Below are 72,089 nucleotides of genomic sequence, written 5' to 3'. Positions count from 1 at the left end.
ACTAGTTGTGCCAAAATAAAGAAGATTGGAAAATACATTGTGTTCTTCCTTTAATGAATTTGACAAATTTATTAATACATATCAAGTGTGAAGTGAGAAAGGGAGCACACGGATATGACCTTGTTGTAGAGTAGAATGCTGGGTTGTGTTATGTTAGGGGGGACAAGAGAGATATTTGGTTGTTTTGCCCTTCAAAAACCTAAATTAACCGGTAGATTACTTGTAAAAAAGAGCAAGTATGACTGGCATATCCATACTAACGCTTAATTTTCGACTTTCATGTTGATGATGTGCTTTATGGACGTAAAACTTGACCTCTGAGGCAAGTAAATGAGCGTAGATTGGAAACTTATTTGATGGGACCGAAAATGGAGGAAATAAAACTGGCAGAGAGGAATGCAAGCAATCGAGATTTTAAATACGGTGGGAAGACTGCGGGGAAACGAGAAAATGGTAGAAAGGATGGAAGAAATATTGAGAGTATTCAGCGTTGTGCTGAAAGCCACGAGAGAGGGGAGAAGGGGGTCGGGTAGGCGGGATAGAAAGAGGATGAGAGGAGGTTTCGAGAGAGACAGGCAGAAGGTGCGAAAATAGGAATGAAGCAAGGCAAAGGGAGAGGAAGTTCATACGATAATTTGAAGCAAATAGCAGGCAGGAAACTTTCAAAATTGATTTTTACATGTCTATAACGCTTGGACTGAAATAATTATAACAACTTACCCGCATTACAATACATGCATTGCCCTTTTTAAAAAAATCTTAACGGACGCAAACGCTCATAACTCCCGGTGAAGGAACACTCATGTATTCGAGGAACATACCTGGTACCTCAGGACTGGCCGATTACGTTGCTACCAAACAGCCACCGAGAGCGATTTGAAATTAATTATTTATTAAACGACTTTTGGGTGAAACAAGCTGTGGAAGCCACTCGCTTCGGTAACCCGTGCTATGAAGCTCGGCTCCCCGAGAACAGCTTGTCAAGTGGGGCGGATGGAGGTTGGGGGAACTTTTGAATATTAGAATATAGGAAAGAACCACAGTATGCGGCGCTCTTATGGCAGACAGCAAACATAGGCCGACTGGAGAGGAAGCGAGAGTTTGTGGATCATGAATGAGTGATGTGGTGTTAATTTCATTTCATCTCCCTTCCCAAATGAGTTAAATACATAGGCAAATCCCTTGGCCAAATAGCCAATTTATTATACTAATTGAAGCAAATATTTTTAGTCTCATTTTGCATGATAATAGGCCACTGAAATACTTTACACATTGAAATGGAGCCATCCCATACCTATAAATTGAAATAATCACGAAGAATAAGCGAATGTGACGAAATATAATGTCAGGTTCATGGCAAGTAATGTCCCGGTAGAAGAGGTTGTGCAATCGCAAAATACTAATCAATGAAGGAATCCTTTGCTTAGTTCCTTAAAATCGATTCCCTCGAGTTCTGCTGGCCTCGTTTATCAGCTGAACTCGATGACTTAAAAATGCTGGAGTTAATTTCAACGTTTCAAAGCCCTATAATTTCATCACGCCAGTAGTTCAGAGAAATGGGATACGGGAGATATGTAAACCAGGTTACGCGAAACGAAACAGACAAACCGTCGTGGAATTTCATAAATTGGGTCGACAAGAAAGTGTGTGAAGGAGGAGACACGCGTTAATAATTGCATTCGCCGATAATTAAAAAGAGAAAATTCACTGTGCAGTGCACAATGAGGATTCCGAATATCCTCATTGTAAATACTCGCAGTCTGACTGGATCCTTTGATACCGAATGGAATGCCTCTGTTTCTGCAGGCAACCAATTGAAAGGGACAAGTTGCTTAAAAGGTGAGCAATCTCTATTCCATCGAATTGAAAAACAAAAACATGGTGATCCCACACAAACTTTACTTGTTCACCATTCTGATCTTGATATAAACGTCAGTGATCAGTGGTCTCCCCAAACTATATGTCCAGCTTAAAAGAGCTTCGCGAGATGCCGCGACAGAAATATTTAATGAAGTAATCTGCTATAATGTACATTCAAATTCAGTTAATCGCTTTCGTTTAATATAAATCAATAAATTCCAATCAAGACAAATGATTTTTACCCTGAAATTTCTCCATATTACAATATGACCAAGCATGTGTTGCTACTTATGAAAATCATGATCTTCGCGCAATGAAAGGAATGTCTAATCAACCCGCAGTATCTTTACTCTTAATCTAAATGATGACACTCTTTATTTTTGTCATTCCAACACTGTTCATCTGACGAGTCATTGCTCCCTTAATGGAGTTCAGAAGGATTTTCTCTGGTTTATTGTCACCAGCAAGACGGCGATGCCCATGGTGGTGGGCAGGAGTTACTTACTTGCAAAACGCGTTGAATTCAAATCAAGAGAGCAGAGATAATGAGTTCCCTTCATGGATCCTGGATGACTAGATGATATTTCACGGCAGAGTGAAGAGACACACTATTTTATGTTAATGAGTGCCATGCTCATTGTAATGACGCAGAAGAGCTCAAAATGTCCGGCTGATAACTCTCCGCTAAATATGTCGTCCAAGCTGCAGCAATTGGACGGAAAAGTATCTGATGAGCATTACGATACTACGTCAAAGATGGAAGCATACAGAAAGACAAAAGTTCATTGAAAGCAAATGTTTCATTCAAAGAAAACATCGTGGGAAGAAGTGAGACAAAATATTATTGTGAAATGAATTCGTAAAGCTGGTTATACCGTTCAGCATCATGCAGTGATGATTACGGAGCTTTCGTAGGCTTGAATGATAACATTACGTGGCCGACAATTCCTCAAGGAAAGATATAGTTATTTCATTGTCAAAGAAAGACGATGGACTGGGGGATCGGGATGGTGCTGGCTTCCAGCCAGAGGGCCCTGGATCGAATCCTGGAGTGGAGTGGAGAAGTGGAAGAAAATGTTGTCCACGATCGACATGAGGTATCTTCTGAAACAGAAGCATTAAAGCCCGCGAAAATGCCTCAACGATTTTGCTGTATGCATTGCGGAAACATAGTTGATTAATTAAGTTTTAGTGACAGGAGAATGCTGTAAGGTTTCGTTGAATCGTGGAGTTTGGCAAAAAGAAAAGAAACGGCTACGATGGATAATTTCAATACTTACCGTTCAATCAGTTCACTTTGGAAATGTCTGAATGCAGATATCATTTTTTAAATTTATATTTCCACTTTTACTTTCTTATTTCAACGTGTACATTATCATACTTTTACCTGCCGCCACTAGGGGGTTCCATACATTCTGAGAATTTTGCAGTCCATTCGATACACTATCCAAAATATTTCGGTCGCTAAGTTTCTCATCTTTTTATTTTTTGTAATCAAAAACAATTTTTGTTTCATTAAACCGGCATGTTTTAGCAACTAAAATGCCAAGTAGACATATTTTACGTACAGGTAAAAATGCACGCCATCCTAGATCGTAGATTGGATGTATATGTATATACGAGGGTCATCCGGAAAGTAGTACCCGTTCGTGCCGCATGAAGTGCTGACGACGCGAGTAGCCGCTGGACGAGGTCAGATAGCTTCAGTGGCTTGTCTGCCTTCTCTGAGCCAAGTTGCGTGACGCTAGCATTGCCTGTGTTGTTTCTGTGATTGTTTACAATGTTTAAAAAAATTGAGAACGCCGCCAGTTGTGAAGTGAGGGCAGTGATTAAATTCCTCAATGCAAGAAACGTTCGCCCATGTGATATTCATCGCCAATTAAAGGAGGTGTATGGAGACAATGTAATGGACGAGTCGTCTGTTCGGCGGTGGTGTCGCAACTTCAACATGGGGAGGGGGAACACACACGACGATGAGCGTTCGGGGAGACCGTCTGTCATTACAGACCAACTGGTGAGCTCAGTTGACGAATTCGCGAGGAACGATCGGCGCGTCACAATTGATGACATCTGTGAGCATTTTCCCAATGTTTCTCGAACAATTGTTCATGAAATTGTTAAACACCATCTGCATTATGCAAAAATTTGTGCAAGATGGGTCCCTCGCGTATCTCAATGAGCTGGCGGCGAAGGACTATGCAGCAGGAATACAGAAACTTGTCACACGTTATGACAAATGCCTTAATTTGCTTGGAGATTATGTTGAGAAGTAGTTTAAAGTATCCTCTTTCAAATAAAATTTTTTATGTTTGTTAATATTTACTTTTGTGTCTTTATTTCACGAACGGGTACTACTTTCCGGATGACCCTCGTAGATAGCTTTGGCGTAAAATATACGCTCAGAAACATCCTCTCCCGTGTCATTCACTAAATTATTCGGCAAAACACTCCATAAAATTTCCTCACAATTTGAAGAGTTTTCTATTCTCTATTGCATCAATAAATTGTATTGTTATTGATTAAAAAAAATTAAATGTGTTTAATTTGTGTTGGAAAATTTCTTAATAAAGGTGTGTATCTTCCAGTTTTATTCCCTGCCATTGCAATCAACCAAATTTGCTTTCGGAAATCATGTGGCCTCCACACAAGAAGTGGTTAATTATTTTCTCTCTAATCAAAAACCAATTTGTCAGTTTTCAATTTAATAAAATATTTTTTCGATTATAGAATTAGCACTCAAAATTACGGCGCCAGTACCAACTGGAATGCATCTCAATTTATAGATGATTTGTTATATGGATATCCTTATGAATAATTGCAAATTTGGTCTATTGCGAAGTACATTGCCAAAGTAACAAAATTTAAAGAGATGAAAAAGTTTTAAATTCAAGTCTCTGGCCTCTTTATGTATGAGATACGCAATTTTAATGCTTGCTTATTGGCCGGTGTCTTAGAGACGTCAGACCATAAAAAATTTATGAGTTTTTTCAATCAAAGCCGTCTCCTGACTGTTTCTTAAACTTTAACATTGAGAAAATAAATTGGATGAAGCAGCAAATTTCAACGTACCAGAAGTAATCGTATTAATATTAATTTTAAATTTCTTGGAAATTGGCTGTTATGGTTATGCATGACAAAGTTTTTAGAAAGATAATAATTGAAAAAATTGCTTTGAGTGAGTTTTGATATTATCTCACAAATTATGAGGCCAATTAGAGTTCAAGTTGGAAGATGTTTCAGGACATTAATAAACTTGGAAGTGCAAAGGAAACTGCGAATAACTTACGAGGACAAGGAAATATCATAGAAGGAATCTGATGACTAAAACGTATAAAATATATACACAGGTTAATAACCAAACTTTCGTAACAAAACATAGCACTAATGACTGGTAAGTCCTATTTCTCACTTTCGTAATCCAGTTGAACTTCGATCAGTCGAACTGCCTCGGGGTCTGATAGATTCATTGAGGAAGAGAAAATTCGAGTTGCAGAAAATATATCATTTACATATATACATACATACATATACATCCAATATATATATATATACATATACGAGGGTCATCCGGAAAGTAGTACCCGTTCGTGAAATAAAGACACAAAAGTAAATATTAACAAACATAAAAAATTTTATTTGAAAGAGGATACTTTAAACTACTTCTCAACATAATCTCCAAGCAAATTAAGGCATTTGTCATAACGTGTGACAAGTTTCTGTATTCCTGCTGCATAGTCCTTCGCCGCCAGCTCATTGAGATACGCGAGGGACCCATCTTGCACAAATTTTTGCATAATGCAGATGGTGTTTAACAATTTCATGAACAATTGTTCGAGAAACATTGGGAAAATGCTCACAGATGTCATCAATTGTGACGCGCCGATCGTTCCTCGCGAATTCGTCAACTGAGCTCACCAGTTGGTCTGTAATGACAGACGGTCTCCCCGAACGCTCATCGTCGTGTGTGTTCCCCCTCCCCATGTTGAAGTTGCGACACCACCGCCGAACAGACGACTCGTCCATTACATTGTCTCCATACACCTCCTTTAATTGGCGATGAATATCACATGGGCGAACGTTTCTTGCATTGAGGAATTTAATCACTGCCCTCACTTCACAACTGGCGGCGTTCTCAATTTTTTTAAACATTGTAAACAATCACAGAAACAACACAGGCAATGCTAGCGTCACGCAACTTGGCTCAGAGAAGGCAGACAAGCCACTGAAGCTATCTGACCTCGTCCAGCGGCTACTCGCGTCGTCAGCACTTCATGCGGCACGAACGGGTACTACTTTCCGGATGACCCTCGTATGTAGTCGGTAATTGGTGTCTGTGTCGTGAAGTTACATGCCTGGGTGTATCACGACTCGCTGAAAAGTACGTCAGCTTTCCGATTCCATTCCTTTTAAAACAGATATTTCAGTCAGACATTTGACTGCGCCTACGGCCGCTTGGATGTGATGAGCGGCGATGCCGGACACTCTCGGAGATCGAGGCTCCGATCGCGTTTTGTTTCGTGCGGCGGTTGACCACCTAGACCTTCTTGAAGCGTGAGGCTAGGATCTTGTCTTTCTTCCTCTGGGAGGCCTTTGCTTTTGTTTTGATTACCGATTTAAGACGGGCCTTAAACTTTTGTTGCCGATCGTAGACTCATTGTTTTGGTACCGCCGGGTGCCTGTAGCGGGGAGGCAGTGTTTTAATTCTCTTAGGGACTGACCCAGTAAGTGTCCCAAAACCAGCTCTATGCGCCCCCTCAACTGGGTGATCTAAACCTTAAGGAACCAGCTATGAGGGCACACCATTTACGTTGGCTATACTACAAAGATAAGGGGAAATATAATCCAGTGTGCAGATAGATAAAAATATTCGTTCTTTCCCCGGACAATCAGGAGTGATAATAGTAATAAATCTAAGCAATAATACGAGTAGAAATAGTAAACAGTTTCAATGCATAAGTCAGGACAAGATGAAACGCTGCGTAGACATTGGGTATTTTCGTTGGTTTGTTAGTTAATAGTGCATGTATTTGTATGCGTGTAAGTTAAAATGGCTTTTTCATGAATATACTAGGTTTTCATTAAAATTAAAAGGAAAAGATTCGGAAAAATAGAATTATTTCAGATATTGCTGCAGTGCCTCAAAATTCTTCAAAATATCTCCCTGGAGCGTCGACACGATTGCGCCAGCGGGTTTTCCACGACTCGAAGGCTCCCTGGTAGGCGGAATCTGGAAGGCCTTTATGGGTACACGTTTCAGCTCCTCTGACGTTACATACGTTAAAATATTTCATTCGTGATTTGCCTGATTCCACCTTCCCCACCTCTCCTGTGTTCGTCCTTTACATTATTTTCCTTATATTTATTATAAGTATATAAAAACGCAGACGTAGATTTTTAAAACGAAGAAACACAAAGAAACGAGACTCTCATATGTATTTTTAACGTTGCGACGGCACGGCCGTCGTCATCAGAATGGCGTTCTCAGGGAAGAGTGGAGAGGACATGTGCGGGGGGGACGTGAGGGAAGGAGAGGTAAGGGACCAATAGGAAATGAACAAGGGGGTGGGACGGGATATGTAGGCAGGCATATGATGCCTTCAGTGGGCTTGGTTCAGCCCGGGCGGTTTAAATGACTGGAATACCCAGATATGCGCCATCTCACGGGTTCTCCATCCATCAAGCAGTACGCATGCCCACCCGTGGAAAGAACATATTGGATCTATTTCTCACAAACACGCCTGAACGTATTATTAGTGTATCAACTGATGAGGGCTTGAGTGACCATAAAGCAATTAATGTCCATTTGGACATAGAAATTAAAAAGATCATTAAACCAAAAAGAAAAATTTATAATTACCATAAAGCAGACTTTGAATCTTTTGCCAATCAATTAAACTCTTCACTACCCGAGTTCAAAACCCGCTTAAGTCATGTCAACGTGGAAGAAACTTGGACAGAATTTGTCAATATCATGCGAAAAGGAATCGTAGATTTCATACCTATAAAATACGTTAAAGCAAATCGCGACCCCAGGTGGTACAATAAAGACGTTAGAAAAGCCCTTCGAAACAAGAGAATGCTACACTCCAGGGTAAAGAGGGCAGGCGTGAACACATCATCTCCTGAGAATACACAATTATGGGACACATATAGATCCTCTAAAATTGAAACCAAAAAACAATTACGTAGCGCCTTACTGGAATTTAAACGCAAAGTACTTTGCGAACACTTGGACACTGACCCCAAAGCTTTCTGGTCATATGTTAGGGAAGTAAATGGGAGTAAACAAACCGTGGCTTGCTTAAGGGATTGTAGCAATGTAATTCATACAGACAGCGAGGTTAAAGCTAACATCTTAAATTCATTCTTCCAAAGCGTTTTCTCGAATGATGTTGCCACCGCATATCTCCAAGAAACAATACATACTCCACTCATGGAAAAAATAACAGTGGACCAACAAGGAATTCTAAAATTGCTTAATGAGATTAAACCCAACAAATCCCCGGGTCCCGAAAATATACCAGCTAGGGTGATAAAACATTTAGCTCCAAACATTGCCCCGTAGCTTGAATTTATATTTAACAAATCCCTCACAGAGTGCAAAGTACCTAAGATTTGGAAAACCGCGCAAATAACGCCTATTTTTAAAAGTGGTGACAGGGAGGATCCCAGTAATTACAGACCTATATCTCTCACTTCTATCTGTTGTAAAATCTTAGAGCACATAATTGTCAGTTCAATAATGAGACACCTTGACAATATTAACTTTTTAAGTGACAATCAACACGGATTCAGGAAAACCCGCTCCTGCGAAACCCAACTAGGATTATTTACACATGATTTACTTGTATCTGGTGAGAGAGGTAGGCAAGTGGATGCCATCTTCTTAGATTTTCAAAAGGCATTTGATAAGGTCCCACATGGTAAACTCATTCATAAATTAAAGGTCGCGGGTATAAACAAGGGCGCTATAAGTTGGGTTAAAGATTTTCTTTCAGAGCGGGAACAGAGGGTAGTCCTTGATGGCGCTAGTTCCGACAGCGTTCGAGTCACGTCGGGGGTACCTCAGGGAAGTGTGATCGGGCCGTTACTTTTCTTGATTTTTGTTAACGATTTGAACCGCGAAGTGAAAAGTAACATTAGGATGTTTGCGGATGACACGGTGATCTATCGGGAGATATCTGGGGATGAGGATCGTTTTATTCTAGCGCAGGATTTAGATTGCATTACTAAATGGTGTTCTAACTGGGGATTGACTCTAAATTATAATAAATGTTCAGTGGTAAATTTCTTTAAAAGATCAACGGGATTTGCTTACAAATTAGCTGGAGGTGACCTAGCAGTAGTTGATACGGTAAAATACCTAGGTGTCACATTCACTAAAGACTTAACTTGGGGGACTCACATACGTAAAGTCTGCGGTCAAGCAAATAAAAAATTGGGATTCATTAGACGCATTGTCGGCAAAAGTGACTCAAAGGTCAAGGAACGTTGTTACCACGCTCTTGTAAGGCCTCATTTAGAATACGCATGCAGCGTGTGGGACCCGAGTGAAAAAGGTCTCATTCGGGAAATTGAGAAGGTTCAACGCCGGGCAGCCCGTTTTGTAAAAAATTCCTACGATAAAACGCAAAGCGTTACCGAAATGCTCATCTACATCTACATCTACTTAATACCCCGCAAGCCGCCGCAAGGGCGTGTGGCGGGGGGTGCTAGGACACCACCCGTAATTTAGAAAAGAAAAAGAAAAAAAAACCGCATGCAATAACCACAAAATCATATATAAAAAAAAAACATGGCATACATTCATGCATGAACACTTACACCCCACACACATGCAAACACATTAAACTAACAACTAACATACACATCATGGATTTGGGGTGGGAATCATTAGAAGAGAGACGATTCAATGCAAGACTGAAATTATTAAATAAATTCAGATCCGCATGTTTCAGCACCGAGGTCTCGCAGATTATTCGTACTCCTACATACATTGGTCGCTTGGATCATGTATATAAAATTCGGGAAATAGATGCCAGAACTAGCCGACTCAAGGACTCCTTCTTCCCACGGACAATACGGGATAGCAACTGTAGGGTTATAGATAGTAAAAATTCCACTTGCCACCCTCAGTGTCTAAAAAATGATTAGTTCTACTTAAATGTATGCTCCTCCACTAACCTTATGTGTTTTGTTATAATAACCCATTCTTTCCGCATGACATCATTCGTGTTCTGTTCATCTGTTTTTAAGTTTCCCTTTCAGTCCCTCTTCCCTCCCGGCGGGGGGAAATTCCTGCTACCTGCAACGTTGGGTCGCATTCCCTTCCTTTTACTGTCTCTTTGGGGGGTGGAGTGTTTTGTGGTGCATTTTCATGTGGTAGTGATGTTTCACATTCTTGCTTGTTGTGTCCTGGCTTGCGTGTTGTAGGATGGCTTTCGTGCTGTATCCTGGGGTGCAGTTTTTTGTTGTTTTGCGGTGTATGTGTTTGCATGAGTATTGGATGGAGGGAGTTTTGCATGAGTGTGTGCGCTGCTGTGGGTGTAATTTTCCGGTTTGTTTTTTGCATGTGGTATTTTTCGTTTTTACGGTTGGTGACCTAACACCCCCCGCCACACGCCCTTGCGGCGGCTTGCGGGGTATTATGTAGATGTAGATGTAGATGTTCTCACCTCTATGATATTTGCAGATTTGGGAAGGGTTTCAATTACCGAAACGGAGAAGCAGTCATCAAAAGACTGATTGTGGGAAGCAGTGTGAGTAGGGATGGGATAATAAAGGAAGGTGGGAGATTTGGTGGATAATCGGTGGTTATTCATGCGGAGGGAAAGTGCGGTCGTGCGTTCGCCCACGTGGAAGGCAGGGCAGAAGTTACCGGAGAGGCGATATATAATATTTTTCGAGGTACAGGTGGCGACCGGTTGGGAGTTGGTACTGACTGAGGGGAAGGGTCTTAGGAGATGACAACATTTGAAGCGTGGGTGGTTGCATGGTGCGGATAGGGGCGGGGGAGAGACGGGGGTGCTCGCAGTTGGTTTTGTCGACTTGAAGATGTCTCCCAAGTTCGATGGGCATCTAAACAAAACGAAGGGACAATGTGGGAATAAAAGTGGAGTGGAACGAGTGTTATTAATAACTGGGAAGAATTCACACTGCTGGGGCCCGTCCCGGGGCAGGAAGTGGCCTAAGGGGGGCCGAGGTAGCGGACCGGGAGTCATCTGCCGGAGGGGCCCCGTTGGAAAAAATTAGGGGAGATGGTTCGATTAGGTCAGCCTCTAGAGGAGCACTGGGAAGATCTTCAACCCCTTGGCTGCTCTCAATGGAGAAGAACGATGGAATATTTTGACGTCGGGAAACTTACTTATGCGTGGACTTCCGGGGTCGGTGACACTTCCTTTATTGTCAGCGATAAAGGGGTCGAGGGGTTTCGCCTTCTCTTCAAATTGAAATGGGAGCGTGTTTACGCGGAGTACACCCATTTGAAAAAATTAAATTCAGTAGGCTTGAGTGAAAACTGAAAGCCCACCAAAACAGTAAAGACTCAAAAGAGAATGAAAACATTCCCTTCCCGTTACAAGCAGCCGACGGAAGCGAAAGCTAAGACCTTTGCGGAAGAAACACTGGAGTCAAAGCTCGCGTTTCAGAAAAACAACGCGGTCAACCGCCGCACGTAACAAAGCACGAACCGAACCTTGATCACCGGCAGTGCCGCTCTCCAAATCGCGGCTGCCGAGGCCTCGGTTGCCGGCAAAAACAGGCACTCAGTAAAGCCCGGCATGTCCTTCCTCTAGGAGCTATAGATGAAACATAAATTACACTGAAAACTGCCAGGGGTTTAGGGAAAGCAGTCATACAATGTCATAAAGGAAGGGAACAGAAAGGTTCGTATTGTGAATAGCCAGAAAAAGCAGACGAGCCACATTGGCTAAATGCACACTCAAACACGAAAACCCGCCTTCTGGCGAACATTCATTCATTCAAATGGATACAGGAATAAAGAAAAGATGCATGAACACAAGTCAAATAAAAACAAAAATATAGGGGGTTTGTGGAATCGAGTAGGTCAAGAGCGTTCTAAAAGTAATACAATTAAATTTCCCGCGCCGCTCCTATTGGTCGAAGTGAAATAGAAGCACTTAGAGTAGGCGGAGGCTTTGCCGCGAAACCAGTCTCAGTGCTCTCCAAGCTGCGGAAGCGGCAGGAGGTCAGTTATTGTACCTCTGCGCGTCGACCATGTCACGAATGACCAACCTGGTGGAAATTTCAAGTGAGATTTTGCAACATATTGGAAATGAACTTGATTATTGGACAACTTTAACACTGGCGATGAAACCTGTGTTTTTTAAAACGACGCAGAAGCAAAACGCCAAAGCTTTGAGTGGTACGCCGACCAGTCCCCCAAGCCCATAAGAGCAAAAATGAGCAAATCAGAAGTATTTTTCGAGGAAGGTCCCCCGTGGAACGCTGCCAAATTACCCGCTCTTCGTGGAGACCGCGGCTGGCTCTTCAGATGAGGTCGGGGGCGAGTGATGCGGTGACATGCGCCGCGCCCTCTCTCGTCGACCCGGCGGACTAGGCGTCCCGGGAAGCGGCAAGGCCCTCGAGAATAGGTGAGGCGTAGTCTGGGATGCAAACGCCTTTCAGGCTATGGACAATATTGCCGACTGTCATTCTGGCACTACTACCCTCAGTCCGGAATTGTATCCCGTTCCCTCGCGTTCGCCGCCATGCCTAGGGCCTAATAACGTCCATTATCGCGAATGGCATTACCGCCACTAATTTTTACGCTCCCTGCTGTGAGCGCGCGAGGGCAGAGCGAGAAACTTATTTTAATTGACTTCTCCTCCCTTACCTGTATTCATTCTCGGGGAAGGCCATCTGAGGCCATGAGGATTGCAATTCCATCTATTTTATGTTTTAATACCCCACAAGCCACCGCTAGGGTGTGTAGTGGGAGATGGATACATAACAGTCTAATTTTGACCCGAGTTTGACCCTACCGTGGATGGACAATGTTATTCTGCTCCCTTGTTGCTCGTGAGAAAAGTGATATCTTAATTCTTCACACTTTCCCATTCCCCACACTTTTCTCGAAATCTTTTAATAAATCCTAATTTTATGTTACCTTGCCCACGATAGCCCCGCATGTGTTTCACCCAGGAGAGGTCGACTGGACCCGCCCCCTTCCACGCGACCAGGGTCGCTGATCGTCACCTGATCGTGAGAGGTGTGTGCCCGGACACAATCTCAGCCGCGCGCGCCAACATCCTCGAAACCGCGTGGTGCATGGACCTCAGCGTGCTGGAGGACGCGGCTCGCCGCGACTCCATCCCTCACCCACTACCATGCAATCCATGAATACACCCCAGTACCCTGCAATGGACCAAAATGCAAAACATGTCCCATATTGACCGCTCCTCGCCTCCCCTCTCAACTCACCGATTCCCTCCCATCCCACGCCACTCCCTCACACACTTCCCGCGTTGCCTTCAACCAACTGGACTCTCTTCCTCCTTCTACCAGTTGGGCAGTGAGCCACTACCCTCAACATAAACATGAACAATCAGCGCGCTTCATTTCAAACCTTCTTCCGCATCAGCCTCTCCAGCACTGCCTAAACATGACTCCCTCCGACGATTATTTCAAAGTGTCTATCATTGCCTCCCATCAGACACACCGCTAAAACTCAAAGCCCTAGAGTCTGCATGCATCTGGCTCCTTGGCGCCCGCTCCAATCTAATCCTGAGCGTATCCCACCAGGGGGCGCACCTTTATACCTCCCGTCGACTCGCACCCATTCCGACTAACCCCAACACCCCCTTGAGGAAGGTGCTCGGACCACCTTTATCGGGTCGTTCTTTATTTTGGGTTCCTAATTTTTATATACCATCGCCACGCTTATGACTGACCTGATGCATTCTCTTTTGTGAACATATATTTCGCAGGGCAACCAAATAATGAATTACGTTGCCTAAGAATTGAACTCTTAATACAAAGAGTTTGAAAATGTCCTCGTTGATTTGAGTCCATTTTGATACTTAATCATAATACTTCCTGATTGAAAGCATTAAATAAGAAATTCTGGTTACTCACTACATATGGCGCATTTTTAAACAATAATGTAATGGCATAATAAACAAATTCTTTGCTTGAAATGAACTTAACGGCGGTAATTTTAATTCTCGACCACTGACAAAATTAAAATTTATCCAAGCAACCAACCTGTCGCCACTTTTAGGGAGGGAAGAAGGGATATCATCAACTTCACCGCATTCGGCACCACTGATGCCCGGATATCTCTTTCCCCTCGCCCATTTAGTTAGAGACGCAGCCCTAGTTGGAGACGTCCCTTCTTCTCTCTCTCCTGTCCCTTCAGGTTAAGTCTCCCGGATAAAACGCGAGAGGTTAGTCGAGCACAGTCCTCAAAAGCCTCCTTTTGCCGCATCACCACGTGACCTCTGGGAGGGAGAGGATGGGCGATCTTTAAGATATCTTCGGAGACGCTCCTTCCATGATTGTTCGCTTGTCTGCCTCGACTCCGCCCTGGCGAGGAGAGTGCCAAGTGAAGGAGGGAAGCGAATATTCGTCACAGAAAACGGAACGATACTTATTTAAGATTTTTAATACCCTAAAAGCCACGCTGGGGTGTCTGGCAGGGGGTGTGTACATTCCAGACTAATTTTGACCTCTACCGCAGTCGGACACTGTTATTCTGATCCCTTATCGTTCGTGGAAAAAATGGCTTCTTAAATCTTTCTGTTCCACACTTGATCTTTCTAAATTTATTAAAATGATCTCTCTTACCGTAGTGCAATGGGGGTAGTAATATATTTTCAACATCACTGCTAAATAGAAGCCCTTCCAATGTATGCAAAAGCTTCAATCTGTAATCTAACCTTCGCTCCATTAAATGTTTCCCAACCTAGCCCCTCTAATATTTCTGATAAGCTACTAAGTTCATCATAGCAGCGTTTAACAGATCTAGCTCCTCTATCGTATGCCGCACGTGATCCAATTCGGCAATTAATCCAATCGCGTTAGGTTCCCATAATGTACCTGCAGCATATTCTAAATGAGGCTTAACCAGCGAGAGATAACATTTCCCTTAGACCTTTTCATCACATTTAACCAGTCCTTTTCTAGATAATAAATCCTAATTTTTTGTTAGCTTGTCCATCTGTTACCAGTATGTGATTAACCCGGGAGGGATGGTGAGTGAGAGGGTAACGCCCAAGTATTTAATCGAGTCTACACATTCCATTTCGGTTTTGCCGATGCATACGGGAGAATTTTCCCAAAAATTTATCATTTCGCACTTTTTACGAGTTAACTCCTTATTTCCAAGTTTCGCACCATCGTTGCATAGCACTTCGACCCACAACGGGTGGAAACATGGCAGTAGGCAAGGATACTCTGCCCTCTCTCGATCCCTCTTCACATTCCTCCTTGCGCACGCGCCCATCGCGCCACACCTCTTTTGTTTCGCCTGCCTCATCAACGTTCACCCCTCCCTCCACCCCTCCCTCCACCCCTCCCTCCTGCCCTCTCCCACCTCCTCCCCCTCGCCTCCATCCCCGAGCCCTCATAGCGCGGGCACTCCAACGGAGAGAGACACACGTCGCCCCCAATCCTCGTCGCGGGCGTTATCAGCACACCCCCCGCGCACCCGCGCCGCAACCAGACTTTCGCCTACACACACTTCCTCCCCTCTAACCACTCTCCCCCCCCCCGCCACACACACACACACCCTTTCGGAGGCTCGTTTTCGTAAATTAATTGGATTCCACAATCGCGAGAGGCTGATACCTGTGCCCCCCCTCCCTCTACATTCCACCCCCCCCCCCGCTATCCCACGCGCGAGGCCGGGAGCGCCGCATGCTTTAATGCCCCCGGACAATGATTCCAGACGTGCGGTTGCGTCAAACCAGATGCGATCCGAACATTTCCCGCACCGAACTCCTCGACCGTGTGCGGCGGAGGGCATAGACGAGACCCGCGCCACCTTCATCCTACGGCGGCACGCATTTTATTATCCCTCCAATCTATTTTCTGCAATATACTCATTAGTTTTTCCCAATCCACTTTATCGAACGCCTTTTCGAAATCTACGAAACAGGCAAATGCGTCCTCATTGTATTCTATGCTCCTCTCTATTGATCATCTCATTATTGCTACGGCAACTCGCGTGCCTCCCCTTTCATGAACCCAAATTAATCATCCCCTGAGTAATCATAGTAGAAGTAGTTATTAAGGGAGGTGACTGACAGCTGAGGTCATTTTTGCCATTAGCGATGGATGGGAAAGGATAAAGGGTGGAGATAAACCCTGGCGTCGCCATTAGCTTACCTTTAACGAAGGGCGCCGAGGGATCAACAATTTTAACGTCCCATTCGACGGACGGCATACTCACTCAAATTGCCCTACACAAAGTACCTCTAGTCGGGATCGGGACACCAGTGAAAAATGTCTTCCCCGGGATACGAGCCCTGGCCCTCTGGGTGGGAAGCCATTACATAAGCCATCCCGTTCTCCTTTAAGTAATCCTTCGCTCTGCTTTGAGTGTGAAATCAGACTTATCGTATTCTATAGTCCTCTTATTTTGCCGCCCTTCCCTTTTCTGGAATGGGAACTAACATTGTTTTGACTGAGTGTCTATCGAGTTAGATCGATTCGGGAAAATAACGTGTATCCTTATAATGGCGTTGGATCGCTGAGGACTTTGGATCCGTTGGAACAGATCACCATTGCTAACATAACATTTTTTGGAGCCGTCTTTGCGATTCATGCTTCACGCCCGCGCCCTCTTTCCTCAGCGGCCGAACTTCATAGAGCGATCGAGCATCGAGTGGAAGGCGGAAAGGCCTTTTCCCCCTCCCGCCTCTCTTCCTAGCACCGATGAGTTCACTGGTGGCCGAAGGGCGTTGTCATCAGATCTTGCCAAAAAATGTGCCTTGGGTTGGTGAGGAACCGTGATAAATGTATTATATTTGACGACGTGAGACCAAAGTGAACGTTGAGTGACATCCCGGGAGAGACTTTTGAGTGCCCTCCCCCTTTCGAACGCATTCAGCGTACCTCTTATGTGATTGGCTGGCAAAGTGAAAGCTGTACCAGACCATTCAAGGTCATCCGCCATGAGTTGAGATTAAGGCTATAGATGACAAAAAAAGGACCTCAAAGTTGTTAAGTAGCAATGAGCCACTAGAAGCCACGAGACAAATGAAAGGAAACTGATCGAGGGAAGTGTTTGAAAGACGACCTCCTTTTGCACTGGCAAACCACCCCCACCTGCCCTTCCCGTAGTGGACCTCTTCCTTCCGTCCCCGCCCGCCATACATTCCTCTCTCCCGCCTTCAACCCTCCTTCACTCCGTCCATCTATGAATCTTGCAAGAGTAGATAGAAGGACTCGCCCCAATTATAACTCCCGCCCTCTCAATGGATATACCAGTCCGGTGAATCGAAGCCCTCTGTGAAATCAACGTATTTTATGAGGGCATCGCTCATATGAATAGCTTTCAACGTGAGAGGGAGTCGTATTTTTATCCTCTCTTCTCCAAGAAATGCCTTTGCTAAAATCACGAGTCACTAACGTTTAGTGACAATGATTTTGTTCCATCATTTACCATCGAAAAGTTTTTATTTTGAAAACCCCAATTTCAACATTCTAATGTTATCTTCACATTCGAAAGTTCAAATTGACGCTCGGAAATAATTTCGATTATGGATGTAAATCTATTTGAAAAAAACAATAGCACACACGCTTAAACACACATTTTCTATATATTTCCAAAAAAATAAGGAACATAAAGGATTTGCTCACCCCATCACGAAGAAGATGGGAGACACTGTTTAATTCGATGGTTTGAGGTTCTATTTCCTTTGTGAAAATTAATGATCACTGAATAAATCAGTCTAGTGTTTGAACTTCACGATGTTACTGGTTTCGACGCGTAGGCAACATCTTTATGCATAAAATCTCATGCATGGCCGGGGATTATATGCATAAGCGTCGAAACCGGTCGTAGTAATATAATAAAGTAAATTTTGTTAAAAATATTTCGTCCATTTATTCAGTGACACTTAATTCATTCCTGGATGAAAAATTAACAATTAGTCTTTAATCATTCTAAATTGCCGTCAAGTGTTATATTTTAATTTTTTTATTTATAGATATTATTTTTATTTATTTCAGATGCCAAGTATTTGTGCAGGATAAATTAGACAGGATTCAGTGGAACTGGGGTCAGTTACAGAAACCATTTGGACGGCCGTATTTCAAGGAAACCGATCGCCCCTATAACGCTTTTCGGGCAATGGGACATGCCTGTTGACCCCGTTGACGTCATCATTCAGCCTTGTTGGATAAAATAGGAACCAATCAATCTGTGCAATCAACTAACCGCGTCGGTAAAAAATGTCGATTCCACGGAGAAGTAGACTCGCATAGGAGTCGACTTGGCAGATGGACTTGATCTCGTTGATCGCATCCCCACTCCTATACGAGTTCACTATCGATTGGATCGACACTCGGATGAAGCGCTTATCATCGCCTAGTCGAGTAGTTCGACTATGTCGACAAAAATCGATTTTACCTTACTTGGAAGTCGGGGCGTTTATTCATGCGTTGCGTCGAGTAATTATTTCTACAAAAATCAATTAAAATATTAAGAATTAAAGCATATTTATAACCAAATAATTAGCCAGTAAAACACTCTGGCATATAGCAGAAGTCAATCGGTTACAATTGCTTTCAAAAAGCATAAGTTGACTTTCGCACGGCTGAGTTGATCTTCTCAATCAGATGTGGCATGGCAAGCTAGGGTTTGCCGAAAGACACCCTCGAAGTGGGGCGGAATTGCGGCCTAATTAAAGGCCGCCACGAATTGCATAGATTCCATGGCCTTGGCCTGCTTCATTTGGACTCCTTCCCCTTCCCTCCGGCTAACAGCCATGCGCGGTCATTGTCAATTCTATGTCACGTGGCAATTTTATTGTCGCGGGTGTTTCCTAGGTAACTGCACGGGTTCAAATGGAGCACATGGCTCGTTTAACGCGCGAACGAATGACGTCAATCTCAAATAACCACACCCCTCACATCGCTGTGCACCCAATTCCGCACAAATACACGTATCTTCTCTACGGGACTTCATGAAGTCACGTGTTGGGAGCACAACAAGCCGCAGGAAAGGTTCCGATGAACTGTGCCCACTTTGAAAATCAATTGATTAGTATGGGGGACATAATGGAAGGGAAAACAAGGGAAGGACGTGGAAGGCCAAAGGGCAAACACGCCGATCAAATAAAGCGGGACGTAAGACGGAAAACCCATAAGGGCGTAAGGGACGTACTCATTGGATGAGAAACGCTGAGGGTTGTATGAAGCCCATCTTCTGGCTGAGATAATATTGATGATAGACCATTGGAATCCGAAGGCTTTCACTCCATTTTTGCACATTGCACTGTGTGTTATTTCAAGGTTAAATCAAAGGCATTAGGTTATCTTGAAATATTAAATAATGTAATGAGTAGCCTAAAAACTGTATCCTGCTTACCAAATGTATATGTGCATATCCAAATGGTATCCTGGAGGCCATTGATAGCGTATGTTGAAGGGAGTGATTTATACACACATCAGGCCGGCAACATAAAAAATGAAGTGCTTCTTCATTTTTAGTCCCAGTATTTATTTGTACAATAATTCTAATCACGATAACTTCAGGTGTACGAACGACTGTATTTAAGTTAACCATACTTCTGCCGCTATGTGATAGGGGATGCTAGAAACATTGAAGGTAATTACTAAGGCTAGAGAAGATAATGACTGCATATTAAACGACGTTGAATGAAAAAGGGACAATACTGTTTCTCTACCCTTTCGAGGTCGGATATACCGTTATTTATTCTGATCCCTTATGATGTATGAAAAAAATGACATCTTAAATCTATCTGTTCTACACTTAATGTCTCTAATTTTATTGAGATTATATCTCCTAACGTAATACAATAGGACTAATAATAAATTTGACCGCACCGCACCGAAAAAGAGACGTCCTTCCAATAATGCAAGAGATTCAATCTGTAATTTAACCTTCGCTCCGTGAATGATTCCCAGCTTAGCTGCTCTTATATTTTGGATACGCTACTGAGTTCATCATAACAACGTTCCACAAATCTAGCTCCTCTACGCTATACACGATCCAATTCGGCAATTAATCCAACTTCGTGAGGATCCTATATGAAAACTTGCAGTTTATTCTAAACTGCAAGTACACAAGAGGCCTAACCAACGACAGATAACATTTCTCTTTGACCTTTCCGTCATATATACCAAGTACTCTTGTAATAAGTCCTCATTTTTAGTTAAATTGTCCGCATATCCTCAGCATGTATTTCACCCAGGAGAGGTCCGCAGTAAGGGTAGCGTCTAAGTACTAATACGAGCTAACATATATCGTGTTCTATTAAAAAGGGGCAAAACGTATTATCATTAAGGTCACTTTGACATGACTCTTTTCTTTTGGATTTTTCTTCTGGGAGACTCCGACGGTCTTTTTGTGTCCATTCTTTAAGTCAGTCCATTATAATCGAATACCATAAACTACATTCTAAAATAAGTATTGATAAACTACCACCACTAAAATTGCAAGGATCTATCATACCATACCTAAGGATAGTAAATATTTTAGGCTTAATCATAAATGAAACATTATCTTGGACTGATCATGCAATTGCTATCTGCAGAAAAATTAACTCATCCCTGCATTCACTGAACAGGTTAGAGCACATTGCTCCCCCCTCCTTAAAGATGCTTCTTGTGTCCTCTCTTCTCATACCCCACTTTGATTACTGTGATGTAGTATACCAAGACCTTTCAGGCGAACTGAAAACAAACTCCAGAGGACCCAAAGATCACAAATCTTTTCATGTTACAGCATGCCGTCTCTGGAACTCTCTCCAAGGTGACATAAAAACTCTTCATCAACAACAACATTTAGAAGAGCACTTCCAAAGTTCATATTCCTCAGGTAGTTAACTTAACCAGTATACCCTTCCTCATTCCCCTCCGCTGCAGAACAGATCATTCTTTCTAATTTTTGTTTTGTCATTTCAAGCAGTAGGAGTTTGCATCATTATTATTAGAAATATTACGCTTCTCAATACTCCGCATGTCTTGTCAATGTATTTAACTTCTCCATTTCAATTTCAGTAACTTAATAATTTGTATACTATGTAAAAATGATTGTAACAAGGTATCTTTCCCCTAATTAATAGGGTTTTCGCAGGTGTTTTTCCTGCGGGGGTTTTTATTAATTGAGCAATGCCACGCTCTCCCTAGCTTTCCCCACAACCTCATTCTTTGCTTAGACTTTCCTTATTTTATTGCTCTCTATCTTCACTGTTATTTACTTTGAGTATGTGCGTATAGGTAGGTGTATTCTAAATTTATATATGCATATGTATGTAAGTATGGGTGTATATGTGCGTAATTACGTATGTATTTATGTATGTATTTACATGTGTAGGTATGTGTAGGCATATATGAATGTATATGTGTGTATGTGTATGTATATGTATGTATGTATATTGGTTATATGTATATATATATATATATATATATATATATATATATATATATAATTATATATAGTGGGTCGCGGTAGTCCAGTGGGTAGAGCGTTGGACTTCTTACCAGAGGGTCCCGGGTTCAATTCCCGGGCAAGGCACTCAAGGCTGCGCCACCCAAGCTTAAGTGATTTTTCGGGTACCATGCCTTCCTGGGAAACCATAACCGGCACAGGGAAAGGAACTGGCCCCCATACCCTGATGTGTGAATATTCACACGCTGTATAGGGCTTAGTACTGGGTGAACTCTATCATCACCTATTAAACCGACCTTCGGATTGATTATTGTGTTTATGGTTTATATATATATATATATATATATATATATATATATATATATATATATACATATTTATTTATACATATGGAAAAAATAATGAGTATTCTACAGAAAATAGGAAGACATTGAAGGGAAAGGAGGCTAATCCACAACCTGTACATGTCTCAGACTGCTCAGGTACGGGTGGGGAACGGGGGGTCCGGATGGGCAGTGTTAGGAAGAGGCGTAAGGCAAGGTTGCCCATTATCACCCTTGCTGTTCAAACTGTATGCAGAAGAAATGATCAAAGAGGCATGGGAATAACTCGAGGTAAGAAGGAAAGTGGGCGGGGAATTCGTAAAGTCAGTTAGGTTTTCTGATAACCTAGCTTTAGTTTGCCAGTCAGCCAAGAAGCTGCAAGCATTGCTTAGTGAAATGGAAATTCAGTGCGTCAGGTATTGGATGAGAATCGATATTAATAAAACAAAGGTTCGGCGATTTTCAAGAAAGAAAAAGGCCAAGCTAAACATTAAAATAGGAGGGCATAAACTAGAGCAGGTAGGACATTTTACGTATCTCCGAAGTGTTTTGGACCAACACGGTCAAAGTATTAGGGACGTAAGAAGAAGAATTGCGTTAGGCAAAGAGGCTTTCACAAGGAGGAGGGAGTTGATGACAGGGACGTTGAGTAAGGATATTAAGAAAAGACACGTAAAAACTTTAATATGGAGCGTAGCTACGTACGGCGCGGAAAAGTGGTCATTGAAGCAGGAGGATAGACGTAAAATGGAGGCTTTTGAAATGTGGGTTTGGAGAAGAATGGAGAAGGTGAAATGGACAGAGAAGAAAACAAATGAGGAAGTACTTGGTATGGTTGGCGAAGAGAGGGGTTTGTTGGGAGAAATCCTATGGAGGCAGGAAAAGTGGATGAAGGGGGTGTTGACTGGCAGTGGGATGCTGAAGACTGTGACTGAGGGGAGAATGTTGGGCAAACGAGGAAAGGGAAGGAACAGGATAGGGATGTTGGACGGGATGAAGGGAGGAAGAAAGTACTCAGAGATGAAGAGGGACCTGATGTAGAGTGGGATGTTATGTTTTGCTAGGGGTCACAAATTGTTGAATTAGTAATTTTGTCCTACCAAGAACCTACCTTAACCGGTAGATTACCTTTAAATAATACATACATATATATAAATTTATTTATATATATATATATTTTTTTTAAGGTAATCTACTGGTTAAGGTAGGTTTTTGGATGGACACAACTACCAAACAAATATTTTATTACTCCTAACAAAACACAAAATCCATCATCCTACTCTATATCAGGTCCCTCTTCATCTCTTTATTGTTCAATTCTTTGTACTTCATTTTGCCTAATTCTGTATTTATATTCTTCCATTTTCGCCGCTCATCCATCTTTGTAATCATCTCATCCGTGATCCATGGTTTCCTAGTCCTTTTAGCGTTTACGGTTCAAATAGTGTCTTTTGCGGCTTTAGAAAACCCTTTCTTGATCATTTCCCATTTTTCTTCGATAGTACTAAGCCCTTTGCCATCCTCCATGATTTTCTCTACCGCCTGTTTGTATTCCTTCCTTTTCAACCCATTTAATAGTTCTACCTGTACATTCCATTTTCTAACTTGCCGCCCCTGCCTTATCTTTTTGAAACGTATGCTACATTTCATAACAACTAAATTGTGTTCTGAGTCCGCATCCGCTCCCGGGAAGCTGTGGGAATTTATCACACTGTTCCGAAACCTGTGTCTAACCAGGATATAATGTAGATGATATCTTCCTGAGTCACCTGGCATTTTCCATGTATACCTGCGTCTTTTGTGGTGTCTAAACCAAATGTTGATGATGACTAACCCCTGTATCCTGCAGAACTCAACTGCTTTCTCCCCGCGGTCATTCCTCGTGCCTAAACCGTAGTCCCCGACCTCGTCACCATCTCTTCCTTCGCCTACCGTCGCATTCCAATCCCCCATCACTATCAAATGTTTCCCTGCAGGAACACACGCTATTATGTCCTCTAACTGATCGTATATCCTATCGACCTCTTCTTCCTTATGGTTGCTCGGTGGCATTTATACCTTAATAATAACTAAGTTCGTCGGTTTTGCTCTTATCTCCGCTAGTAGTATTTTATCCGTTACCTGCTCTATGTTGACTACGCTTCTTCCTACCTCTTCATTTAGTACTATGGCAACTCCTCGTTGGCTCTCGTCCCCACCGCTGTATATTATTCTATACTTATCACTCCAGTAATCCCCGCTACCTTTCCATCTCACCTCGCATAGACCTAAAATATCTATATTTCCCCTTTCCATCTCTCGCTTAACATTCTCCAATTTCCCTGTCCTCATCATTTTCCTAACATTCCACGTTCCTATTCTAACCAATTTGGTCTTCTCCTCCTTCGTCTTCTGTCCTGCTGCTGCTGGTTTTCCCTTGCAAGGGTTTCGTGGGATGACGACCGCGGAAGCCTTGCCTCCCCCGCTGCCGGGCACGACACACGGCCGATTGGGCCGAACCCCGTGGTTGCCAGGACTCAAAATATCTCTATCGTCCATCATATTTTTCTTGGGACTGACAATTGAGGTGGTTTCCCGTTGCCTTCCTCAATAGTGTTTGTAACGTGACACCATCACTTACTGCCCGCCCCACTGGGGTCAGACGCCATTGCAGCCGCCTCACTGAGGAACAGACGCTGCGTGGGCTATCTTTCGTCTGGCTCCTAACCTTCGACCTATCTGGCATGGGTGACCCTACCAGGAGCAATTTTTATTACTCCCGCCAGCACAGCTCTAGGGGTCATCGGAACGCACAAGCCCTCCCACCACGTCAAGGTTGTAGTCCGGGGAGGGGATATATACAGGGTTCGTCCGGAAAATAAGTGTACTGAGCTCAGGAAAAAAAATTTATTACACTTTTACATATTTTAAGCTAATATTCCTCAAAATAGGACCCTTGTTAGTCGATACACTTGTTCCAGCGGCGTTCCCATTCCTGGAACGCTCCCGCGAAGGCATCATCGGGAACCTCTCGAAGACACGTCGTCACGGCCTCTTGGACGGCGTCCAAAGTCCCGTATCGCGTTCCTTTCAAACTCCTCTTTATCTTCGGGAACAGAACAGTTCTCTAAAAAATGTGGACCATTTTAGCAGTGATGCGCAAGTTGTGTCGCGATTTCAAAACGATTGAGTCTTTGATCATCACTGAGCACTTTCGGCACCAATTTTGCACAAATTTTTCGCATCTGTAAATGCTCCCTAATAATCTCGTGCACTATTGTTTTTGGTACATTACACTGCTCTGCTATCATCCGAACACTAAGACGACGATCAGAGTTCAGTACATCGCGAACTTTTCGCACATTTTCGTCGGTGAGTGTCGTTGATGGGCGTCCAGGCCGTGGTTCGTCGTCAACCTTTTCTCTGCCCTCCACGAACATCTTGTGCCACCGAAAGATCATGTTTCTGAACATGGCTGACTCCCCGTAAGCCTGGTTAATCATACTGACAGTTTTGGTAGACGATTTCCCAAGCTTTACCGCAAATTTGATGGAATAACGCTGCTCCAAAAACTTCGGCATCGCGTTCCGTGACGTGGGTCGAGCGTGGAGGTTCGCGTTAACAGAGCTCCTCACTAAACCACAGCTCAGAGCCGACTGCCTTTTTCAGCGTCCCTTGCCAACATACCCCCCTCCAATCGCAGCCCGTCAGAGCGGTGCTGGGCGCGCCTGGAGCGGCGGGAAAGAATCAGTACACTTATTTTCCGGACGAACCCTGTATATATATACTACCTTGATCAAAAAGTTCCCGGAATAACCACCGTGTGGCGCTCCCATCGTTCCGATTTTTCTGTTTTTTTTTTTAAATTGGTATATCTGTTGTTGATATTCCCTTTAAATCTTAGTGTCATAACTTGACATTTGCAAAAGTTACGTAGCCAAGAGTACATCTATCTCTGTGTGTGTTGGCGATTTTTTACACTTGCAGAAATGGATTTAAATTTGCAACAACGAACTTGTATTACATTTTGCGTAAAAAACGGATTTAGTGGCGCACGGACGTTGGAAATGTTGGAAAAGTGTTTCGGCAACGATTCTCTAAAAAAAACGGTCGTTTACCAGTGGCACGAGCGGTTCAGAAGTGGTCGTGAGTCAATCGAAGATGATGAACGCAGTGGCAGACCATCGACATCGAAAGTCGGTGAAAAAATTGATAAAGTAAAAGAAATGTTGGTCAATAACCGCAAATTAACCATCAGAGAAATAGCGGAGGACTTGAACATTGCCTATGGATCCGCCCAAGACATTGTGGTTAATGATTTGGGTTTCCGTCGTGTAGCAGCAAAGTTAAAGTGCCAAAAGACCTCAATTTCATGCAAAAAAGAGACCGTGTTGACGTCGCAAAAGACATGATTTGCGAGGCTGAATCCGATCCCACATTCATCAAAAGGATCATTACTGGAGACGAGACGTGGGTTTATGAGTACGACACGCAATCCAGACATCAGGCAAGTGAATGGCGTTCACCAAATGAGCCGAGACCAAAAAAACCACGTCGTTTTCAGTCAAAAAAGAAGGCAATGCTGACGGTTTTCATGGATTACAACGGTGTAGTGCATCATGAATTTTTGCCAGAAGGCCAGACAGTAAACAAAGAGTATTATTTGGGCGTTATGAGACGTTTGCGTGAAGCAATTCGCCGAAAGAGACCAGAAATGTGGGCAGAAAACTCGTGGATTTTGCACCATGATAACGCACCGTCGCACAGTGCTATCATTATTCGTAATTTTTTGACGAAAAATGCAACAAATACCATCCAACAGCCACCGAATTCACCTGATTTGGCTCCCTGTGACTTCTTTCTGTTCAATCGAGTTAAAAAACCATTACGGGGAACGCGTTTTAGCAGCCGAGAGGAAGTAATGGAAAAATCGCAGGAAGCACTGATGGACATACCGAAAACCGAATATAAAAAATGTTTCGAGGATTGGATCAAGCGCTGGCATAAGTGTGTTGCAGTCGATGGGGATTACTTTGAAGGGGACAATATAGATTTAAATGAATAAACTTGTATTTTTAATTTTCTGAATAAATTCCGGGAAATTTTTGATCAAGGTAGTATATATAGGGCTATATATATATATATATATATATATATATATATATATATATATATATATATATATATATATATGCTTTCGTAGACGTAACACGGAATTTCCGAAGAATACATTACACAGTAACAAACAATATAGAAACACAAAAAAAGAACACTCACACGTTATTTCTTGATAATTTCGACGGAATCTACTCAGTCTTAATCGAAGACGGAGTAGATATATATATATATATATATATATATATATATATATATATATATATATATATATATGTATATACTATATATATATATATGTATATACTATATATATATATATATGTATATACTATATATATAATTTTTTCTTTTCGATGTGCAAATCTGTGCCAAATGAATTTATGTCTGTCTATATGTGTTTATGTGTACATATGAATGTAACTATAAGTTTAATGCCTTATATAATATGTATACGACGATGGGTTACATGGAAGAAGGGACCATTTGGTATCAATTTCGCCCAAATAAAGACCTCTATCTATCTGTCATTCTTTAACGTAATGAGTGTAAGATCAGGGCAGGGACATTATGAAAATGAAGGGCATTAACCTGGATAGTCGAGTAATTAAAGAGCCATTTGCTCACATGGCATTATGATGTTCATGCTACTGAACCCTAACTTACACTTCGCAGATGTAACCAAAGCTGGAAGTGAGATTGGGTCCAATTTTTCTAGAAACCACCCCTTATTCCACGAGAAACCCGCTCACCATCCCACGATAACAGATTGCATCGGTACATAGAAAACGAAATAAGAAGTCATTGAAGAAATTTTTTTCAACCTTTTCACGTGTAATATTTCATGAAAATTACGTACAGACTTCCTTACTACAACTTACTTACAGAAATTACGTGCTTCTTCCAAAAAAAATCACAAATTTCCTACCTAATGACTTCTGAATCGTCTATATAAATTCGAATGACTAAGCTAGCGATGAGTTAAGTAACGCATGTTCAATGACAAGGTTAACATGCCTGCACTTACTGAGCGCCTCATAGTAAAGTAATATGTAGATATAGTGTATCGAAAGTATACCTATTACAAATTCATTTTGAACCAACATTACCGTACCATCTTAATATCCCTAGGGTTCTCTGTGGATTTTAAATTCATCGCATCTCGCTCTCCTCGGGAAAGAAACCCGGCCCAGGCTATTTTCATTCCTGGAAGGGACGAGAGGTTATTTTGATAACTGCTGACTCTAGAAGGGAGTCCGTTGGTTGCAGGGGACGTTTCATTTTTTCCCGCACTACGTGCATTGCATTCCTTCTCAATCAGAAATTATTTACGGTGCAAAATCAACAATATTGCGATAATTATCATTAAGACCACTTCAAAAGTCTATGCTTATGCTCACATGTTCGGATCATTTATTTTTGTCGAGATTGTATTTGGGCTTAAAAGTTAAAACTGAGCACTTTTCAAGAAAAAATAAAAGCGATTTAATCTACATTTAAATCTGCGAGAGAGAAGGTTACAGGTGGAGGTACATCACCACTCATTAGTTTAATTGGTGAATATCAAAATATCGCATTATTTTATCTCTCTTTTATTTTGTATTGCCGAACGCCATATTTCCTATTCCGGTGAAAACTTTTGTTTAAGGAAAATCAAATTTTGTTTGGGGAAAAGAATTTCACTCGTCAATTTCCTTAAACAGTGATTTATTTCCCTTGAATGCTCATTGTAGTTCCATGTATGCATTTATGGGTGGTGTCCTTACATCCCCCGCGACACGCCCTTGCGGCGGCTTGCGGGTAATAGCGTAGATGTAAATGTAGATATGAATGCATTAAGGTCAATACTACAAAGAGAACCTATTAACCATTCCCACTGCGTCAGCATCACACTCATACCTCATTTATTTACCTAGTATTTAATGTTGTGCATGTAGCGTTTTCTACAATTACTCCCAACCAAGGCGAATTTGTCTTTCTCCTCTTATGACAGCTAACTCCATGTCTCATATGCATGGTGACTGAAGAACACACGTATGGACATGGCCACGAGTAGAATTGGAATTCCAAATGTCAACAAGGTAATGTAAACGGATTTCAATTAATAGGATTTACCCTTTGAGTTCTTTTGCGTTACATGCTGCATCTTCCTACATTAGTGCTTAACTTATATTGGTGGAAGAAAACGTTGCGCTAGGCTATAACTTAGGGAAGTGGATATGTTAAATACGTAATTTCGCTTTGATAAGACAAAAGGGCACATTATTAAACACACCCTGACACGCTAACAATGTCTGTCATTGTTGAACACAAAATGATAACTGAAGAACCCCATAATAGTATTCCAACGATTCCTCCGGGCCAGGGTAAGAGCATAGGGCTTTACTCGAAGGTCTCGTCGGAGAATTTTCACCTTTTCAAGGATAAATATCCAGCGAGTAGTTTGCAGAAAGTAGGGATATATTTCCTACATCTACATAATACCCGCCGTAAGGGCGTGTTGCGGAGGATGCTTGGTCACTGCCCGTAAAAGAGGACACAACTACATGCAAAATCTACACGTCCCAGCAAACCTACACCCACAAAGGCGTATACATTCATGCAAAAACCCATTCAACTTAAACGCATGCAAATACGTATACTATCAACCGACAAATAGTTGCACCTTAGCTCCTCAGGATGTAGGAAATATGTATCCAATAACGTGCAAGCTAGAAGTTGGAAAGCAGGAATGTGAGAATTTTTACTCGATAATTACCGGCACAGGGAAAGGAACTGGCCCCCCTACCCCGATGTGTGAATTTCACCCACCGTATAAGGCTTAGTACTAGGTGAACTCTATCATCACCTACTAAACCGACCTTCGGGTTGATTACTGTGTTTATGGTTTTATGATTATAGTATACCTACTTACAGATATTTGCATTATAATTTATGAAATCAGAAAAAGAAATCCATAGAGTAATGGCTCGAAAAATGCTCCGTAGTCATAGGCGAGACCCCAATTATAGGAAACGCCGTGGAATTATACAGGCTAGGGAAAAAATACTTCGAAGAATCGAATGATGTAAGGACAAAATAGATGCGAAAGCGGATAGGTTGATGGAAGACGAGAAATAGGAGGTCAGAGAAGAATTGAGCGGAGTCTCTAAACTCCTGAAATTACGAATTAATCAACGAATTAAAAACGACTGGACGTAGCCAACAGGCAATCGGATTTCATCTAACGAGTATTTTGTTACGATGGCGAGTCTATAAGTCTCCTATTTTTCTCATAAAAAATAAAATTTATTCTCAACTTCGCGTGCATAGTAGGAAATTTTGAGCAGTTAGCTATTTTTCTACATAGTTTCCTTGACGATCAATCACTTTTTGCATCCTTGTATCCAGCTTTCTAAAACCGGCGTCGTACCTTTCTCCCGCCGCGTCACGAAGCCAACTTGACAATTGCTTCCTGCACTTCCTCGTCAAACTTGAATTTCTGTCGTCTAAGGTGTTTTTTGAGAGCGGGAAAAAGTGGTAGTCGCTGGGGGCAACGTCCAGGCTGCAAAGGAGGGTGGTCGATGATATCCCAGCCGAATTCGTCGAGTAGGGTGGTCGTTTGATGTGGCACGTGTGGACATGTATTGTCATGATGCAAACACACACCTTTGGTGACACACCTTGTTGTAACCGAGGACCTCCGACACAATATTCTGCACGGAGAAGTGGCCTTTCTCTTCATAGAAGCCACTCTCTTCATAGAGGCCTTCCTTAATCTCATGAGGGGTAATTCTCCGGTTGTTGCGCACCATCTCGTCAATTAGAGACACCGTTGACTCTGGCAAACTCGGCCGCCCCGAACACACCTCTTCCTGGACGTTTTCCCTACCATCTCAAAGCACCACTTCCGCACGTTTTCGATGTCCATACACTTCTCACCGTACACTTCCATTAAATGGCAATGAATTTATATCGGAGAAGCAGTCGTCAGTTGGCTTCGCGACGCGGCGGGAGAGAGGTACGACGCCGGTATTAAAAAGCTGCTTACAAGGAAACAAAAAGTGATTGACTGTCAAGGCAACTATATTGAAAAGTAGCTATACTACCTTGATCAAAAATTTCCCGGAATTTATTCAGAAAATTAAAAATACAAGTTTATTCATCTAAATCTATATTGTCCCCTTCAAAGTAATCCCCATCGACTGCAACACACTTATGCCAGCGCTTGATCCAATCCTCGAAACATTTTTTATATTCGGTTTTCGGTATGTCCATCAGTGCTTCCTGCGATTTTTCCATTACTTCCTCTCGGCTGCTAAAACGCGTTCCCCGTAATGGTTTTTTAACTCGATTGAACAGAAAGAAGTCACAGGGAGCCAAATCAGGTGAATTCGGTGGCTGTTGGATGGTATTTGTTGCATTTTTCGTCAAAAAATTACGAATAATGATAGCACTGTGCGACGGTGCGTTATCATGGTGCAAAATCCACGAGTTTTCTGCCCACATTTCTGGTCTCTTTCGGCGAATTGCTTCACGCAAACGTCTCATAACGCCCAAATAATACTCTTTGTTTACTGTCTGGCCTTCTGGCAAAAATTCATGATGCACTACACCGTTGTAATCCATGAAAACCGTCAGCATTGCCTTCTTTTTTGACTGAAAACGACGTGGTTTTTTTGGTCTCGGCTCATTTGGTGAACGCCATTCACTTGCCTGATGTCTGGATTGCGTGTCGTACTCATAAACCCACGTCTCGTCTCCAGTAATGATCCTTTTGATGAATGTGGGATCGGATTCAGCCTCGCAAATCATGTCTTTTGCGACGTCAACACGGTCTCTTTTTTGCATGAAATTGAGGTACTTTGCTGCTACACGACGGAAACCCAAATCATTAACCACAATGTCTTGGGCGGATCCATAGGCAATGTTCAAGTCCTCTGCTATTTCTCTGATGGTTAATTTGCGGTTATTGACCAACATTTCTTTTACTTTATCAATTTTTTCACCGACTTTCGATGTCGATGGTCTGCCACTGCGTTCATCATCTTCGATTGACTCACGACCACTTCTGAACCGCTCGTGCCACTGGTAAACGACCGTTTTTTTTAGAGAATCGTTGCCGAAACACTTTTCCAACATTTCCAACGTCCGTGCGCCACTAAATCCGTTTTTTACGCAAAATGTAATACAAGTTCGTTGTTGCAAATTTAAATCCATTTCTGCAATTGTAAAAAATCGCCAACACACACAGAGATAGATGTACTCTTGGCTACGTAACTTTTGCAAATGTCAAGTTATGACACTAAGATTTAAAGGGAATATCAACAACAGATGTACCAATTTAACAAAAAAAACAGAAAAATCGGAACGATGGGAGCGCCACACGGTGGTTATTCCGGGAACTTTTTGATCAAGGTAGTATGCTCAACCTTTGTAAGGATGTACACAAAGTCGAGTATAAATTCGATTATTTATGAAAAAAATAGGCGACCTTACTTTTCGAATCCCCCTCGTACAATGCACGGAAGGAACAGATAAACAAATCCAGACTATCTTATCACGCCGCGACCCATATATATATATATACATATATATCCCTCCCCGGACTACAACCTTGACGTGGTGACGAAGGTTAGGAGCCAGACGAAAGATAGCCCACGCAGCGTCTGTTCCTCAGTGAGGCGGCTGCAATGGCGTCTGACCCCAGTGGTTGGGCCAGTAAGTGATGGTGTCACGTTAAAAACACTATTGAGGAAGGCAACGGGAAACCACCTCAATTATCATTCCCAAGAAAAATATGATGGACAATTTAATATTTTGAGTCCTGGGAAACACGGGGCTCGGCCCAATCGGCCGTGTGTCGTGCCCGGCAACGGGGGATGCAAGGCTTCCGCGGTTGTCATCCCACGAAAACCTTGCAAGGGAAAACCAGAAGCAGCAGGACAGAAGACGCAGGAGAAGAAGACCACATTAGTTAGAATAGGAACGTGGAATGTTAGGACAATGATGAGGACAAGGAAATTGGAGAATGTTAAGCGAGAGATGGAAAGGGGAAATATAGATATTTTAGGTCTATGCGAGGTGAGATGGAAAGATAGCGGGGATTACTGGAGTGAAAAGTATAGAATAATAGTAGTATTAGTAGTAGTTTTGAGGGGAGGCGACCGACAGCTGAGGTTATTTGCGCCATAGGGGATGGATAGGAAAGGATGAAGGGTGGAGAGAAACCCGGCGTCGGCATTAGCCTACTCTTTACGAAAGGCGCCAAGGGGTCCGCAGCTTAACGTCCCATCCGACGGACGGCGTACTCACTCAAAGTGCCCTCCACAAAGCACCTCAAGCAGGGATCGAGATACCTCTGAAAAATATTCAACACCGCCGGGATTTGAACCCGCGCCCTCAGGGTGGGAAGCCAGTACGTTAGCCCCCGCACCATCTCGATCCCCGTATAGAATAATATACAACGGTGGGGACGAGAGCCAACGAGGGGTTGCCATAGTATTAAATGAAGAGGTAGGAAGAAGCGTAGTCAACATAGAGCAGGTAACGGATAGAATACTACTAGTGGAGATAACAGCAGAACCGACGAACTTAGTTATTATTCAGGTATACATGCCACCGAGCAACCATAAGGAAGAAAAGGTCGATAGGATATACGATCAGTTAGAGGACATGATTACATGTGCTCCCGCAGAAAAACATTTGATAGTGATGGGGGATTGGAATGCGACGGTAGGCGAAGGAAAAGATGGTGATGAGGTCGGGGACTACGGTTTAGGCACGAGAAATGCCCGCGGGGAGAAAGCAGTTGAGTTCTGCAGGAGACAGTTTGGGTTTACGAAGGGGAGAGGTACGCGTGATGCCATTGCAGTAATGAGATTATTAATCGAGAGGAATATAGAATACAACCAGGAGGCATTTGCCTGTTTCTTTGATTTCGAAAAAGCGTTTAATAGAGTGAATTGGGAAAAACTAATGAGTATATTGCAGAAAATAGGAATAGATTGGAGGGAAAGGAGGCTAATCCGCAACCTGTACATGTCTCAGACTGCTCATGTGCGGGTGGGAAACGGGGAGTCAGGAAGGGCAGTGTTAGGAAGGGGTGTACGGCAGGGTTGCCCATTATCACCGTTACTGTTCAACCTGTATGAAGAGGAAATGATCAATGAGGCATGGGAAGAACTCGAGGTAGGAATGAAAGTGGGCGGAGAATTCGTAAAATCAGTTACGTTTGCTGATGACCAAGCTTTAGTTTGTCAGTCAGCAAAGGGGCTGCAAGCATTGCTGAGTGAATTGGAAATTCAGTGCGACAGGTATGGGATGAGAATCAATATTAATAAAACAAACGTTATGCAATTTTCTAGAAATAACATGGCTAAGCTAAACATTAAAATAGGAGGGCAAGAACTAGAGCAGGTAGAACAGTTTACGTATCTCGGTAGTGCTTTGGACCAACACGGTCAAAGTAGTAGGGACGTAAGGAGAAGAATTGCGCTAGGCAAAGAGGCTTTCACAAGGAGGAGGGAGTTGATGACACGGACTTTGAGTAAGGATGTTAAGAAAAGACTCGTGAAAACTTTGATATGGAGCGTAGCTATGTACGGTGCGGAAACGTGGTCATTGAAGCAGGAGGATAGACGTAGATTGGAGGCTTTTGAAATGTGGGTGTGGAGATGAATGGAGAAGGTGACATGGACAGAGAAAAAAACAAATGAGGAAGTACTTGGTATGGCGGGCGAAGATAGGGGTTTGTTGGGAGCGTTCCTATGGAGGCAGGAAAAGTGGATGAAGGGGGTGTCGACCGGCACTGGGATGTTGAAGACTGTGATAGAGGGGAGAATGTTGGGCAAAAGTGGAAAGGGAAGGAACAGGATAGGGATGTTGGACGGGATGAAGGGAGGAAGGAAGATGAAGAGGGACCTGATACAGAGTAGGATGATGGATTTTGTGTTTTGTTAGGAGTAATAAAATATTTGTTTGGTAGCTGTGTCCATCCAAAAACCTACCTTACTCGGTAGATTACCTTAAAAAAAAAATATATATATAGATATATATATATATATATACTCATATATACAGAAACAGATATAAGGAAAAGGGATAGGAACACATATAAAGGACGAACACAATAGAGGTGGGGAAGGCGGAATCGAACGGATCACAAGAGTAAAAATATTTCCTCAACCGGGACTCGAACACCGGATCTTTCCACTTGCCGGGCGGATGCTCTTAACCACTTGAGCTATCGAGGATAGTCAATTTACCCTGAGATCCGTGGGTCTAATATGTCGCCAAGCGCCCCGATTCTTTCAGCCAAGAGATGGCGTCAGGGGCCTGTTTCACCCACCAAAGGAGAAATAGACAATACACAAGGAAAGGAAAGGACAGTGGGTTAGAATTCATAGAACATCATACAGGAAAGGAACAGTGCGTTTCGTGGCACGCATAGCCAGAAGAAAGAGATGAGCCATATAAAATATTTTTACTCTTGTGATCCGTTCGATTCCGCCTTCCCCACCTCTATTGTGTTCGTCCTTTATATGTGTTCCTATCCCTTTTCCTTATATCTGTTTCTGTATACATGAGTATTTATTCGCCGTTTGGCGGGATTTCGTGTTTGAATGTGTATTTGGCCAATGTGGCTCATCTCTTTCTTCTGGCTATGCGTGCCACGAAACGCACTGTTCCTTTCCTGTATGATGTTCTATGAATTCTAACCCACTGTCCTTTCCTTTCCTTGTGTATTGTCTATTTCTCCTTTGGTGGGTGAAACAGCCCCCTGACGCCATCTCTTGGCTGAAAGAATCGGGGCGCTTGGCGACATATTAGACCCACGGATCTCAGGGTAAATTGACTATCCTCGATAGCTCAAGTGGTTAAGAGCATCCGCCCGGCAAGTGGAAAGATCCGGTGTTCGAGTCCCGGTTGAGGAAATATTTTTACTCTTGTGATCCGTTCGATTCCGCCTTCCCCACCTCTATTGTGTTCGTCCTTTATATGTGTTCCTATCCCTTTTCCTTATATCTGTTTCTGTATATATGAGTATTTATTCGCCGTTTGGCGGGATTTCGTGTTTGAATGTATATATATATATATATATATATATATATATATATGGGTCGCGGGAGTCCAGTGGGTAGAGCGTTGGACTGCTGATCGGAGGGTCCCGGATTCGATTCCCGGGCAAGGCACTCTGGGCACCTGCAGCTCCACCCAAGTTAAAGTGATACTTCGGGTGCCAGGTCTTTCTGGGAAACCATAACCGGCATATATATATATATATATATATATATATATATATATATATATATATACACACACATATGCGATAATATTTAAAAAACATATGAGGACAAACACGCATCCATTTCTACAGCATGCAATAAATGATCTGCCAGACTACATTATGGTCTTCTAGTTAAAAAGTATAATCGAGAGCAACGGTTCGAATTTGTAATGATATCTTATCGTGCTAGGGGGAATTGGATCAATGACTCGGTCTGTGACGAGGTGTGACTGGCTCTCTTCCTTTATCCCGGTGATCGAATCCAGCATTATAATGCCGTGCCATAGTGCTCCCTCCTTTTCGAAAGAAAACTCAGATGTCCTGCTCCTTTCTCAAAGTCTAAGAGTTATCTGCTCTATTCGTGAGTATAAGGTCTCCCAAAATAATTCCTCCAGCACACCTGTCACGTTTTTCTCTTCTCGTATGATTTTTTAAAAAAACCTTGAGGATTTCTCAGCACATTTTCCAATTCCTGAGTTAATATTTTTCTCCAATGGATCCCAATTCGTTATTGCGCATTCCAAAATGCGGTCTAACTCAAACGGAGAAAAGCCTCTCCCTCTCTTTTATTATTTTATGCAGTAGTTCTGCAACCAGTTCGATTGAAATTAGTTTCTTTTAGCTTGACCCGCAAACTCTTATGACGTTCGTATTCCAAGAAAGGTTTGTTGATAGTAGCACCCCAGTGCGATTGTTTGACCTGTTTTTGAAATTCCAAAGAAACTGCGGGAGATGCCGCAATAATAACTTTTAACGGAGTCATCCGCTAATGTGCATTTCAATGCAACAATTTCAGAGTGTAAAAATCATTCGCCTTGACTGGGATTCGAACTAAGATCCCTCAATATCCGGTCGAGTGCTTTAGCCACTTAAGCTACCGAGGCGTCCTATTAAACTCTGAAATTTTGGGGCTTTTAAAAGAACTAGATGTTGTGACGAAATGCCGTACATACAATGTCACAGGCATTCGTATTCGTGCGCGACGCGCCACAGTCCACGAGGTTAAAGCCAGCTTTAAACACTTATGGTGTTTATACTTTGACAAATTCCAAAGAAACTGCGGGAGATGCCGCAACAGTAACAGTATCAGTAATTGTTTCATTGAAATGCACATTAGCGGATGACTCCGTTAAAAGTTACTCTGAAATTGTTGCATTGTTTTTGAAATGTTTAATTCGCTCTATGGTAAAATGTATGATCTTGTTTGTTTTTTTTATTTCAAAATGTATGTTTCATGAATTTTTTGTTATTTATAGCTATTTATTAGGCGATTAGGTGATTTATAGCTAGAGCGAATGAGGGGTGCGGATTCTTAACCTCGAGTCACTTGTCTCCGAAACGCCAGCACGAATGGACACGTAACGAGTTCAGGAAAATGTTTAATACGTCCGTCGCCTAAAATCAAATTCTAACTGTGGGAGGACATACGCAGTCAGCCCCCGGGTGTTCGTTGGAAAATATTGCGATGCAAGTCAGAAAGCACTCACATGAGGAATTCTTGAGAGCATTCATCGTGATCTTGGGATAAAGTTTTGACAAAGCCGAGTCATCTGGGTTAGTTTCCAAGTTTTTGGGACCACACAGAATGACCATGCCACACAGAATGAATGCGAAAGAGAAATGAAATCTTAAACAATTAAAGCAAGTACAAAATACAGTATTCGAATGCTTATTTAGGCTGTTAATACGCTGGTGACAAAACACTAGGACCCCTCTCTAAGATCTTTCCCTCGAAGACACAATCCCAACCTACGTAAGGGGTGTCCGTTCATTCCTACGAACTTTGACATTGGAGCAATAGCAAAATATTCCTGTATCCGCTTGTAATGCAAAATTTTCTGCCCATCTCTCAGTTCTCAACTGGCTTCACTCGAAATAATCCGCTCTTCGGGGTTAGGGACGGTATGCAACGATTACAGCTTATGTTACTTGCAGCTGCGTCCTATCTCTTATACCTATTCCTTGCCACATCACTTCTCATACGGTTCAATATTCATTTTTTTCCTCTCTGCTTACAAGAAAGTCTTTTACATAAAATATTCAAGGTGAACTAGAAAAAAGGGTTTATCTTGGTACGCAAATTCATAGGGTAAATTGCATTGGATCCAAATAAGAATAGTTTCATACGTTTGTCATGTGAACGCACATCTAGTATATTTTAGTAAATGTATTTATAACCAAGACGTGAAAAAATTACCGAAAGCACTATATTAAATTACTTGAAAGTAGGCGATATTAATACCTCGCGTTTTACATTCATTGAAATTAGTTTTAGTACGTCCTACCATCCTCTCGCATTTTGCAAAATTTTAGCTGACGAAGCTCAACTGGAGACTTCTGACGTGATTTTTGATTCTTCCTTTAAAGTTTTGCTTGGTGCAAAATGTAACGTGATTTTCATCTAAGTTAACTGCTTGATGCAGAGGTTTACATGAATCATCGGCAAATATCTGTGGCATATAAGTTACGTTTGGTTCCGTAATGCAAAGTTTCAAATGCAATGCTTCATTTAGCTATTTATCCTAATAAGAAATAGTAATCACGTATGAACCCGTGAAATATATCTGCGATATCCAGCTGGTATTTTTTCTAGCTCAAGGTATATTTTCATGTATTTTACCTTAAAAATCCCAATGTGCTGGCAAATTGCAAAATTTGAGAGGATACAAAAATACTTCCCGAGTCAATATGTTGAACTTCGAAGCTAATATGAAACTAAGGAAGTTGTATTTTAAAACATCCAGCACGAAAATACAAAAAGTACATTTTAAGTTTCATTTCAAATTTATAAATTGTAATAAATAATTTTATGCCAAAAGAAGTTTTGAATCGTCCCCTTGGGTTTTTAATACGATTTCTTCCTGCGAAACCCTTTCTGAGGCTCCTTAACGCTGAAGAACGCAAACTAAACTATAGTTAACCATAGCTATAACGTTTAAAAGATTGGCCTTTATGGATTAATGTTAGCTACCTAAAATTGCTAAGACTAATTGGTACACTGCTTCCTTGTGATTGGTCGAAAAATTACATAACGAAGCAAGCAGAGATTAAGGCAGTGGCTGCGAAGAAAGAAATTCTGGAAACAAATGTTTCGAGGAATTTTGTAGGAGCAAGGAATGTAATGGAGCAGAAAATCAGAGGGCATTCCAGAGACTAAAAAAGGGAAGATGGCTAAGGGGAAGTGAAACGAAATATGGAGGAACATGAAGTATGGCCATGGCGGGAATCAGGGAAGTAGCGGGAACAATGCGGGAAGGGGGAAACGCGGGCGAGGCCTTTTCCTTTGCGGGAAGGGGATGAAGCGAGAGCGACCTCTTTAAGAGGGAGGGAAGAGATGAAGGGACGGGATAGAAAACACGCCGAAAAGAAAGACGTGAAATGAGAAGGGAAAGAAGAGAGGGAATTTTGTGTGGCTCAAATTTGAAAGAGGAAAAAAGGGGAGATATAGCAGGAGGAGCAACGGGAAGAGATGAGAGGGAGCTCCCGAGCTCGCAGTTCGCGGGAGATGTTTTTAAAGAGGCGCAAAGTGCTGAACAATTAAAGAGAAGAAAGTTACGCCTTCCGTGGAACACTGTACTGATTGCAGTTTACATTGGAGGGGACGCATTCGTTCCGGATTCTGAAAGAAAGGTAAATATATATATATATATATATATATATATATATATATATATATATATATATATATATATATATATATATATATAAAACGATTGTACGGAAACACTCACACGAGCGGCACAATAATGAGCTGACACAATATAACACAAATAGAATAAAATAGCAACGAAGCTGTAATCGTTACATTCCTTACCCAACGAATAGAATAGCAAAGTCCTATAGTTTCCAGTACACCACACTCTCACCCTTTCCCGCCACCTCCTCCTCAAACACCCACACTCTTTCAATATAAGCCCGACCTCCGCAGCATTTACAACCTCCCCCCTCCTCCCAAAGGCCCTCCGATTTTTCCAAAACGCCAGCCACCACCGAACAATCCCAACTACCCCCCTCCCTCCGACAATGCCCACGACGTTGTAAACCTTTCAAATACCAGCCTTTCAGACAATGAAATATGAGTTCTTAGTAAAGGCCTATCCTTCTCCCCTACACCAAAAATAAACCACATAAACATACTCACTGATACCCTCAATTACTGCAGAAACCTTCGATGGCGCGCCCTCTGGAAATCACAAAGTAAACCTTTCAGTAACTTAAAAACCAATCCCGCACTTGACAAATTCCGCCCGGCTTCAACTCATGAGCCAACACCCATTCCTAGTAACCATCCTGTCGAAATTTTTATACGTCTCCTTATCGAAAAAGTTTCCAATCAATCCATAAGAAAACATCTCAGACCGAAAAATAACCTCTCCATGAACGAACGTCATGCCCTAAAAACCCTGCAGTCCAATCCTAACATCGTTGTTACCTCCGCCGATAAAGGCTCCTCTGTTGTAATTCTAAACACCAATGATTATATTTCCAAAGCCCTCACTCACCTGAACGATACATCCACCTATACCACTCTAACCAAAAACCCAACACAAACTTTCCAAACCGAAATTCGGTCTTTTCTCCTCCATTCCGGACCAGAAGAAGGCTTCACCTCCCAAGACATATCCCTAATTTCACCCCCAAACCCCAGAACACCCCAGTTATATATCCTCCCAAAAATACACAAAACAACATCCCCTGTCATCCTATAGTTTCCAGTTACAATTCTCCCACCGAAAGAATCTCCGCATTCCTTGACCACCACCTAAAACCACTTGTACTCTCCTTGCCCTCCTTCACGAAAGACACATACCACTTCCTCGACCGTCTAAATTCCGTCTCTATTCCCTCCACACCCAACCTACTTATGGCCACCATCGACGTTACCTCACTTTACACTTCTATTCCCCATGCAGAAGGTTTATCCTCCCTCCGGCATTATCTCTCTCTACGCCCCCTATCCCAGCGCCCCTCGACGGAATTTCTCCTCAATCTTGCCACTTTCGTCCTAACTAAAAATGCATTCACTTTCCAAAATTGTTTTTACCTACAGACAAAAGGCACAGCGATGGGAACGAGGATGGCACCATCATACGCCAATCTCTTCATGGGCCATCTCGAAGAGACTTTCCTGTCACAGTAACCCCTTCAACCTCTTTTCTGGGTCCGCTACATAGACGATATTTTTATTCTCTGGACACATGGCTCTGATTCTCTCAACAATTTCTTATCCGCCTTAAATTCATCTTTCACTGTTAAATTCACCTCTTCCATTTCAGGCTCCACCATCACCTTTCTTGACACAGACATCTCACTTCAAAACAACAAATTCACTACTTCAGTACACATCAAAGCCACTAACCATCAGCAATACCTACACCACACAAGCTGTCATCCTCAACACACGAAACGCTCGATTCCTAACTCTCTCTCTATCCGCGGACACCGAATTTGTAACACCACAGCCACCCTCAACAAATACCTTGACAATCTACATCTTGCACTCCTCAAAAGGGGTTACCCAGAAAAGTTACTACAAAATAAAATCCACTGCTCCACCCGACCACACACACCACATAAAAACAAGCCCACATCTGACGCAGGACTCAACCTTTGCACCACCTATTCCCCGGATCACACAGACTGAAAAACCTCCTTAAAGAATGTATCCAATTTTACATGACAATGACGCGACCTCATCCTTACTACCTCAATGCCCATCTATCGCATATAGACGACCCGCCAATCTCAAAAACCTTCTGAGATCCACCAACCCTTTGGCGCCCCCCCGAGAAAAATTTCCCAATATTTCCCCAACTTGCAACCGCCCCCGATGTAAAACCTGTCCTCTTATTATGCCTACTCCCCTCTCCCTACATCCTCTCATTGCCCCCTCACCTCGTTCCCACGCTAATTGCCTCTCAAAAATATTATTTATCTTTTATCATGCAAATATTGCACTTCCTTTTACATAAGGAAATGCATTACCCCCTTATCCATCCAAATGAATATTCACCGGTACTCCTGCAATTCTGCCTCACTCTCTTCTCTTCCTATCCCTTCACACGCCAATTCCCACAACCTTTCATTCGACCAGTGTTTTTCCCTCAGCATCCTAGAATCCCTACCTGATTCAGCCACCAATATAGAGGTGAGAACTCGTGAACTACATATTAGCTTTCCGTTCTTTCAAAATTCCGACCCTTAACCGCCATCTTTAATTTCCCTCCCAGCATTCCCTCCACACCTCCCCTCCCCACCCATACCTCTTCCCCCTCTCCAAAGCAACAGCATATTTTCAGTCTCTCATGAAGAATGCCTTTGAGAGGGCCGAAAGCTCGAACAATTTACCGTGTGAGTGTCCTTTTAAATGTTGCTTTGTATTCTATTTGTGTTATATTGTGTCAGCCCATTATATATATATATATATATATATATATATATATATATATATATATATATATATATATATATATCTTCGAAATGGAACGCTCTTCGGCGACGCACAAATATACAAAAACACAGATGTAGATTTTTAGACCATAGAGACACAAAGAAAGGACACTCACAATATGTTATTAGACGTTCGACGGCACGGCCGTCGTCTTCAGTATGGCGTTCTCGGGGAAGAGCGGAGAGGACATGTGCGGGGGAGAGGTGGGGAAGGAGAGGTAAGGGACCAATAGGAAATGAACAAGTGGGTGGGGGGATATGTAGGCAGGCATATGACGCCTTCAGTTGGCTTGGTTCAGGCCGGACGGTTTAAATGACCGGGCCACCCAAATATGCGCCATCTCGCGGGTTCTCACCTCTTTATTACTTGCAGATTTGGGAAGGGTTTCAATCACCGAGACGGAGAAGCAGTCATCAAAAGATTGATTGTGGGAAGCAGTGTCAGTAGGAATGGGATTATTAAGGAAGGTGGGAGAGAAAAACAAAACGACTGTTAGACAATGGGAACGACAATAAGAAAAAACAAGGCTTTTGAAATGTGGGTGTGGAGAAGAATGGAGAAGGTGAAATGGACAGAGAAGAAAACAAACGAGGAGGGGTTTGTTGGGAGCAATCCAATGGAAGCAGGAAAAGTGGCTGAAGGGGGTATTGACCGGCAGCGGGATGTTGAAGACTGTAATTGAGGGGAGAATGTTAGGCAAACGAGGAAAGGGAAGGAACAGGATAGGGATGTTAGACGGGATGAAGGGAGGAAGAAAGTACTCGGAGCTGAAGAGGGACCTGATTTAGAGTAGGATGTTGTGTTTTGCTAGGGTCACAAATTATTTAATTAGTAATTATGTCCATCCAAAAACCTACCTCAGCCTACCCACCAGCTCCACCAAAGTTATGTGATTTTTTGAGTACCAGATCTTCCTGGGAAACCATAACCGGCACAGGGAAAGGAACTGGCCCCCCTACCCTGATGTGTGAATTTCACACGCCGTCGGGCTTAGTACTGGGTGAACTCTACCTTCACCTACTAAGCCGACCTTCGGGTTGATTATTGTGTTTATGTTTTTTTATACAGAAAAAATGCATGCATCAAATCGTTTCTCATCTAGTTTAATAGCTACTTGAACCTTTATAAGTAGTACTAAAGTAGGTTTTCATGAGAGGTAAATAGAAATACGAATGGCAGTGGTTTCAAAGCATAGCAGCATACGATGAGATACAGGCTACAGCTCTTCGTAGTTTCCACCACTAATTAAGGGCTACCAAAATTGCATACCTAATACTAGCCTCTTGCCCTTCGCTCTTTCGAGTTTCATTTTTCCGCGTCTTAATTCCTACGACCTAGGCTAATACTTAATAAGTATATTTAACTGATGAATCACTGAATGGTGTAGAAAAGTCATCGGAACTTGACGGATACTGTGACTATGGATGCTGACACGTGGGGCAGTGAAAGAAAAATAGCAATGACATTCCCTAAGATTTTGCTGGGTATTGATGCTAAATGTCTTTAATAACTGCGGTCTTCCATATCGCCGCATTTGTAGATTGGACTTTGCGAGTTATCTTCCAATAATAGGGTTCTAAGCCTTTTTCCATCGTCTTGTAACACATTTTTTTTAAATTTTGTGCGATGCCTTCCGCGAATTAATTTAGGATTCAATCTGGAATTCTACCGGCCCTAGGGATTTGCGATTTCTGCTACGTAGATATTTTTTCATTTCATCCATAGATTTGTTCTCTTTAGGTGCGTGAAATACCTTTTTTGTGCACTAATATTTTTGCAGTAATGATTCGGTAAGAAGTTGGTTAAGATAAATCCCGCAGTCATTTTAGAAATATTAAAAACCATGAATTTACAAGGCGGAACCAAGTCAAACATTGCAAAGATATCAGGATACTTGTAGGTTCATTTGAATGTTAGTCAGTTTTTGTGTTTGCATGCGTGTGGGGTGTAAGTGCTCTTTGTCGTGTGTGTTTTTTTCTTTCTTATTCACGAGTGGTGTCCGGACACCCCCCGCCACACACCCTTGTGGCGGCTTGCGGGGTATTAAGTAGATGTAGAAGATAAAAATTTTTCCACGCTCTATGCTCCTTTTTACCATTTTTTTGCGTTCAAATAATGTAAGATTGGACACTTCCAACGAGCACATATTCGCATTTCCCTCACGTAAGACCAAAATGATTTTGGGTTGTCCTCTAAATATTCGCGTAAGAGTTACACTTAGAAGTATCCAAGGCTTTGCGCACTTTTGTTTGATTCCTATAGACATTCTATGAGGTTCCCTTCTGAATTGTTCATTTATATGTTACCGTTACTTTTTGAACTTTTTTAAAAATTTGAATGAACTTTTCGTTTCTTTTCGGAGACCGCTCCGACTTATCAGCTGCGCTATCTTTTTTACTTGGCATGTCATCCTAGCGTCGGTGTGACATTAACATTTCTAATCCGTCTCGTGTAACATTGGAATATATTCTCCAAATACATATGCTTGGTGCTAGTGGTGTGATTTTCTGACGCTGATGAACTCAACTTTTGTTTTCTATTCATTTTTAGTCTATCAACAATCATCACAATGCTTTTGTCAATCACACATCAATTACTGCCAATTCTTTGGCTGACTAAATCACTGAAAAAATCTGATTTAAATGAGTTTCCTCCCTACACTCCGGTTTCCAGTCCTTCCCCTTCCCTTTCTTGCCATTTCTTCCACATGCTTAAGGAAGAGAAAGGGCGATAACGAATCTTTCTTTTCCCCTAGTCCATCTGCTCTCTACCTGATTCTTACAAGCGATCTTATCTGTGATTTTTGAGACGAATACAATACAGCTTTTGGGCATGCTGACTATCTCTACAGTCCACTCTTATCTTCTGAAACGCGGCAGTAATTCGATGCTCCAAAATAACTCTGTGAAACATCTTCTTGGAAATCCTGCGTGCCCGAACACACATTCCGGTGGTATTCTGTAGTCTTTTGTATCTCTAAACTGACTACTTCAATGGTATCATGAGTATCCGCACCCAATCTACACCCCTAATCATTCCCTTTTTAATCACTCACCCTTTTATTCTTTTGTTAATGATGCTGAGCTTTAATTCTGTTGATTCTGTAAACAAGACTAAATTATTTTTAACCTCTATGAGTTCTGATTCTGATTGTGGGCATTTTGAATCACTTAGTTGGCACAAATTCCATTACTCAGTATAGATAGAAAATTCACAGCATTCTCTGTCTACTTAATCTCTCAAAATCGTTCGTTATTCTCATTTTCTCATTTAAATTCGTAAAAATAATGATTACATTTTCTTCACTGGACTATTGCAGCGCATTTACATTGTGCTCTCATTGCAACAATTTCAGAGTGTAAAAATCATTCGCCTTGACTGGGATTCGAACCCAGATCCCAATATCCGGTCGAGTGCTTTAGCCACTTAAGCTACCGAGGCGTCCTCTTAAACTCTGAAATTTTGGGGCTTTTAAAGGAACTAGATGTTGTGACGAGATACCGTACATACAATGTCACAGGCATTCGTAGTCGTGCGCGAGGCGCCACAGTCCACGAGGTTAAAGCCAACTTTAAACACTTATGGTGTTTTACTTTGACAAATTCCAAAGAAACTGCGGGAGATGCCGCAACAGTAACTTTTAACGGAGTCATCCGCTAATGTGTCCACTCTTTGAATGCCGCTGCTGTTTGTGCCTCACTGCCTAACACAAAACACACACACACGTTTCAGTGATGTCCTTCCTTACTTCTAAGTACGCGAACCATGTCAAAAGACTTTTCTGGCACATGGCATCATCCCAATTCAAGCGCTATAGAAGTTCAAACAATAATCTTCAAGCACCTCTCCCGGAAAAACAGAATACATACATGTGATGCATTCATAACAAATTTCAAATTGTATGCAATTAAAGTGAATATTCATGAACATTTATCCTTTTTCCTTCAGCATTGCATGTCAACTTTCATTTTGTTTTCATTTTCTTTTTTTTCTTCTTTAACCCCTGCATATGTTCCTACTGCTTACACTGCATGCTACATGATCTTCAGATATTGCATTTCTTAGAAACATAATCAAGCGTTCATTTTAAATTTTCAAAGAATTACTATGAATAACCTTCTAGAAGACAAATTTCGCACGTACTTTCAAAACATTAGACAAAACACCGATTATCTTTCTGAATTCATTAATTTTAAACTAATATTCCCCACTTTAATGGTCTGCAAAAAGTAACAGGGAGTGGAATTAGTGCGGATTTCAATTGTTTATTCTTGTGGATAAGGGTTTAAGTTTTTAAATCATCATAAAATTAGGGCGGTATTTGTTCATTTTACTCCATCTGTTTTCTGCGAAAAAGAACGAATCAAAAGTCGTCTTTTCTTCTTGGCCAGCGAATGAGATGAAACTAGTCCATTTCAGTAATTCATAACGCTTTGCATGGAAATTATGAATTCCAAAACGTTATCTACAATTTTCTACTCCAGAGCGTATTTAAATTTCCTAAACGTGTGTGCTCAAATAACGACTGATGAAACGAACTGAAATATCTCTCGACCGAGCTGGTTCCACCAAAACGTTTCATGGGTGTCTAGCTCAGCGAACAAACGATCGGGTCCCGCTGAAACGAAGAGTGCCGAAGGAGAAAATGGTGAGATTGCAGAAGAGGGCGGGCTCTAGGCGGAGGATTGCAAAGGGCAAGAAAAAAAAGGACCTGGGATGTACGAGCCGCGAAGGAATATAATCTAACGAATCCAAGAGGGAAATAAAATGAGCACTTCAAAAATGTCGAAATAGAAAACGGGGGAAAAAGTTGGAATTTCAACGTTGAGTGGAAAGAGAGGGAAGAAGAGAGAAAGGGAAACGGATAAGGAAGGAAAGGAGGGAAAGGGCACCGCTTTCATAGGGCTGGAGAGAAAGTCGGATTAAAGAATCGGCGGGTTGGAGGGATGGATCGAGGAGAGAAAGGGGATGAATGATATGAACTTAATCACCGCTGAAATATGAAAGGGGATGATTATGGCGAAAGGTGGAATGGGGGGGGGGAGATGTGAGCGGAATATGAAAAGGCCTCGGAGAAGAGGGGGTAAACGCAGATGGGGATGGGAGTCAGAGAGGGGAGACGTGGGGTTGGAGGGCGGAAGGGGGTGGCGATATGTTTGTAATGCTCCCCTTGCGAAGAGGTGGGGGTAGGATAAACGGAAACGGGTCCGTGGTTCACACACACACAGATATATATATATATATATATATATATATATATATACATATATATATATATATATACACGTGTTATATATATATATATATATATATATAACGTGGGAAAGCGGGTAAGAAGGTCAAGACCAGAATAACTTGGCGCCGGAACGTGGTCTGTGGTGAGCCATCTCCTTTTCCTTGGGAAATGTTTTTCGTCTACCCCATGCTCTGGATAACCGGCGATTGTTTAATCTCTTGAGAAGGAGCTACAAAATGTGAAATTTGCAAACGACCCTTCTATCATCCAAAATAGGTGTCACTCCAGCTTGAATCATCGCCAGGGGAAGAGAGTTTTTCGTTTAGTTGGATATAAAATCTTTCTTTAAAAACCCTGAGGGAGAATATTTTCACTGGCTATAAAAGAATTCGGTGCGATTTGCAATTCAATATGCGTGGGAAAATTAATCTGGAAAAAAATTAAGCTGAACTGCACCAATTCTGTTTCTCATTGGCTCATGAGTTAACTCACGTTCGTTCCTCTTGTTTTAATACCTCGCTCTCTTTCCAACACTCGGCTAACGAAGGGAAGTTTCTGTTTTCATATAGAAGGGTTGTAATGAATTTCAACTGAAAGAAATTCAAAGCGGTGAAAATTTCTTCAATTAAAGAAGCGACATTATTAAATCATATTTCATACCAAATCTATGGAGCTAAAATGCAAATGAATGCGAAATTAATGCTGCCTCTTCGGACAACATTTTAACAATTCTCTATTTCAGGCGTCTATGCCATTACCTACGGTTCTTCTCTCTAAATACCAAATAATATTCTGCCCTGTAATATTTTTACCATCTGCATTTATTTTGGCACCATTTCCATGCATACATTCAACTTCTTCACAAATTATACTTTTAATTTCAAGTTCCTAGCCGCAGAATTATTTCTTTCAAATATCGTTATTTTGGTGACATGATTTATAAATAGTAGGTTATTAACCCAGTGACCTTAAACTGTCGCCAAAAGGGAAACAAAATGAGAAGAACTAAATAATATGGGAGAAACAGTCTTTCCGTATGCCCACATAACACCGATTCATTGCGGGACTTTCTAAATTCCCGAAAAAAATCATCAATATTTCACTTAATCCTGTAACAATGATTAATACTGATAAATAAAAAAATCTCTGCGGCTCAAATTATGTATTATTAATTAGTGTAAGGTTTCTCTCGCAGGATTATTAACTGCAAAATATCTGCAATGAGAGATATCTCTAGTTAGGCCATTATTATTTCAGCAGAGTCATAATTTATTTCTCTAAAGTCTATCACTTAATACAAGCTGATAAGCTCTGATAACCATGCTATTTAAGGGTAATTTCTAAATATTATGTTATTAAACTAAAGAATGATTATGCAGCAAACATTTATGTGTGAGAAGTGAGAAAATCTCAACTTTATCATGCCTCATTATCAATAAAATACACAGTAATCAACCCGAAAGTCGGTTTCGTAGGTGTTGGTAGAGTTCACTCAGTACTAAGCCTTATACGGCGTGTGAAATCCACACATCAGGGTAAGGGGGCCAGTTCTTCTCCCAATTCCGGTTATGGTTTCCCAGGAAGATCTGGTACAAAAAAATCACAAAGCTTGGATGGAGCTGAGGGTACTCAGAGAGGCTTGCCCGGTTATCGAATCCGGGCCCTCCGGTCCAACGCTGTACCTGTGATAATTAATATAAGTTAAATAATGAATTTCAGAAGGACGGTCAGACCGAGAGTGTGAGATTGCGAAGTCACTGTTATCGGATTATTAAACTTAAACTTTTGGACTTATATAATTTCTAGGGGAATTAAGGGTAGAGATATTTTAGTAGAAATGTTACAAGTACCTACATGAGACTAATTATTATGAGCCTTGTAAATATTATGTACCACCGAACTGAAGCATTCATATTTTATCAGTTAAGTATTATTTATTATGCCAATTATACAGTTTCCTCATGAAGTCATTAGTGGCATGATAAATTGCGCTAAATCGGTTCTCTAGAGTCAATATTGATAGTAAATGGGTCGAATAACAGTCCCAAAACATCACTTTTTAAATTTATATTCTATTAATTAATCGCTATCAGCATTCAATTTGAAAATCAATTTACCGTAGCTCTCTCTTCTAAGCAATTCTTTATAATTCAATACACTAACCTCTCTCTCTCTCTCAATATTGCCTTTTTTTGCATGCCTAAATTCAATATCCAATTATGCATTTAATTGCTTTATTAGCAATTATCTTTGGTTGTTTAGCATGAGATTTTTTTAATAAACACAATATTTTCAATTCTTTATATTTTGCATTTCCTTCGGACACCAAACAGATAAATGTCTTCCTCCCATCACCTTTCACATAAACACCTCGAGCCGATGTTTCCAGCTCCAATTCTCAATTCTTTGACCCACTTGACTGAAGCCCTCGCCCTAATATCCTAGGTCGGGAGCTTGGAATGGAGGGCCCATTTATCTCTCGAGTATTTTACTCGAGAGACCTTCCATCACGTCTTGTCTCGAATCAATATAAGTGAACTAGACCACGTATGTTATGGTATCGATAAGAGGGAAAGGAGTGGACGAGACGCTGCTCTTCCGAATGACTCTGCGATTCATGCTCCGCTATCTCTTTCTGGTGGCAACGGAGCTCCTATTTCTGTGTGCGTTCGCCATTCCCATCGTAGGCTGCAGTTGGAAAGGTATCGTTTCTTGATTATAAGTGTCTCCAAGGCGTAGCTTTCAACCTAATTCATTCTAAATGTTTTATGCCGTCTCATCAGGTTTTATCTTAATAAATGTGACGGTGCAAAACATTTCATCGTCAACTAATCTCGTCAAATTTCGAGAGTGCTAATTGAGAAACGAAATTCTTCACAGCTCAATGATTCTGCAAAATGATATACAACTCCACTTCAACGGTTAAAAAGGCATGTTCTCACAAACGTAAGGCTTTACCCATTTCGCACTAGTTTAAACGATTTTTAAAAAAAGTAATGGAGCTAAAAATTTAAAAAAGGTGCTAATATTTTCTAATATTTTATTTTTTCACTGCGTGGTAATATTCAGCTTTTTCTACGTTAATACCGTAAAATAATTGTCACTTTGAGGAAAAGGTAATAGGTGTAAATGTGTGGAAGGATTTACATGCATTCATTTCTGCGAAAAGCGTAAGGATCGTGCACTGATATCCTTAAAGAGAAACCCAGTGCAGGAGAGCAACCACAAAGAAAGGGATAGATGGATAGGAGTCTTTCTTTGGGCGAAATTGAAACCAAATGGTCCCTTCTTCCATTTAACCCATAACTGAAGGGAAGGGGGATGCAAGAAAAATTTCGTACTGAGATATGACAAATGTACAGACACCTAATAGCAGTGAAAAGGTGAAACACATTACATAATTATAACATTATCAGTATTTTAAAGCATAATAAACAATCAGTAACCAAGTTAGATCTATCTAAGCAACACACGCCTACCAAGAAGCTCTAGTGGTCGTCATCTACATCACTCGAATGGGTTTACTAATAAGAGAGAGATACACGACCTATCAATTTGAAACGGCATGGATGCCGATTTATAGATTCGTTTGTTTTCAGTCGAATCTTACGCTCGTATTTTGCATCGGATTAATTGGGCAAAACTATTGATGCACCCAATATCAACGGATGCCGGGTAATGGTTTCTTTTTCTTGAGACGCCCAAATCTTTAATATACCATATACTTCACCATGCAAAGTCCCTAACCGAATATACATAATGTATCAAATGACATTGGTCTTCATAATTGCTGGGATCTTTATGAATTCCTCGATAATGAGAATAAACGCGCCCATTCACAAGCGTCTTCAGGAAATGTTTATTCTTTGCTTAACATTTCCTCTTGTCTATGACCATGTGACTTTCATTTTTACCATGAGGGAAATCAAACCAGCGTCAATTTCAACTTCAACAGCCTTCATAAAAATAACACAAGGATAATTAATTATTGAAATCACCTAATTGAAACTTTTCACGCTTTATTTTCGTTCTATGATCATGGTATTTGCGTTTATGTGATTTTTTTAAAGAAACTGAAGGTATTCATCTATGTTGCCTTCGCTCTCAATTCTTTAGAATTAGTTTTGCGTGTTTTTTGCTAGTTTGAAGCAATAAATATATATATATATATATATATATATATATATATATATATATATATATATATATATATATACATATATATATGTATATATATACGAAGTGTAGACGTTTATGCGCGTAAAACTTAGTTTAAATTTAAAAAACTTTACTACGCTTATCATATAGACTGTTTTATTTCGCAAAATATGATATAGGTTACGGAGACGTACTTCTATATCTTCAGAGGAAGACGGATTGTTTCCGTCGAAATATCAAGAAAATACGTGTGAGTGTTCTCTTTTTTTGTGTTTCTATATTATGTGTTACTGTGTATTGTACTATATATATATATATATACATACAGGGTTCGTCCGGAAAATAAGTGTACTGACTCCTGGGCTGGGCGCGCCGCTCCAGGCGCGCCCAGCATCGCTCTGACGGGCTGCGATTGGAGGGGGGTATGTTGGCAAGCGACGCTGAAAAAGGCAGTCGGCTCTGAGCTGTGGTGTAGTGAGGAGCTCTGTTAACGCGAACCTCCACGCTTCGACCCACGTCACGGAACGCGATGCCGAAGTTTTTGGAGCAGCGTTATTCCATCAAATTTGCGGTAAAGCTTGGGAAATCGTCTACCGAAACTGTCGGTATGATTAACCAGGCTTACGGGGAGTCAGCCATGTCCAGAAACATGATCTTTCGGTGGCACAAGATGTTCGTGGAGGGCAGAGAAGAGGTCAACGACAAGTCTTCGAGAGGTCTCCCGATGATGCCTTCGCGGGAGCGTTCCAGGAATGGGAACGCCGCTGGAACAAGTGTATCGACTCACAAGGGTCCTATTTTGAGGAATATTAGCTTAAGATATGTAAAAGTGTAATACATTTTTTTTCCTGAGCTCAGTACACTTATTTTCCGGACGAACCCTGTATATGTATATATATATATATACATTATTATTCACGGCCGTGAGTCTTTCAAAAAGTGTTATATATACATATATATATATATATATATATATATATATATATATATGTATGTATGTATATATATACATACATACATACATACATACATACATACATACACATATATTTTAAACTATTACGATATATGAATGGAGAAGAATGAAGAATGGAGAAGGCGAAATGAACAGAGAAGAAAACAAACGAGGAAGTACTTGGTATGGTGGATGAAGAGAGGGGTTTGTTGGGAGAAATGAAATGGAGGCAGGAAAAGTGGCTGAAGGGGGTATTGACCGGCAGCAGGATGCTGAAGGCTGTAAAAGAGGGGAGAATGTTAGGCAAACGAGGAAAGGGAAGGAACAGGATAGGGATGTTGGACGGGATGAAGTGAGGAAGAAAGTACTCAGAGCTGAAGAGGGACCAGATGTACAGTAGGATGTTGTGTTTTGCCAGGGGTCACAAATAATTTAATTAGTAATTATGTCCATCCAAAAACCTACCTTAACCGGTAGATTACCTTAAAATATATATATATATATATATATATATATATATATATATATATTCACAAAATCAATTACCCAGAAAAGCTCCTACGAACTCAAATCCACCGCTCTACCTGACCACACACACACATCCCCGGATCACATTGACTGAAAACCTTCCTTAAGGAACTGTTTCCAATTTTACATCCGTCTTTTTAATATTCAGCGATAAATATTTTTAACGTCATATTAATGAGTTGGACAGAGCTCTAACATGTATTGAATTCATATAACCCACTTTTTTGTTTGTCCTTGAGATACGAAAAATTATTTTACTCGGAATTGAGCATATTCTGACATTTTTTAAAACGGTTTATTGAATAATTACTTTGCATCTTGGTGTGCACGTGAAATTGTACTTGTATCGAAATATTAATAGAGCCCTTACATAAAGGATACAACTTTGATTTTCCAATGAATTGGCAATTAGAACTCGGAAATGAAGAAGACTGTTGAAGCATTCATGAAAATTAGAGCAGCTTGCATAGCATGAATAAAGAAGTGTCCCTCCACTAAAAGGAAATAAATGATACCATTAAAAGGACAAGCTATTTTATCTATTTTTACCGTTACTATGGAGTCGAAATGCAGAGCCACGGAATATTAACAACAGACAGAGCGCATTAACTGATATTTTCGGATTTCAGAAAGAGCGGCCAAGCAGGAGACGGTAGGTAAATTAATTAAAATTCTCGGGAAGCACTAACGTTGGAATCGGTTTAGAGAACGCCTTTGAAGTATCATATAGCTCATGAAAAATAATCTGATATTTTATTTATGCATTCCTAAGTATCGTTATGAACGCTGCGACTGGTTTATTACTGAAAAGAAAAACATCCCAGAAAATGAATACGATTCATTCAAACTCTAGCAGTGTCCAGGATTCGTTATCGGCTTAGAAAAATCTCACGAATTATATTATTTCTTAATCTGATTGCGAGATATTAAGAATTACGATTGAATAAGATCGCTTAAATTATAACTGGTTGTAAATTTTAGAGTTATGAAGACGATTTATAAGTTCATCTTCCTGAAAAACTCAAAATAGAATGATTTTTCAAACTTTTTTTCTTTTTTTTCGGAGTTAAATTTTCAAATGTACCAATAAGAAACAAATAATATAGCATCGACATAAATTCCCTTTGATCCCTCAAAAAGGTTTAAGGCAGAGGGTGCAAGCACCAGGTGGGAAGGGTAAGTGACAAAGGAGGATATTGGAGAGAAAAAGGATGTTACGAAAATAACAACTGCGATATAATAAATATAGGGTTAATTTGACGGTTTTGGGTTACTGGAAAGTTTGAAAAAACCCTAATATCTTTTTGAATGAATATTAATTATATATCAGGGAAACCCGTTTCTTGTACAACTACCGATGTCGGATTCCACAACAGAAAAAATATAGAGGCATTATCTAATAACTTTTTCCACATTGAGTCTTCTCCGTCTCTCCGCCAAGTCAGGAGGCATTCAGCGGCCGACGCCTTGGATCTTCTGTCTAGCAATCCATCCACTTCCTTTTACATAGGCGAATGCATTACCACCTTATCCATTTAAATGAATAATCACCAATACTCCTGTAAGTCTACCTCAATCTCTTCTTTTCCTATCTCTTCACACGCAAATTCCCACAACCTTTCATTCGATTAGTACTCGTATTTTGCTCTTAGCATCCTAGAATCCCAACCCAATAAAGCCACCAATATAGAGGTGAGAACTCGTGAACCCGCATATATACCAGCTATCTTTCGAAATCCATGCCACCTTTAATTCCCTTCCCAGCATACCGTGCGCCCCCTCTCCCCGGATCCCTGATCTCGCATTCCCCCAGAGTGCCTTGTCTGGGAATCGAACCCGCGACCAACGCTCTACCCACGTCAGCAGTCCAACGCTCTACCCACTTGACTACCACTAATATATATATATATATATATATATATATATATATATATATATATATATATATATATATATATGTAAAACCATAAACACAGTAATCAACCCGAAGGTCGGTTTAGTAGGTGATGGTAGGGTTCACCCAGTACTAAGCCCTATACGGCGTGTGAAACTTCACACATCAGGGTAGGGGGGCCAATTCCTTTCCCTGTGCCGGTTATGGTTTCCCAGGAAGACCTGGTACCCGATATTTATTATATATATATATATTATATATATATTATATATATATATAATATATATATTTATATTTAATGTAAACATTGATTATATATGCATACACACACACACACATATATATATATATATATATATATATATATATATATATATATATATATATCTATAATCAATGTTTTCATTAAAAATATATATTTATATATTCGTACTTATGTGAGACCAGAGTAGTAGATTTTAATAACGAAACTTCGTCTTAAGCCATTGAATTGTTAAAATATGTGAATATCTCTTCTTCATTTCTGAAGTATTGTTGCAGTAATTACACACAATTATTATTAGTAACATATCGAGTACGCTGTGGGTCGCGGAAGTCAAGATGTAGAGCGTTGGACTGCCGCGACTCATAACATACTTAGGCTTAATAGAGCCTATAATTAGGCTTAGGACTGGGTGAACTCTACCATCACCTTCCAAACCGACCTTTTGGTTGATTACTGTATTGTATTTCTCGAATATATGGCCAAATAGGGCCATTTTTTATAATTTCAAATATTTTAGGGCTTAGAGAAATATATTCAACTTATTTGAGGTATGAAATGATTTTGCAACGAAGTAAAAATTTCACAATATATTTATTTGTTTCTAAAAACACGTTGCTTGGCCTTTATAAATTATCATCTTTTGACGGACGGTTAACTTTACTTAGCCTTACGTTTAACTTTTTTGCTTAGTTTAAAAATTGGTCCACATTCTAGAAATGATTTAACAAAACCGAGACTGATGCAACAAATTTTAATTCAATGAGATAAAATATTATATCGATATGGCATAACATTTTAAATGTTCAGAAAAATCTTAAAATATTCTTTAAGACGATCATAAAATATTTTATGATTTACGTTGTCGATTTTGACTCATGTGTATACATATCTCACGTCCCAAAGACATAATCCTGGCTCTCATTAAGAGCCGCTTATATACGAGGGCACCCTGGAGGTAAGACGACGCAAGCATTTGAATAACGATGAGAGAATAGTTTCCATATAATTTTGGGACATATCCGTCCTTGCATTCCTGCTAAAAGTTGGCTATTGTCTCGTTAGGCTCTTAAGATACAGCCGGGATAGATATTAGTTCGCGCTTTTAGCGCTATATTTCCCGCGGGCACCTGAATCTCCCCGATCAACCAAGCGCCATGCCGACCGACGGGGCCGAATGGTTCGTGGATGATTGCCACTCCCGCACTTAAAACGAAGTCATCAATAGGCGTCAACACGGGATCTGCCTGAGGGTGTCCATTAAATGCGATTCCCAATATTCAGGGTCATGCATTAAGGGTGCATCGAGTGCTTGTCTTCATTATGTCTCTCTGCGTTTACGATGCAATTGACCCGAAACATGGTTTGAGAATGAAAGCCCCAATCAAATTTGGACCAATAAGTTTGGAAGCGAAAGAGATTTTCTTACGTCGAAATAAAGATTTTCGAATGGAATATTGAAGCTGTTTCAAAATAATAACGAACAAATCGACTATGACGGGGGAGTTAGCCAGTGCTTTGGACAATTCCTTCGAATACAATGTTGCGACCGAACGGGCATGAACAAAACTGTAGCAAACCATCAAAAACTTCAAACCAGATTTACTAGATAATATCGCCTTTACGTTACAGTGAAATTATAGAGCAAAGAAGAACACCTGAAAATATGTCTCGGGGAATCTTCTCTCTGCATGACCCCGATTAGTCTCACACTATGCCGCGCAGGGCTTACCATAATTGCCAGTACTTCATTCTATCTTTCTTTTCTATTATCTCTTTATCTAATAGCGCGAGATTACTCTTTGATCTCTCATCTAGAGTCCGATATCTCCTGAGAAACATTCTGCACCTTAAATTTGAAACTCTGATTACATTTGAGTCGGCTAATTGAGAAGTTCGGCGAATGGCTTCCCTTTCATAGGAAGAGTTGTTTAGGCGGTCTGGGGGAAAATATTTGTTCACTGGGCAGCATTCAAGATGCTGACCATAAGGACACAACTAATCGGTATACACACCAGCATCTTCATATAGCTGAGTTGGTTGGGCATTGAAAAATATCTATAAATCTAGTTACTAAGAGGAAATAAGAAGAGATATGTCGCTTGACGCTTTCATTTAATGGGATAATGTCATTGAAACCGGGATGAGTGGATTCAAAGTTAGTAGGGGTAAGAAGGCACAAAACTAGTATAACAGGAGCTTTATTAGATTACCTTAATGCTATACAATGATGGTGCAACACTTGAAAATTATAATTAAACATAAAAAAGTGCGTACTGATGATGTTTTAGAAAAAAGGTTTTCCCTCCCGAACGATTACTGCATCGGAAGCATTAAAATGGAATGTATAGACTCTATTAAATACCTAGGCGTTATACCTGTATGGCTAAATCACGACCTCTATTAGGTGAACATATACGGGGAACATATAGACAGATTACCAAAATTTAGGATTTATTATATAAAGAGGACTGGGTAAATATGAAAAAAATGTTTTCTGTCGTTGGTTAGGCATCATTTGGAATATGCTGCAAGTATATGGGATTCTCCCGAAGTTGCATAATATGCCGAATTGGATCACATACAGCGTACAGTAGCTAGATTTGTAAAATGCTGCTATAATGAAATTAGTAGATTATCGAAAATATTTGAGCAGCTCGGCTAGAAATCACTCACGAAACGAAGGTTAAATTACAGATCGAAGCTCTTGCAGAAATTGGAAGGACGTCTCTTTAGCAGCGATGCTGAAAATGTATTATTTCCTCCATCGCACCACGGTTGGAGTAGCAATAAAATATGATGAATTAAATGTAGAATTAGACATAAAAAAGGAATATGACGTAGAGGACGTTAGCTTAGGACTACTCGCCGATGAGAAAGAAAGGGCATTAAGGGAGATGAAACCAAAAAGGCCGTGGGGATGGATAACATTCCCGCGGAACTACTGAAATGTTTAGGAAAATGTGGGAGGAAGGGGCTATATGGGCTGATTCGGAGTATCTATGAGGAAGGAATCTGGCCGGAAGACTTTGTGAGATCTGTTTTAGATCCTATTCCGAAAAAGGTAAAGCCTACATCATGTGAGGACTACAGGACAATAAGTTTAATATCCCACGCAGCTAAAGTTGTTCTCAGGATTATAAACAAAAGAATAGAGAGTAGGGCAAATGATTACTTAGGGGATGATCAGTTTGGGTTTAGGAAGGGGAGAGGTATGCGTGATGCCATTGCAGTAGTGAGATTATTAATCGAGAGGAATATAGAGCACAACCAGGAGGTATTTGCCTGTTTCGTAGATTTCGAAAAAGCGTTTGATAGAGTGAATTGGGAAAAACTAATGAGTATATTGCAGAATATAGGAATAGAATGGAGGGAAAGGAGGCTGATCCGCAACCTGTACATGTCTCAGACTGCTCTGGTGCGGGTGGGAAACGGGGAGTCCGGATGGGCAGTGTAAGGAAGAGGTGTAAGGCAGGGTTGCCCATTATCACCGTTGCTGTTCAACCTGTATGCAGAGGAAATGATTAAAGAGGCATGGGAAGAACTGGAGGTAGGAATGAAAGTGGGCGGGAAATTCGTAAAATCAGTTAGGTTCGCTGATGACCAAGCTTTAGTTTGCCGGGTCAGCCAAGGGGTAGCAAGCATTGCTTAGTGAATTGGAAATTCAGTGCGACAGGTATGGGATGAGAATCAATATTAATAAAACAAAGGTTATGCGATTTTCTCGAAAGAAAAAGGCTAGGCTTAACATTAAAATAGGAGGGCAAAAACTAGAGCAGGTAGAGCAGTTTACGTATCTCGGTAGTGTTTTGGACCAACACGGTCAAAGTAGTAGGGACGTAAGGAGAAGAATTGCGCTAGACAAAGAGGCTTTCACAAGGAGGAGGGAGTTGATGAGAGGGACTCTGAGTAAGGATGTTAAGAAAAGACTCGTGAAAACTTTGATATGGAGCGTAGCTATGTTCGGCGCGGAAACGTGGTCATTGAAGCAGGAGGATAGACGTAGACTGGCGGCTTTTGATATAGGAGTGTGGAGAAGAATGGAAAACGTGAAATGGACAGAGATGAAAACAAATGAGGAAGTACTTCGTATGGTGTGCGAAGAGAGGGTTGTGTTGGGAGGAATCCTATGGAGGCATAGCTTGATTGAATATTTCTTGATAACTTTTACCGCACTTCATGAAAAAACTTGATGTTGATTCGTTGCTCCATGATTTTGTCTAATTCCATTTTCGATATACAGTAAAAATAAGGACCACAGAAACTAAAATAGCTGGCACCATACGCACAGCTCGACGATCCGCCAAGTACAGACGGTTCATTGGGTCTCTGGCAATTAGCGCCGCTAGTGAGCGGGACCATGCATATATTCCGAGTGAAGGCCACCTTATTGCACCAGTTCGCGTATTTATTGGATGGACCTCGTATATCATCAATAATACACCTATTTTCATATAGCCTTGATATTGGATGGATTTCCTCGCGTGAACTTATCGGTGCCATCTGAACATGTCGCACTTCTTGTGCACAATATCCGAAATTGACTATTTTTATAACCATTTTTTCTGTTTCCCCTTTCTACTACGAATATTACAAATTATTCTATTATTCCGTACGTTTTTTTGTCTCCTGAATACTTCGGAGCTAGCGCTTGCGATTAAAAAGAAAGATTTTTTTGGATTTGAGAGATATTTCTTAAAAGTATTTGTTCAAGATGTGGGTCTTCCGTTTGATGTGGTCGTAGAACACCAGCAGGGTCGTTACAAGTTTAGAAAAGGAACACGGGAATAGCACGCGCTCCATTATTGCATATTGCGTGTGTGCTTGTATTAGAGGAACACAAGGCAAAGCAAGTGTACTGAAATCACTATTTACGGTAAAAACCGGAAGATAACAAACTCAAAGAAGTACAATCTAACTCTCGAGGCAAAGTGGTAAAACCTCCGTCGCGCAAAAGATGGGAGCGTTGATCAATGCGGCCCAATTCAATCAGAACCTTGCCGAGAGCATTCAATCTCTCCTGTGGACTAATGAATTATTCAGCACAGTGATCTTACTGTAATTACCCGTCTATAAAGGCAGATATTTCCAGGAAATATCAATTCTCCATGCCCCAATAATTAGGCTCTCAAAGTAGAAGGCCAGATATTGTATGGTAAAGAAATATAAGAAAACTTCACTACCCACTGTACCGTATGTGTTCAGCCAAGCGCTCTTTTGTTGGCATATAATGAGGACCTTCAAAATGGTGTCCATTATGTGCTTAAAACGTTGTCAGTGAAATCACAACTTACAGTTACATGTGCGAAGTGCAAGCGAGGGTTCAGCAACATGGAAATCATCATGAGATTTAAGGGAATAAGTCGCACCAAAGCAGACGCTCATGGCATTACATGTAAGTTTCGCCCATTTTTAATTAAGTGCAGACTTGGATAAAGACTTAGGTGTTACCCTCACTTGCAACCCGTCCTAGGTGAAACGCAGTAAGTATATACATGTGTGGAGAAGTAAGCATCAAGTGAGGATTCATACGAAGAGCATTGGGTAAATGTGACGAGACGACTGAAGAGCAATCTAATCTTGCACTAATTAGGCCTCATTAAGAATAAGCTGCTTGTATATGGGATCCTTATGAAGTTGCATTGATCGCCTAATTAGTTCACGTGCAGCGTAGAGGAGCTAGATTTATTATTTTGATAAACTGAATGCCGTATCAAGATTATTAGAGGAACTGGGCCGGGAATCACTCAGGGAACGAAGGTTCAATTACATATTCAATATCTTGCATTAATTGGAAGCAGGTCTCTTCTGCGATTATGCTGACAATGTATAATTCGCCCCATCGTGCTAACATTGGAGAGGAAATGTCAATAAAATTAGATAAAATAGGTTTAGAAATTCATTTTAAAATTTAACCGGGTACGATAAGGGATTGGAATAACTGTAGCAGACCGCAAAAGGAAGAGGGTGGAAAGTAGTTCTCTTTTTTCATCTTAAGTATCCCAGGAGATCATTGTTTCATCCATTCTTAGTTCATTGTCCTTTTTACCAACAGCTCTCAGTCGGCGTGAAATATATCTCATTTAGATATCGTTGCGCATGCTCATTTAGTCATTATTTACATTATCAGAATTATTTTACACTAATGCACTGTAACAAAAAATTCAAAAAACAAATAATTTTGATGCTGTATACGACCTGGTGTTGGATCACTCCCTGCCACACACGCCACAAAGTCTGCCCCAAAAGGAGTCGGGCTGAGTCAATGAAAAACATTTATTTTCCGAATCGATGCATCCACTCATAAGTCTTCGATGTAGTGCCCTCGTGAGTCCACACACCGCTTTGCCAGCGGGTTTTACACGCCTCGTGCGCCTTCTGGAAGGCGGCGTCCCGAATGTACTAAGCATCCTCGTCACGGCCTGTTGTAACGCTTCCAGCAGTGGTGACGACCAATCAGCACGGATTTGAGGAGGGGGAAGAAGAAGAAGTCTGGTGGGGCAACGTCAGTGCTGTAGAGTGGTTGAAGAAGGGTTGCCGCGTTGTACCGGGCCAGGTAATCCGTTACTCAGAGAGCACTCGCGGCACCAACTTCGCACACACCTTTCTTATGGCCATATTTTATGAAGATTCCTTTGAGGAATGCTAAGTTCTTCAGAAGATATGCGAACACTTAATCTGTCCCTATCCAACAAACTCTTGACCCTAGCGACACATTCATCATTTTTTGGGGTCGAAGGTCGTCTTGAACGTCCGGCGTCTTCAATATCTTCTCTACCCTCCCGAAACAACTTGTGCCCCTCAAAAACATCCAATGTTCCCGTGGCGTTACCGCCATAAGCTGCCTTAAGCATGTCATGAGTCTCTTTTCCGGTTTTACCAAGTTTCCCACAAAATGTGATGGCGTATTATTGTTCCAGCAACCGATTCTTGACGGAGTGTGACAATATCACATAATAGAGGTTTCGCAAATGAACGATCCACACTCCACAACGGTTGGAAGCTAACTACCATCGGCCTCCAGCCTTTCCTGAGACTCCATGCCCTCAAACCCAAGAACGAAAGAACAGACCAAGCAGTGTGGACTGGCAAAGGTCGAACCTGGTCCGGAAAAGGCGAAGACGGTTTCATCGGCCTAGAAGGTGATGGATGCTGTTTTTTTGGATATTCACGCAATATTGTTCATTACTTATATTCAAAAAGGTATAACAAAAACGGAAGGGTTTCTTGCATCGTTGCTAAACAAGCTGAATGCAGAAATTGCAAAAATCCTCTGCTTTTGAAATCGAAGGATGTGCTCTTCTATCTGGACAACGCACCTACTCGCACTTCGGCAGTCACCATGGTTTAAATTCACGAATATCACTTTAATTTGGTTGATCATTCATTGTATACAACAGATCTGGCCCCATGCGGCTTTCTTTCTGATTTCTAATCTTAAAGTTTGTTTCAACGGACAAATATTTTCGTCGGGCAAGGAGGTTACACATATACTATATATAAATTACTATTTTGTGGAGAAAGACGTTAAACACTATGTAGAAGGGTTAAGAAAAAGTTAGAGGATTCCTATTGTAAATTTTTAAAAAGTGGTTCAACATCAAAGGTATCTATGTTGAAAAATAAATAAAAATTTGAAATAAAAATGTTTCGTGTATTTGTTAGGCCGGAAAATTTTCTGACTACCCGGTATCTTACAATATTATCATAAAATTCATAAATTTCAGTCACTAAAAACTCATGTTATGGTTCCAGATGGATAATATTTAGTTTATAGAAGATACTTAAGCTAACAGTTCTACAATAAATAACGTATTTAATTTAAAAATTTCCACACACACACACAGGTGTATTTGTAGGTGCATGTGTATGTTAGTTGGTGGTTTGAGTGTTTGCATGTGTGTGGGGTGTAAGTGTTCTTGCATGAATGTATGCCATGTTTTGTTTTCGGATGGTATAAATTTGTGGATTTTTCTGGCGGCTTTTTTATTTCTTAGTTACGGCTGGTGTCCTAACAACCCCAACCACACGTCCTTACGGCGACTCGCGGGATATTAAGTAGAAGTAGATGAAAATCCAGATAAGTCCTCCCATACTCGCGGCACTCTCCACAAATGTGGAGATGGAGTGGAGATGACATGTCAAGTAATTTGCACACGCACTTCAAGATAATTTCATAATGCTAAAGCAACCTCCGGAATTTTTGTGATTACTTCAGTGCCATTCCGTAAATTTTGCGGTGAATGACGCATAAACCCGAAGGTAAGTAATTAGTTTCACGCCCGTAGAAACGCACGTTTAAGTTAGAAATCAATTATGTGGGACAATGGAAAGAGGGCCGACCACATTGATCGCAATTCTGCTTCATTTTTTTTATGAGATCCCTTCACATCCGCACACGAAAAAGATTGACGATTCTCTAAATAATTGAAGGTCAAGCATGAAGTCTTCATTTGGAATATGCCGCAAGTATTTTGGATTTGAATTTGTACACTATCAACTAACATGCACCTAACATTGTAGTAAACTTGGGAGAAAATTTGGCAAAAGGAATTAGATAAAGTCCAGATAAAAACCACCAGATTCGATAAAACTTGTTATGATGAGAACACAATTGTGACAGGTCTTTCAGGAGATGTAGGCTGGGAACCACTTGAAGTGCGGAGAGAACAAGCGAGACTTAGACTTTATAAGAAAGGTTCAGAACAAACGAGTTTAACGATGAAACTAGGAAGGAATTACAATGACCCCGTACTACTTAGGTATCAGATCAGGGATCAGATCACAAAGATAAAATAAGGGAGAAGGGGGTTCCAATGCAGATTGATACAAATACTCATTCTTTCCCCGAACAATCATAAATCACAATGGTAAGAAACCGAAGTCATTTTATAAACATTAACAACCTTTAATTTACAAGTCAGAACAAAATTAAGTATTGCAAAGGTATCAGGTATATTTGTAGGCAATTGTATATATTAGTTGGCTTAAGTTTGTTGCTTCTGCATGCGCTTTTTGTTCATAACTAAGGACAGTGCCCTAACACCCCCCGCCACCCGCCCTTACGGCGGCTTGCGGGGCATTAAGTAGATGTAGTTGTAGAAGTTCGTGGATATGATAATTGCTTGAGGAGTCTTGTGTGCTTACATAGATTTATAGGTTCTTATTTATTTCGTAGCTTAAACTGGAATTCTATTTAAAACTTTGAGGTTATCCTGTTTTCTTTGACTTCATAGTTATCTTCGACTACATTTCCTGGTCCGTGCACCATTTTCATGAACGACGTGTAGTTAACATGGCCACAAATATATGAACGATGAAGTGATATGAGGTCATGAAATTCTGTCCATTTGGTCAGAGATAATTATACCTACTAACATGAATGCATTTGTCCTCCCTGCTGCAAATAATCCAAGAGCCAAAGTTTCGCTAAACATTTATCGCATACATTTACCATTTTTCGTCGTCATGTTCACCACAAATTACTTTTCAATAAACCCCTCAATAGCATTCCATGCCGGAAATATTCCCTTTGCGGTCAAGCCTTTAATCATAAAAGTCATTTAGGACACCATAAAAGTCAAGCTTCCTGCCTCCCTCCTCTACCGCCCCAACATTTCACTCATTCCTACTCACGCCGATTGAGTGCTATCGCCGTCAGCTTCGCCGAGAGCCGAAGAGACCCCCCCCGCCATGACACATTGACAGGAGTTAGCTGCATCGCAAGATTGTAGATTATCAAAATGAACATTAATCACGCAATTTTAAGATATATTAATCAATCGGTCAAAAATATTTTTTTATTTTTGTCCTCGCCCGGTCATCACTTCGCCGACGTATGAGAAATTATCCTGAGTAGAATAGTCGAACACAAAAATGAGTGAAAGTTAAGCAAAGAAATATTCAACGAAAATGATGAATCGTTAGAGTAACAAATGAGTCAGCTGTGCGAAGACAATGGGAAGAGGAAGATAATGAACAATATGTCAGGAAGAATTGATGGAAATCGCCAGTACAAGCACCAGTGAATTAATGAAGACTGCCGTTAAACGGACCATTTTCACTAACTGCTGAGTGGATTGCAACTTAATGACGACGATTAAGTAAACGCTGATCATCAAACGAGCGTAGAATACCACTGAATAATAAAAGAGCCGGAATCATTTCAATGGCAGTATTGGCTAAATTTACCTGTTTTCTTTCAGCTGTCTTCTGCAAGAAATATTCAAAATAAAAAAGAAAAGGTAATTTAAATGAGTTGGGGGATTATTCCCTCTCTAATAAGTTAGAATAAAACTTAATAAATCAACCTTATTTATCACGAATGAAGAAATTCTTAATTGAACCGGATGTTTTCAAGAATAAAATCAACTATCTTGAAAAGGAAATAAAAGTGCAGATTAAAATCAATAGCATCGAAGGCTACAGGGAACCCTGAAAATGTACGGATTATGAAAAGAAGAGAAATAAAGTCCTTAATCCTTCGTAGAGGGAATACAGGAAAACAAGTCTCATCCAACTGATAAGCAGCAAACAAATGATTCCAAAAATATTACCGAGCAGTTATATTTTGAAGATAGACGATCCATGCGGAAGATTTATAGAAGTAAAACTTTTCAAGAATTGTGGGAGTTTCATCACCTAATCGCTTACCTTGCCAAATCGGCATCATTTGATGTTGGCTTTATTACCGAAACGATTCGCGCGATATCCCGCACATGCCACGACTAAATTAACTGGCACATGTCTCTTCCACGCCATTTAAAAGTTTCTTATTACCATTGCTGCTTTTGCACTCCCGAGAGAATTCATTTCTTCTTCCTCGTTTTGAAAGGCATTTATCAGCATCACGAGGGAAAGAACGATACGTTATTCCGAAACGTAAGACATTCCATTTTCAGCGCACGAAATGCGAAGAGGATATACCAGTGGCTCATCCAACAATAAGGCGATATGACAAGTGTCACCTGCTCATATTTCTTTCCGGAAGAAATACGAGAGGAACCTGTTTCTTCTTAACTCCGGAAGAATTGGATCCATCCCAGCTTGTAGGAGAAAGTATTTCGTTGCCATTAATGGATTTTTTAATTATTACGGAAGCATTATTTTACTAAATAAATGACATATTTTAATACCATTTTAAATTTAAATTAATATATTTCTCAAAGAAGCAATTTTTACTTGATGTATATCAGCCAATATTTCAGTTTTAATTAGATATTCATTTTTATTCTTTTCAAGGAAAGGTGGATGCAGAAAACTTTGATTGGATATTAAATAATTAACACTGTAACAGATTTGAGAACGATAGGCGAGCGAGGTTTAAGGAGGGAAAGGATAGAAGTGTTGGACGGAACTAAAGCAGTTAGGACGTGTGCGAAATTTTAGAAGAATAAGTTGGAGGGCAGGGCAGGTGGCTGGCTGTGTCTTGTTAAGCGAGGGTTAGACATACAGCGAATCAGTGTCCATCGAGGGTTAGACATACAGCAAGTCAGTGTCCATCGAGTGTTAGACATACAGCGATGTTCCGTCAGTGTCCATCGAAAACCTACCTTAAATGGTATTCTACTAAATTGTGTGCAGCCGATATTTATTTTGATATCATTTCTTTTGAAAATATAGAATCTGTCTTTCCTTCATCTTTTACACACGAATAGGCATGCTACCGTGTCACAAGTGAGTGTAGTTACGGCGTACGTGCCGCCATTGTAGTTTAGCCACTTCGTGCTCATCTGGCTGTGAAATGAGGGGAAAAGCAGCATCCGACATATGCAGAGGAGATCGTTGAAAGAAGAAATGCCTGGATTACATTTTGGTTTAAGACGATGCATAAGACGAAAAGAAGAAAAGCTATGATTGGCTGATTCCATTCAAAAAGATCAAACGGAACTTCCAAATTTCGTTTTTCATTAAGTAGGCTCTTGCTCGATGCTAAAGATTTTGAATGAATTTGCCAAGATGTCTGATGAAAAAAAATACTGCTTACTCTTTTAAATAGCTAATATCCATTATAATCTGTGCATAGTTCAGGTAGATGAGAAGATAAAACGAAAATTAAACAATTCTCATTACTTTTAATTTTTAATGTTAACAATAGACTGAAAGGCAATATTGAAAATCAATGAGAAATAGTCTCATCAATGGATAGTATTTATGCAAGAGCCTGAACTGGGAACAAAGAATATTCTCTCGGTATTACCACGTATTACTTGACTGGTATTCATGTTAACGCTACCTTTCCTGAAGGTTTCATCAATCAAGAATAGAAAGATTTCATTCGTTCATCTCCTATTGTATTCCCAACAAAGAAGTGAGTTGCAATCATCGCTTTTCTTTTTAAATTGTTCAATGATTCGTACCTAAACAAATGAATCCCGGCCATCCACGTCTGGATTGAAATGAATTGTCCGTTATTAAGCATCTGCGGATTTACTCATTATCATGTGAAGTAAAGGCTTCTTTTGCTTTGCCCAAGTGTTGTCCCATTAATTTAGACAAAAGGGCCCTTTTCAGGACTGATATGCTCGACAATTTTATTAATGGCAGAAGGGTTCCAATCCCTCTTACTTAAGAGTATTTCGTGCCCTTACAATCAGGCAGTCACCCAGGCCTTATTCACAATGACATGATCTGTCGCAGTCATAATATACTGACGTGCGTGTTCTGTTCGATAAATGCGCGAACTAGCGCAATCTGGTGGCCATGAACCGGGCTATAGCCCCGCGCAGCGATAGTTGCCTGAGAACCAATGAGCCGTCTGTGCTTGGCGGATCGTCGAGCTGTGCGTATGGTGCCAGCTATTTTAGTGTCTGTTGTCCCTGTTTGTCGGACATGGAAATTGACGAAATCACGGAGAACGAATCAATATCAAGTTTTTTGGTGAATTGCGGTTCAAGTTATCAAGAAATTACTGAAATATTGACAGCTGTGCACGGTAATAATGCTGTGAAGAAAGCATCCGTTTTCAAGTGGATTAAGCGTTTTAAAGCCACGCCACGGATGATGCAAGGACGGGTGTTGACGACAACATTGACCGTGTGCAGTCTCTTGAGTGGAGGGTCGGAGGTCCTAGTCCCTCAGCATGCCTCTCAACACAACACTCCCTTTGACCGATGCTATAGCGTCTCCATTCCACGAGGGTTGCCCAGAGAGTAACATCCGTTACGCTATAATAAAAATACACTTTAATAAGTAGATAAAATTTACTATCTCCCTCTCAAAATTACATATCTCTACTACTTTATATAAATATCCTCCAAACAGACTTATAGATTCATGTCATATCTCTGAACTAGTTTTCAAATGCCTCCAGCATAAAATCCTACCGCCTGAGATCGTAGCCAACCGATGACGGCATCTAGAAATTCCTCGTTGAGACGATCACATAACAAGCAATCGCCTAACTTTTCAGTCGTATTTCCTTGCAACAGAGTCGTAGAAATCTGCGGCAAAACTTTCCAAAGATTTCAGATATGGTAGAAACCCGGTTTTCACAAACCTCTCGTTGATTTGCAGGTCTTTGTTCTTTGTTCACCACAGACGGCTGGCCACCAAATAAATTCTGTGGAGAAGTACTTTCTTTCTTTCTTTTTATTGATACCCTACTTTTTATTTTACCGGAGATGAGAATCACTTTGCATTGTAAAATAAATGACCAATCTAACACCGACGAAACGTTGTCCAGTTCCGGCATTTTTTACCGTTCTGGCTTCCACTCCTTTCAATCACTCTTTTATTTAGAATGCCTATTGCGCGACTACACTGGCAGTGCGGAAGGAGAACTTCAGAAATGCCCATTTTATGTAGGTATTGCACAGTCTTCCTCAAGGATTTCCATTGATTTTCAGTCCCTCTTCCAATACGAAATGCCGCTCCACCCCTCCCTCTGTATTCCTTACGTGGGAACGTATCTCCCGTCGAAGACTGACTACTCCCATTTAATTCCTCCCCCCCTTTCTCATCGGCCACATGGACGCGGACATTCATCCTTACCATCTCCGCCGTCGGCCCTGGACCACGCGAGCGGCCGAGGGTTGCGCGGACAGGGGGGGGAGGTCCTTAGAGCGAATTGAGAGCTGGCATCATCACGGGTGGCGCTGCCGGGCGGCTGAAAGGCGCACCCCCGCATCATTTGCGAAATGTGCGCTTGGCGCCACCAATGGGCGAATAAATGAATGGCGTCGCCGCGGAGCCATTTCGACTGTAATGAGAAATTCCTGCTCTCGCTCGATGAGCACTTGAGCCAGCGTTGCATTTCCTCGCATGGCGCATTGAAGCGAGGCAGTAGTTGCGAGAAATGCTGGGATGGATTCCTTCGGTGGTGGGCAGGAATAACATTTTATTCCCATCCTATGATTTAACAAGTTATTAATCCTAGTAAATTAAGCAAACCACAGAGTATCGAAAACCATATCTATGATTACTAATTATTCATATTTTTTCGTAACTTAAACCGTATTACACAGCATATCGTCACAAACAATATACAGATATAAGGGAAAGGATAGAATATTACAGAAAAATACGATTTTTAAAACTTCACAAAGTTTAGGCTTCCTGTACTGCCCCGGTAATTGACAAGTTTATTTCTATCGAGTCAGCATGCGAATTTTGAATGGAAAAACTACTTCTTTGAAAATTAGCCTTTGGATGAAAATTTTGAAAACAGAGAAATGGAAAAGTATCGAAATTTGACTAAAAATTACTGTAAATTTTAAGGCAAAAATTACTTTTTCCCTCATCTGATTTTCTAGGGGAAACATCTTAGTTTACAATATGTTATGCGTGCATAAACAAACCAATAGTTATATTTTTTCAACTCTAAAATACAAAATTTGACATCAATGCTGATTTGCCCAGCACGTGCGCAGGCATATACGTAGCAGCATACCGTTTTCCGCACTGAGTATTCTCAACGGACTCAAGACAAATGGACTCCTTCATTAATATCCACTATGCCTCTCTGCCGTGATAAATGATTGCACACCTGAGCGCTCCGAACGTCCGCGTTAAAATAATAAATTGTAGCGGAGCACTGGAAGGATAATGCAGATGTCTTTTGACAGCCAAAGGTTAAAATTTCAATCGACATTTTTTTAAGACTTCCATAAAAGCACTGGGAGGCATTTAATCATTCACAGTTTATGATTATAAAAACCTTCTAAGGTCAATGAATAATGGACACAGTTTCGGAGTCATGGTAATGTTAACTAATAATCCATATCTTTTCATGAATGCTTACTGCCATACAAGCGCGCACATATATCACGGCAAACGTCGAATGAACATGAGAAAAATAAGGTTAAACTAAAAACATTTCAAAAACAAAGTCGTCAGAATTATAATAAAAAATCGAAGTAAATGATAAATAAAATCTTTCTCCAGCATCGTTCATTTATTTCTTTATGCATTCCTTTCAAATTGATACGAAAACAGAGCAATTTGTTCTTTACATCGGACTTTTCTTAACAATAATATGTAAAAAATTGCATACACACAAGTCCTAGTTACATCCAGGCGGAGGATTCGTGAGATAAGTAAGAGATATGGGTCTGTAATTACTGGGGTCCTCCCAGTAGCCACTTTTGGAAATAGACGTGTTTCGCGCGGTTTTCCAATTCTTAGGTATTTCGCACTCTGTGAAGGATTGGTTAAATATAACTTCGAGGCATGAGGCGATGTTAGCAACTACATGTTTTACCACCCTAGCTGGTATATTTTCGGAACCCGGTGATTCGTTGTGTCTAATCTCATAGAGCAATTGAACAATTCCTTGTGCGTTCGCTGTTATTTTAGCCATGGGTTCAGTATGTATTGTTTCTTGGAGATACGCGGTGGCAGCATCTTTCATGAAAACGCTTTGGAAGAATGTATTTAGAATATTAGCTTTTCCTTAGCAATGATATTGTTAAAATCCCTTAAGTAAGCCTCGGTTTGCTTAACCCATTTTACTTCCCTAACATATGGCCAGAAAGCTTAAGGGTCAGTGTTAAAATACGCGCAAAGTACTTTGCGTTTAAATTCCAGTAAGGCGCTACGTAATTGCATTTTGGTTTAAATTTTAGAGGATCTATATGTTTCCCATAATTGTTTATTCTCAGGGGATGATGTATTCCCGCCTGCATTCTTTACCCTAGAGTGTAGCATTCTCTGCTTTCGAAGGGCTTTTCTAACGTCTTTATTGTGCCACCTGGGGTCGCGATTGGCTTTAACGTATTTTATAGGGATGAAATATGTGATTCCTTTTTGCATAATATTGAAAAATTCTGTCCAAGTTTCTTTCACGGTGGCATGACTTAGGCGCGTTTTGAACTCGGGTAGTGAAGAGTTTAATTGACTGGCAAAACTTTCTAAGTCTACTTCATGGAAGTGAAAAAAAAATTTTCTTTTTGGCTTCAAAATCTTTGTTATTTCTACATCGCAGTTGACATTAACAGATTTATACGAGGGTGGTTCAA

This window comes from Hetaerina americana, unplaced genomic scaffold (genome assembly GCF_022747635.1).
Source record: "Hetaerina americana unplaced genomic scaffold, ioHetAmer1.1.p SCAF_2, whole genome shotgun sequence".
In the NCBI taxonomy this organism is placed as follows: domain Eukaryota; kingdom Metazoa; phylum Arthropoda; class Insecta; order Odonata; family Calopterygidae; genus Hetaerina; species Hetaerina americana.
This window is presented reverse-complemented; position numbering follows the sequence as displayed.